At 34.6% G+C, this 54,061-nt stretch overlaps 3 protein-coding genes across 3 annotated transcripts; 2 read left to right on the forward strand and 1 right to left on the reverse strand.

The window, feature by feature from the left end:
• Nucleotides 1-14,669: 14,669 nt before the first annotated feature.
• On the forward strand, nucleotides 14,670-21,831 carry LOC116010643 (rab3 GTPase-activating protein catalytic subunit). The gene is made up of 14 exons (XM_031250128.1): nucleotides 14,670-14,946; nucleotides 15,069-15,169; nucleotides 15,549-15,740; nucleotides 16,810-16,907; nucleotides 17,278-17,462; nucleotides 17,608-17,789; nucleotides 18,072-18,407; nucleotides 18,513-18,577; nucleotides 19,439-19,487; nucleotides 19,598-19,748; nucleotides 19,998-20,082; nucleotides 20,172-20,241; nucleotides 20,560-20,700; nucleotides 21,428-21,831. Exons 1-14 carry the CDS (start codon nucleotides 14,838-14,840, stop codon nucleotides 21,722-21,724), a joined length of 2,061 nt encoding a protein of 686 aa, XP_031105988.1. The 5' UTR covers nucleotides 14,670-14,837; the 3' UTR covers nucleotides 21,725-21,831.
• Nucleotides 21,832-23,255: 1,424 nt separating this feature from the next.
• Nucleotides 23,256-27,587, forward strand: LOC116004842 (dihydrolipoyllysine-residue succinyltransferase component of 2-oxoglutarate dehydrogenase complex 2, mitochondrial-like). Its single transcript, XM_031245022.1, has 15 exons — nucleotides 23,256-23,416; nucleotides 23,556-23,615; nucleotides 23,709-23,783; nucleotides 24,198-24,255; nucleotides 24,339-24,366; nucleotides 24,650-24,720; nucleotides 25,084-25,158; nucleotides 25,286-25,341; nucleotides 25,430-25,474; nucleotides 25,604-25,861; nucleotides 25,966-26,060; nucleotides 26,350-26,440; nucleotides 26,530-26,640; nucleotides 26,795-26,989; nucleotides 27,085-27,587. Exons 2-15 carry the CDS (start codon nucleotides 23,565-23,567, stop codon nucleotides 27,274-27,276), a joined length of 1,401 nt encoding a protein of 466 aa, XP_031100882.1. The 5' UTR covers nucleotides 23,256-23,416; nucleotides 23,556-23,564; the 3' UTR covers nucleotides 27,277-27,587.
• Nucleotides 27,588-29,097: 1,510 nt separating this feature from the next.
• Nucleotides 29,098-36,632, reverse strand: LOC116011084 (imidazole glycerol phosphate synthase hisHF, chloroplastic-like). Its single transcript, XM_031250596.1, has 19 exons — nucleotides 36,396-36,632; nucleotides 36,162-36,244; nucleotides 35,799-35,893; nucleotides 35,526-35,629; nucleotides 35,244-35,413; nucleotides 35,034-35,148; nucleotides 34,175-34,230; nucleotides 34,058-34,096; nucleotides 33,857-33,955; nucleotides 33,509-33,571; nucleotides 33,362-33,424; nucleotides 31,634-31,716; nucleotides 31,213-31,321; nucleotides 31,046-31,099; nucleotides 30,512-30,599; nucleotides 30,268-30,305; nucleotides 29,991-30,096; nucleotides 29,611-29,777; nucleotides 29,098-29,390 (listed from the first exon to the last, which is right to left on the reverse strand). Exons 1-19 carry the CDS (start codon nucleotides 36,580-36,582, stop codon nucleotides 29,331-29,333), a joined length of 1,779 nt encoding a protein of 592 aa, XP_031106456.1. The 5' UTR covers nucleotides 36,583-36,632; the 3' UTR covers nucleotides 29,098-29,330.
• Between the last annotated feature and the right edge of the window lie 17,429 nt (nucleotides 36,633-54,061).

Here is a 54,061-nt window from a genome sequence, read left to right on the forward strand (position 1 = left end):
AAAACAGTAATTCTGGGAAGAATTTCAATCTAATTTTCAAAATACAAGAAAAAATGTATTTATAAGAATACAAAGAGTCTTATTAGTCAAGTCAAGAATGACAAAAAGTATATTTACAATACTATAGAGAAAGGGAGAATGAATTCTAATGTAACTAGAATATAGAGTCCTAATACGTCCCATCAAGCTTAGGGGGTGTTTGGTTATTGGCTTATAAGCCAAATTTTAGCTTATTTGATCAAGTTTAGCTTTTTGACCAACCAATAAGCTATTTTGAAGTGTTTGGTAAATGACTTATTGGCCTTGGCTTATTGGGTCAATAAGCTGAAAATTGAAAAGCTAATGAATGTAGCTTTTTGTATTAGCTGGTTGGAAACAATGGGTATATTGAATATTTTATCCTTTAAAATCAATGGGATTTACTTTTAAATGGGTGGTGTGTTTGTTATTTTATAATAATAATAATACTACCCTTAAATGTCATTTTACATTCAATCAGCTACTAATAAACAGCTAATTTACCAAACAGTTTTTTATAACCAGCTAATACAACTAGCTGGTCAAACCAGTTAACGCAATCAGCCATCAACTACTAGCTAAACCAACCAACTATCAGCTATAAGCTATCAGCCGTTTGCCAAACACCCCCTTAATGTTATATGAACATTGAGCTTATCCCTTAGATCGTCATTGAACATTGCCGTTGGTCTTTTGCAGGGAGTAGTTTAAATATAGTTCATTTTATGCTACTTTTTTATGAACAAAATGATAGTCTGTTTCAACATGTTTGGTTAGAACGTGAAACACATGATTCGCACACAAATAGGTCACACCAAGGTTGTCAGTTGTCACACCAAAGTTTTGGTGATTTTTGCATACTAAGACCAAGTTTTCAAATTAAAGCAGCTAACCATGTTGCCTATGCTGAGACATCGGCTATAGCTTTGTATTATGCTTCTGTTGATGATCTAGCCACTATCTTTTGTTTGCGACATGCCCAAGAAATTAGATTTTTACCAATAAAAATAGCAAAACCACTAGTGGACTTGCGATCATCAGGACATCCTGCCCTATCAGAGTCCGAAAATGTATGATGTCATCTGAGTCTAATTTTGTAAAACGTAACTTGTAGTTTAGAGTAGCTTTGACAGACCTTAGAACATGCTTTATAGCCACCCAGTGGTTATTGGTTGGGATTGCATAAACTGACAAAAGTTGTTTACGTCAAAGGAGAGATCTAGACGACTGATGGTTAGATATTGAAGTGCTCCAACTAAGTTGCGGTACTATGTGAGATTGTCATATGGTTGAGATGAGTTTGTTGCACTTGCTTACTGGAATAGGAGTGGAGATTGGCTCGTAGTGTTCCATTTTGGATCTTTTGAGTATTTCAAGACATTTACCTTCGTTGTGACAAGATCATCGCCCTCTTATTGTGGAACTGTCTCGATTCTCAAGAAGAAGTTTGGAGGTCCCATATTTCAGATCTCAAAATTTTCAACTATTATGTTTGTTGCGGAAGTCAAGAGACTTTCGTTGATGCTCATTATTAGTACGTCATCAACGTAGACAAGTAAATAAATTTGAGCATTAGCATGATAGATAAACAATGATACATCAGTTTTTGAAGTCTTGAAACCAATCGAGAGTAGACAATCACGAAGACATTTGAACCATGCATGTGGTGTTTGCATAATGTTAGTATATATAATTACCTAATAATTATTATGTTAATTAAACTAATAATTACACGAATATTAGTATAATTACAATTAAATATTGGTCGTTAGAATTTTTTTTAATAATAATTACAATTAATTCATTCAGGAGGAGGAGAAAAAAAAAGTAAATGCGATATGGTGAAAATTAATATATATATATATATATACTTAAGGTATACAAGTATAATTGTACAGATATTAATATAATTGTCTAATAACTATTATGGTAATTAAGTTAAGCATGGGTCATTGTATTTATTTTTATAATAATTACAATTAAATTATTTCTCTTTTTATCTCATATTTATTTTAGTAATAATATAATTACATAAATCATATTACATATCGATTTTTAAGATAATTACAGACAAATAAGTCGCATATTATTCAATTAATTGAGTGATACTCTTGCACTAATCTTATAATAACATAAATATACACTTTTAAATATTAGAATTGTTTATAATTTCAAAATGCAAAAGGGTTTTAATCGGAAATCCAAGCCTTTACGCTGACACTACATACGTGCATTAAAAATATCTTATAAAAAATATCTTATTATATGACAGTGTTTTTACTGGGTGGGTAAACGATTTTTTTATTTACCAAAAGTTGTGATTATATATATATATATATATATATATATATAGCTTGGGAGGTAGTTTGGGCTTAAAGTTGCAAAAGTTGAATTTTATTTTTATTAGTAGTATAGATATAGACTAGTATTTTCGCCCGTGCGTTGCACGGAATGGATTTGTTATAATATTTAAAGAATATTTGGATCAATATACAATTATATATATTATAACATCGAATATTATATAGCGCAATTGATGAAATTGATTGGATCGATTATGTTTTCTGATGTTTTCCTTTGAATTAGAACAAATAATTGTCCAATTACCCGGGCGTGGATAAATTTTTTTTATTATATATTGAGATAATAAAAATAAAGATGAAATTATAAAAAATTCTAATATTGAACGTGTACATTTATTTGATTATAAGATTAGTACAAAAATATTACTCAATTAATTGAATAATATATGACTTGTTTGTCTAAAATTATCTTAAAAAGATCTATAAGTAATATGACTTATATAATTATATTATTACTAAAATAAATATGAGAAAATGAGAAATAAATTAATTGTAATTATTATAAAAATAAATTCAACGACCAATGCTTAACTTAATTATCATAATAATTATTAGGCAATTATTATTAGTCAATTACACTAATATATGTGTAATTATACTATTATACTTTAAGTATATTCATTTTCCCCATATTGCATTTAGTTTTATCTTCCTCCTCCATATTTGAATGAATTAATTTTGATTATTATAAAAATCTAACAACCCATTTTCAATTAATTTTTTTAAAGTTTAAATAACTTAGAGTTTTCAAAAGGAAAGTATAATTAACTATTAAAGTTTTTAAATAATTTTCAGTCAATTAGTAATATCCTTTTCTTTTCCCGATAAATGATTTTACTTTTATTAATAGTGTTGACACGTGAGTATACATATTATCAATTTATAGATATTAGTTAATTTCTATTTTACATTTTCTTAACAAATAAGCTTTATTAATTATTTGACCAATAAAATATTTCATTAATTGACTACAAAAATTTAGGCGGGGAATGAAATAGGAGGATTTTACTTTTATATATAGTATAGAATATAGATTACGATCTTTTTATATTTTAAATCAATTAGTAATATCATTTTTCTCGGAATAATGGTCAAATAAACCACTGAACTACACACAAAACTGCAATTAGGCCATCGAACTCAAAAAGAATGCAATTGGATTCCTGAACTATATAAACTCATGCAATTAAGTACAAATTGACATGTTTTCAAAAAAAAAAAAGAGTCCAAATTGACCTGTTTACCTACAATTGTGATGACATGGTGGTTACTAATTTTAAAATAAACTTTTTAAATAATTTTAATTAAAATAATTAAATAATAATAATAATAATAATAAAATTTTAAAAAAAAAAACAGACGTCTCCGGCAGTTCTTCTATTTTTTTTTAATTTTTTTAATTATTAGTGCCGATTGTTATGTGTAAATTAACATCAGGCAACCTTATCTAGGGAAAATGAAAAGAATTACGTAGTAATATTTACCTAATTTTCGTTCCATTTTTNAATAATATAATTACATAAATCATATTACATATCGATTTTTAAGATAATTACAGACAAATAAGTCGCATATTATTCAATTAATTGAGTGATACTCTTGCACTAATCTTATAATAACATAAATATACACTTTTAAATATTAGAATTGTTTATAATTTCAAAATGCAAAAGGGTTTTAATCGGAAATCCAAGCCTTTACGCTGACACTACATACGTGCATTAAAAATATCTTATAAAAAATATCTTATTATATGACAGTGTTTTTACTGGGTGGGTAAACGATTTTTTTATTTACCAAAAGTTGTGATTATATATATATATATATATATATATATATAGCTTGGGAGGTAGTTTGGGCTTAAAGTTGCAAAAGTTGAATTTTATTTTTATTAGTAGTATAGATATAGACTAGTATTTTCGCCCGTGCGTTGCACGGAATGGATTTGTTATAATATTTAAAGAATATTTGGATCAATATACAATTATATATATTATAACATCGAATATTATATAGCGCAATTGATGAAATTGATTGGATCGATTATGTTTTCTGATGTTTTCCTTTGAATTAGAACAAATAATTGTCCAATTACCCGGGCGTGGATAAATTTTTTTTATTATATATTGAGATAATAAAAATAAAGATGAAATTATAAAAAATTCTAATATTGAACGTGTACATTTATTTGATTATAAGATTAGTACAAAAATATTACTCAATTAATTGAATAATATATGACTTGTTTGTCTAAAATTATCTTAAAAAGATCTATAAGTAATATGACTTATATAATTATATTATTACTAAAATAAATATGAGAAAATGAGAAATAAATTAATTGTAATTATTATAAAAATAAATTCAACGACCAATGCTTAACTTAATTATCATAATAATTATTAGGCAATTATTATTAGTCAATTACACTAATATATGTGTAATTATACTATTATACTTTAAGTATATTCATTTTCCCCATATTGCATTTAGTTTTATCTTCCTCCTCCATATTTGAATGAATTAATTTTGATTATTATAAAAATCTAACAACCCATTTTCAATTAATTTTTTTAAAGTTTAAATAACTTAGAGTTTTCAAAAGGAAAGTATAATTAACTATTAAAGTTTTTAAATAATTTTCAGTCAATTAGTAATATCCTTTTCTTTTCCCGATAAATGATTTTACTTTTATTAATAGTGTTGACACGTGAGTATACATATTATCAATTTATAGATATTAGTTAATTTCTATTTTACATTTTCTTAACAAATAAGCTTTATTAATTATTTGACCAATAAAATATTTCATTAATTGACTACAAAAATTTAGGCGGGGAATGAAATAGGAGGATTTTACTTTTATATATAGTATAGAATATAGATTACGATCTTTTTATATTTTAAATCAATTAGTAATATCATTTTTCTCGGAATAATGGTCAAATAAACCACTGAACTACACACAAAACTGCAATTAGGCCATCGAACTCAAAAAGAATGCAATTGGATTCCTGAACTATATAAACTCATGCAATTAAGTACAAATTGACATGTTTTCAAAAAAAAAAAAGAGTCCAAATTGACCTGTTTACCTACAATTGTGATGACATGGTGGTTACTAATTTTAAAATAAACTTTTTAAATAATTTTAATTAAAATAATTAAATAATAATAATAATAATAATAAAATTTTAAAAAAAAAAACAGACGTCTCCGGCAGTTCTTCTATTTTTTTTTAATTTTTTTAATTATTAGTGCCGATTGTTATGTGTAAATTAACATCAGGCAACCTTATCTAGGGAAAATGAAAAGAATTACGTAGTAATATTTACCTAATTTTCGTTCCATTTTTAATTGATGATGTAGAATATTATTATTGAAATATTTCCGTTTCATTTTTAATTTCCGTTCCTTTTTTAATTTATCTTTAATATTGTTTATAATATGCCTTTATTATTTATGATGTATAATGTTTTCCTTTTTTAAGTAAATTGCAATGATATGACCATTTCCTTTTTCATTTTAGTTAATTATGGATATTTTTTTTATTTACAGTCAATTATTAATATTCATTTCCTTTTATATATTCAATCAATTAGTAACATCAGATTCATTTTTAGTTGATTTTTTTTTCAGTTAATTAGTCAATTAGAATAATAGATCCACTGGTATTTTTACCGAATTTCTGTTCTATTTTTAATTAATGATGTAGAATATTATTATTGAAATATTTTCATTCTATTTTTAATTTACCTTTACTATTGTTTAAAATTTAAAATATGCCTTTACTATTCTTATGTTTTTATATATAGTATAGATTAATATTATGCTAATTATGACGTCCATGTATTATGAATAAGTATGGTAATTAAGGAGTATATATTATAATTAAAAAATAATGTATATTTTAATTTCGTTTAATTATGGACGTAATATGTGTATGTTTAATTTTCTTTAATTTTATCCGTAATATATATGTGTATGTTTAATTTTCTTTAATTATGTCCGTAATATGTGTACCATTAATTTCTTTAATTGATTAGATAAAATTACGGCAAGTATAAAAACCGTTTAATAAAAGTATAATGTTTGAACTAATTTCTCAATGACCATAATTATTAAGATTTTATTCCAAAGTAACCATTAGCATAATTTTATATGTGTAATAATCTGTGAATTGAAATAATTTACATAATTGTATGGACGTAATAATATGTGAATTAGCATAATAATACGTGAATTGAAATAATTATCATAATTTTGTTAATCTCCTCTAATTATGGATGTAATATGTGTATTATCAATTTCGTTAACTGATTTGATAAAATTTATATTACGAACAACAATATTAATTCATTAGTTGTCATAATTTTTAAGATTTTATTCAAAAGTAATCAAATGAAATGCACGGGTAATTGACATTATCTGAAATAAAAATATATAAAATTATCGTAAGAATGAAATCTCTATGTTTAATGACCATAATAAATTTAGATGTTAAATATAGTGTAATTATCACGGATTATTTAGATGGTAAATAGTTTATGGTGATTACCTATATAGATTAGCATATTAAACGGATTAACATATGGAACAATGTTATAAAAAAGGAAGGAAGCCTTTTAGATAAAATATATTAGGAATAATATCAATTAAATAAAATATCATAGGAGTTTCTCAATTCTATATTTATAATTACCTTTATAAACAGATTTAATAGAAAATTTAGTTACAAACTTATATTAAGAGTTATGTATTATTATTATTATTATATTATTATTATTATTATTAGGAAAATTATATTAAGAATTTTAGATTATTATTACTACGGAGTATTATATTATTATTATTATTATTATTAATATTAATAATAATATTATTATTATTATTATATTAACATAATAGATTTTAAATCGAGGCTACAAAATTTAATATTATTATTTCATTTATTCAAGTATAGTAATCACCATTTTTTAACTAATAAGTGTGAATTAGTATTGTGCAATTAATGATAAAGATTAATAATAATTGGAATCAACAATCAATGATACAATGACCCATGTTTAGCTTCCAATGCACCATTTTTTATAAAATGAAGAATTGGAATGGTAAAACGAACAATTGGAATGAATAATTGAGGATTTATTCAAGTATAGTAACCACCATTTTTACCAAATTACATAAGCATCCGTAAATGGGGAAGATCAAGATTGCAAATTCTACAATATATAGATGAGCATCCGTAGATTGCTAGTTATTTTGCACAGTACAACTAAAAAGAATGATAGTTAAATAAGGTATTATCATTCAAAATCTTGTAATACAAAGTTACAATACAATGTTTTTCCATTAGAAATTACCAATCAAAGTAATGTGATTAAAATATATAATTATAGAAAACATTTGATTGTTCACTACAATCACTCTGAAAATTGTAATTTTACATACGTGATACGCCCATGGCAAAATTGGCCTAGCTACTTGAAACCTTATCAGCAAAAATTAAAGCATATTGAGCTGTTAAAATCAAACTAAATCACAGTACTACAAAATACTCTATAGAATGCAGACTACACCATAAGGATCTCCAACATGCAGAATGAATCAACTAAAAATTAAATCATACCGCATACCATAACAATTCTACGCGTGTTAAAGTTCGATCTTCGACTTCGTAGAATTACAGATTATAGATCTCTAACTAATAGTGAGAGCACAGATATTGGTACGTTGTGAGAGAAGAGTCATTTCTCATCATTATATAGTGGAGGATAAACATAATATGGAAGATTTTTCAAAAGGAAAGTATAATTAATTTTAATTTTATGTAAATATAGATGATTGACGTGTAAAAATTTTACTACAATATTATATAATTTTTTCATTCTAATATAGTTAATTACATGTCAATTATATAAATATATATAGATATATAGATATAGATATAGATTATCATATCACTAATCACCAATCACCAATTAATTAATTAATATCAATATCAATCTATATAAATATAAATATTAATATATAACAATATTACCATATCACTAATCACCAATCACCAATTAATTAATTAATATTAATATTTATATATATATATATATATATATTAATATATAACAATATTACCATATCACTAATCACCAATCACCAATTAATTTTTCTTTTTTAAAATAATCACCAATTAATTAATTAATATTAGTATATATTAATATATTATATATTAATATTAAGAATAATACCATATACCATATTATCAATTATCAATTATATATCACCAATCACCCATCACCCATTAATATTAACAATATTACCATATTATCATATATTACCATAATAATATTATAGGATGGATAATTAATAAAATAATAAATAAATAAAATAAATGATTTTACCAAAATACCCCTAAGTTTTGGGGGGAAAAATTTGGGAGGAGGAAATTGTTTTTATATATAGTATAGATTAGGTAATTAGGGTGATTGTTTGTTGGACTAAGTCAAATCGTAGAGTATAATGGCCATATATATGTTAATCTTATTAATTATGTTTTGATTCCCCAGCACCCATGCTTTCATCTTGAAACCTTCGGCCATTATCCATCGTTAATATCCAATTATCCATTATATTTTTTTCATTTAATTATATTAATTTATTATTTATGTTTTGACTAAAATACTCTCCAGTTTTTGGGGGGAAAAGTTTTCCAGGAACTTCTGTTATTATATATATATATATATATATATATATATATATGTTTGAAAAGCAAGCACAAAATTAAATGTCATTTAGATATTAGTTTAATTCATACTCATTTCTTAATTTGTAATTGAACCGCATTTAATTTTCAACTGTAGTGATATTATCAAATGTATTTATTCACGGGACAACTCTAATCAAGTTAGTTGGACAGTTAATATAGTAATTACAAAGTTTTAAATTTGATTCCTCTACTCAATTATGGGAAACCAAAGCTTTAAAATTTGTCGAATATAATTTTTTTATTACGATTTGTTTTGTTGTGTGATTTATTAAAAAAATGGAGGCTATATATTATACTATATTCAAAAATTCAAAGTGAATTTGACTTTGTCTAACTTCAACTACCTTTTTTTTAATCCACAAAATAGAAGTATATCAGTATATGCTTTGATTTGCTAGAATACGTCATATCAATGTTCATGGGATGAGAAAGTTGTAGAAGGTGAACAGGTTTTCATAGTTAACTTCAACAATTCCGAAGTGCTTAAATCTTTCTTAAATTAACTTTTGGAAAAAACTTTTAACTTTACAAAATGAGTTTTATGTTCCTCCTGTATAAAAATATAATGGATATGGGCAAATAAACCCTTAAATTATTAATGAAAATGTAATTTTAATAACAAAAAATTTCAATCAAACACTTAAAAAAATGCAATTAAACATGATAGTGAATAACCCTTGAAACTGAAATCCATACGGTCGATCAGGGAAGGTGAGCCGGTGACCCAGAATCCAGACCGACCGGACTCCAGCTTGAAGGTCCCTCATCCTGACCTCCCGCAGTACTCGACCTAATTGTCTACTGACAGGATAATTGGGCATCCGACCCGGTACCACTAGCAGGACCCAAAAGCAAAACAGTTGTCGTTCAAACTACCCAAGACACCTCACTCCTCAGCATCAATGCTCAACGGTTCAACTTATCAGCATTGATGCCCAACGTTCAGCCCCTCAACATTGATGTCCAACGTTCAGCTCCTCAGCATTGATGACCAACGTTCAGCTCCTCAGCATTATGCTCCATTACCGAGCTGAAGGGAATAAAAGGACTCACAACGCAAAGTAGAGACGACACTTCTTACTAGACAAAACACACAATGAACTCAATTGTATACTGAGCATTGCACTCAAACACTGTACTCAATATTGTATTCAAATACTCAATAATACTCAAATAATATCCGGTAACACATTATTACCGTCATTGGTGCTCTCGTTGAGAGCCGAGATCATATCTCAGGCAAACTTCACACATCACAAACACCTCTATGGCGTCGCCTTCTTCAAGCAGTGTCCTGCTCATCAAATGGCGTTCGCCTCCGGCTCATCAAGCCACACTTTTCACAAATCACAAAACACCCAGCTCATCTCATCACTGTCGATGGTGCAATCCGGATCCAGCCCTGCTCTCATGGTTCTCATCGAGTGAACAATGGTAATCCCGGATCCAGCAGCTCTCGCTTATCGAGTGAACAATGGTCATCCCGGATCCAGCAGCTCTCATGGTTCTCATCGAGTGAACAATGGTCATCCTAGATCCAGCAGTTGCTCATGGTTCTCATCGAGTGAACAATGGTCACCCCTCGAGTGATCTTCGTGGGCAGCTCAATGGTCACCCCTCGGGTTATCCTCGTAAACAACTCAACAGTAACCGCGTGGGAGATCGCCGCAAGGGTGATCTCCGTAGCCAACTCAACAACAACCACGGGCGCTTCCTCCTCAAGTGCGTCCGCCTCCTTCACTTGTGCGTTCACCTCCTGTAAGAAGTGGCGCTACCCAATGAACGCTGCTCCCATCCAAGCAGTGGACTTACAAGCAGTGGCATTATCAAGTGAACACTACTCCCATCTAAGCCGTGACTTCGAAGCAGTGGCGCTTCCTCCTCAAGTGCGTCCGCCTCCTTCACTTGTGCGTTCACCTCTTGTAAGCAGTGGCGCTACCCAGTGAACGCTGCTCCCATCCAAGCAGTGGACTTACAAGCAGTGGCGTTATCAAGTGAACACTACTCCCATCCAAGCCGTGGACTTCCTCAAGTGGCGCTGCTCCTCAAGCAGCGTCACTTCCTCAAGTGGCGTCACCTCCTCGAGCAGTGTCACCTCCTCGAGCAGCATCATCACCTCGAACAGCATCACCACCTCGAGCAGCGTCACCTGCTTGAGCGGCATCACCACCTCGAGCAGCATCACCTCATTGAGCGGTGAGTGGCGTCACCTCCTCGAGCAGCGTCACCTCCTCAAGTGGCGATGCTCCTCAAGAAACGCCACCTCCTCAAGTGGCGTCACCTCCTCGAGCCGCATCACCACCTCGAACAGCATCACCACCTCGAGCAGCGTCACCACCTCGAGCAGAGTCACCACCTCGAGCAGCATCACCTTTTCGAGCGGTGAGTGGCGTCACCTCCTCGAGCAACTTCACCTCCTCAAGTGGCGTTGCTCCTCAAGCAGCGTCACCTCCTCAAGCGGTGAGTGGCGTCACCTCCTCGAGCAGCATCACCACCTCGAACAGCGTCACCACCTCGAGCAGCGTCACCACCTCAAGCAGCATCACCTCTTCGAGCGGTGAGTGGCGTCACCTCTTCGAGCAACTTCACCTCCTCAAATGGCACTGCTCCTCAAGCAGCGTCACCTCCTCAAGCGGTGAGTGGCGTCACCTCCTCGAGCAGCGTCACCTCCTCAAGTGGCGTCACCTTCTCGAGCAGTGTCACCTCCTCGAGCAGCATCACCTCATCGAGAGGTGAGTGGCATCACCTCCTCGAGCAGCGTCACCTCCTCAAGTGGCAATGCTCCTCAACCAGCGTCGCATCCTCAAGTGGTGTCGCCTCCCTGAGCAGCGTCACCAATAAATATGCCGGCCGAGGTCATCACCTCAACCAATTTGGGCCGAGGTCGTCACGTCGGCCAATTTTTACCGAGGTCCTCACCTCGGCTAATTTTGGCCGAGGTCATCACCTCGGCTATGGTCGAGGCCCCACGCCTCGACCACTATGACCGAGGTCATCACCTCGGCTATGGTCGAGGCCCCACGCCTCGACCACTATGACCGAGGTCCCGCACCTCGGCCACAATGATAACAAATAAAATAACTCTATTCCCTTATGGCCGGCACGAGATCCAATCTCGCTAGCTACCTGACGGGAGAGTGTTTTTCTAGGTCAAGCCGAAGGCTTGATTTTAAAAACACCACACTCTAGTCCCTTAAGGCTGACACGAGATCCGATCGCACTAGCTACCTGACGGGAGAGTGTTTTCCTGGATCAAGCCGGATGCTTGATTTCAAAAACACTACACTCTAGTCCCTTAGGGCTGGTACGAGATCCGATCTCGCTAGCTACCTGACGGGAGAGCTGACCTTTAACCGAGCCTACGGCTGGTCGAAGTGAACTCACGCACAGAGCGACAAAATAAAAAAAAACAAAAAAAAAGAAAGCAAACAAACAAAAACAAAAACAAACAAAACAAAACAAAACAAAACAAAAACCAAAAACAAAAAGAAAAAAAAAACAAAAAATTAACAATTATGGACCTCGGCCCAAATTTGGCCTAGGTCACGCCTCGGCCACTTAATTTTGACCGAGGTCATGCCTCGGCCGAATTTTGGCCGAGGCTGACCTCGGCCACAATCCTCTTACGGTTCAAAAAAAAGAAAAAAAATAGTTTTACTTAGGTCATTACTTCCAAACCACCTCAACAACTCTCGTTGGCTAGGGAGTGGGGGGACTGGTGACAGGATAATTGGGCATCCGACCCGGAACCACTAGCAGGACTCAAAAGCAAAACAGTTGTTGTTCAAATTACCCAAGACACGTCACTCCTCAGCATCAATGCTCAACGGTTCAACTCATCAACATTGATGCCCAACGTTCAGCCCCTCAACATTGGTGTCTAACGTTCAGCTCCTCAGCATTGATGACCAACGTTCAGCTCCTCAGCATTAATGCTCCATTACCGAGCTGAAGGGAATAAAAGGACTCACAACGCAAAGTAGAGACGACACTTCTTACTAGACAAAACACACACTGAACTCAATTGTATACTGAGCATTGCACTCAAACACTATACTCAATATTGTATTCAAATACTCAAAATAATATCCGATAACACATTATTACCGTCATCTACTTTCCTCGACAGATCCCCACCAAGATATCGTTCCCGACAGCAATAAACCCGTACCGTTCTCTATGCCTTTTTCGCATAACAAGGGTAAGAATCATCACACTCCATGTGTACGGTCCCAAACCCGCGCAACAAAGCCCCAATGCATGTTCACCATGTGCCTATCATGCCGAGAACACAGAATTTGTCCACTAACACCGCTATAAATACTACATTAAATGCAAGATGGGAGAGACTTTTGGACTGGAGACTAGTAGCTAAGAAAACCTCGGGAATCTCCCACTCATAACTTGAAGGTGCACTCACGCCACCGTATCCTATACTATATAGTATATACGGTCGATATTTACCCTATCAAAACCTTTTTAAAGGTTACCATAAAATAATAGGTTAAAATTAACTGACTTGACATCTACATATATCCATGTAATATATTTAAATAATTACATTTTTTTTTAATTATTGGTTGCCATAACAGCTTGGTAACTTGGTAGCCAACCAAGTTGCCATGGCCCCGATGCATGGCAGCCATTAATGACTACTAAGGTTACATGTTGAGTTTCACTCAAAGCACATGTTAGTTTCGTAACTAACAGAGTAACAGGTTGTCAGCCGGCAAGCCAACATATCAATCGGATAAGGAAAATAAAATGTAAATAAATTGACACAATTAGTTTTTTACATGGTAATTGAATGGTGAAAAACTGAAAATCACAAGCCCTTTTTGACGATGCCAACTTGCCTAGCCATAAGTTACTATCTTTGTATGTAGTTTTGCACATGCACAATTTTGATCTCTCTTTCCCCCTTCTTTGTCTTTGACTATGGACTTCAATAGTAAAAGAAATACAATATATATGGTAATATATAGAGTCTCTTATAGTAATTTGGTATTTTTGGTAGATGGCGTAATTAATAGGATATAAAGATAATTTAAAAAAGATAATGATATTTTGAGAATAGATAATTTAAGTTCACTTTGATTGTCATTCCATAATTGTGCAATTGCCATTTAATTCCTTCCTTCACTACCAAGGCTGATTAAGTCCCAAAGTTAAGTGTTGAGTCCGAGCACTAATTTAACTACCATAACCCATAAGCACATATTTGAGTAACGGTTACTTTTTTTTTTTTTAAATTATAAATAATAAGTATGTCTTCAATTTTAAAGTTTATAATAATAATAATTAAAATAATAATGAAGAGGTTAAAAGTAAAATTTATTGTTTTTTATTAAAGCAGAAAAATTAATTGTTAATACTTAATAACATGAAATTGGATTATTTTATTCTTTTCCCGTGAGATGACCAACGTGTTATAAACAGTGATTTTGATTGGGTCTTTTGGAGCCTTTGCTAGCTTGCTATACATTGGAGTGGCGTATATTCTTTAATTAATTACTGCAATTTCTAAAATTACACAGCAAATTTTAAAAACGAAAAAAAGCTCCGTAGAAATCTGGGTGCCTCTGGTCTACAACAACAGCAGTGTTGAATCTGTTAGACTTGCTCGATTCAGCTCTTCCTTCCTGTTGAAATTTCGATTGGTTCTCGCTTATCCTACACTCCCTTCGCTCGAAATGGAACCGTCCTTCGTCTCCAGGGCTCGGACGGCCCTCCATTCCGCTGCAGCTAAAGCGGAGAAAGTCTTTACGGATATTAAAAAATCTGATCCCGCCATTGATCCAGGTATGTCCACGTAATTGCTGTTTTTTTTCCTCGATTTTTATCGTTTACTATAGCTGGACTCTTAAATCACCTATTTTTCCGTTTTCAATTTTGTTCCTGAAACTCGGTGCGTTTTTTTTCAGTTAATGCTGAACATTTTAAAATTCAAGTTGGAGATGATTCTGATCAGCAGTTGCCGGAGACATCAACGCCTGGAATCGTGGGTAATAAGGACGGGCCTAAGGTAAGTTATTATGATCATGGTTTGACTTTAATTTTTTTTCCATTTTCTGCTGGAAATATGTGATACGATTGTTTGAGCGTTCATATTCTGATGATTAACTATTTACAGTTTGAATGTGATTGATTTTTGATTACGTAATTTGTTTTATTATGGATAAAAGTACATGAACTCACCTGTTGGGTAATTAGATTGAACTCAGGAGATTAGGGTATATTTTAGGATTTATTATTTATTGGATGCTTGTAGGAATTTACTATTGAATATCTGTATTTAGTTTCCCTCTCTTTTTGGTTTTGTTTTGTTTTTTGTTTTTTGTTGCTCCTTATGTTGGAAATAGATTGTATATTTGAGGGGATTATTGGTTGTGATAATTATGCAGGGTAGTAATGAAGGGAAGAGTTTGAGGTGGAAACCACCACAAATAAAGGCAAAGCAGGACTGGCAAGATAGGCTTAAGAGCATAAGAATAGGGAAACGAGGAGCAGAAGATACCGAGGATTCAACTATGGCATATGCAATTTTTGATGAAAATTTATACTTGATGAGGGATAGAGAATTTCCTGAGCAGGAGGTAAGCATACTATCATTTGATTAGTTCTATAAAATATATGAAACATTTTGATCTCATGGATGAGTAAATATGTGTTTGTATGCACACCTGCTCAAATAATGCATAAAAGTACATCAACCATTCCTAAGCTATGATTTGCTCTGTCAAAATTTTGATGGAATTCTGGACAAAACAAAAATTATATGCTGTTTCTGTGCCCCGTCTTCCTAGTCTGTTGTGAGAATCATGTCATTACTTGTATTTCTAGTCTTTAGTGAGTATCATGTCATTGCTCACACAAGATTCATTAAATTCTGTTAATACTTAATAGTATATGGGATCATGGTTTTCGGTGATAGATCATCGGCATGTTACCATGTGAAATAGGAAATCTTATCAACACTTGATTTAGATTGGATGTGCTTAACTACTTGTAAGAATTAGCTTGAAGTGCCTTCATACCCTGATAAATTGTTGGTACATATCCTTTATACACGAACTTTACTTTAAATTTACAACTTGTCAAATGTCTTCTGTTCTTCTCTGCTATCACTTTTGCATGTGAGAGTTGAACTAGTGCGTTAGGACCTGACTTCAGTATTTATGGTCTTAGGATGAGATTGAAAAGTCCACAAAACTGTGACTAACAATTGTGACAGTTAGGTAAAGCTTAGTTAGATTATTGAGGCATGGATGAAATAATCCAGGTATTACATATTTACATGTTCAACAAAGATTATGAACTCTTTTCAAAAAAAAAAAAGACAAAAAAAAACAAAGATTATGAACTATGGATTGTACAACACTTTATAGCTGATTTAAGCCAGTAATCCATAAGTAAGTTGGAGGTGATTATGAATTATTCACTATCCTTAATTATAAACCATAATCATCATAATCAATAACCATTAGAACAGGCATGCTATAAATATTCACTTGAGAAGCATTTAAAAATTTCTCTTGTATAAGGAATCTTGATTCTTAAACAGTACAATTCTAGGTCTTATTATTAAAAGTTGATGGACTAATAGTATGGTATGATGAATCTCTTTTAGCTGAAAAGACAGTTGATTTTGTTAATATCTTTCAGGACACCAAATCAGGTTCCTTGTTGGAAGATCCAAACTTTTTGGATGCAGGTGTTATTCCTCCATCTGTTGTCCTGAAGCAATTAGCTGTCGCTATTGAGTAAGATATGTTTTAGCATTTGAGATATTCTATCTAGTCGCTTTCCTTCCCTGTGTCCTAGGGCTGCTGATATCAAACTTTTTCTTGGTAGTGAACTACTATTGTGAAAGGAAAACGGACAGTCACCAAATCTCCTCCTTTATATATGCAAATTAATGTGAATATGGGATACTTATTAAAAGTAATTATTATAATATTTATAATAATTATAACTATGGGATCCTATTAGTTAAATTTTTCTCTAGTTTTTCACGTTCTCTAATTTTCCATCAACTAGCACAAAGTGATACTGTGAGACCATCTGACCTAGTATAAAAAAGCATAATTAAATTTGGGCTGTAACCTATACATCTATTGGGATTTTCCTCAGGTCTGGAAAGAAGTACAACTCAATGAAAGACCTCCTGGCTTCATCAAGAGGTTCTTCACCTATAAGGGAGAAAGCTAGCTTGAGCTTCTCTGCTGTGAAGTCACTAGTGCTACGTGAAAAAGATGCTAGTGAGTTGGGCAGTGATGATAAAGGTCTGTGCCTAATCACTTCACTGCTAGATGCAGGTAGATGCCAGTTTTCTGGGCTGTTAAAACTTCTTCCTTTTTGTTTGTTATTGTTATTGCAGTTTTATTTTAAATTTCATCTTTTGCCTTTTGAATTGCACTTTGTGATTTTCACTTCCATTGCATATTGGCAAGTTACTTGTAGAAGGACATTCCCCTGAGAGTAGGGTGGAGAATGGTTCAGAAACATCTACAAACTCCACATCTTTACCTAAAGATATCCATGGTGCTCCTCCTGAATGCTTTATTATCAAGCTTGGTAAAGTGATTGGAAGTTTGAAAACATTGCAGAGAATGGCATTGTTTTGGAGCAAAATTGTTGCTGAAGTAAGTCCATGAAACTTGAGTTCTTAAGATCCATGCGATAGTTGATTATTATTTTGAAAGCTCTGCAGGAGAGTGGCTTTGCCTTTTTATATGCTCTTTTTAAGAAGCCTTTCTTGCCCATTTTGTTTCTTTTATTTACTTTAACTGATTGTCTTTACAATTTCATTAGGCATCAAGTATTTGCTTTAGGTTACTTTAATATATTGATATCAAATGAATTCCAGTTATGCCTCTCACAAGGTCCATTTAGTTGGTTGTTTTCTGAAATCATTTTTTGTGCAGCTGAGAAGGCTTTGGTCTGAGGGGCAGTATATCCCTGGCATTCCACCTGATGAGATTCCCGATCTAAATTCCTGCCTTTTGTATCAGCAGTTACAGGTGATTAACTGTTGTGTTTCCAGAAAAAGGCGCAATATTCTTGCCACTGAACAATTGGATTCTGTTGAGAGGCTAGCTAATTCAAATCTCAAAATCTCTGATTTGGACACTTCTCCTGGAAGTCGTGTATTGTATGCTAAACTTACCACAGGGGAACTAGTTCTTCGTTTAGGAGTTAACAAACTATCTGATTTACAAATGTTGGAAACAGGCGAACCTATATATACCGCAGTGATACAGGTTTGTACTATTCGGGAGATAGCTAATACTGTCCCAACTGTGGATTTTGTACCTGCATTCTATGTGTACTGTTTCATATTAATAATGTGTTCACTGATGGTTTAGGAAGCACCTTTGTTGACAGAAGACATTATCAAAGAAACGGAGGAGTTTGTCCTACGGACAGGGAGGTAATGCCTTCTATAATGAAGCTGGATGATATCTTTCCTTGTCAAGTTTCTATTCTTTGAAGATTATTATTATTATTTTTTAAAAAAATCCTAGCATATATGAGTGTTGAACTTGTTGGTGACTGTCAAACACCTAAGCAAGATGGCAAAGGTCTGTTGAGGTTGATGTGAAAGTATAAGCTTTAAGGGAGAAAACTTGGGTGATATTTCCTTCGAGTAAATGTTACTGGTTGGCTCGGAATAGCCATATGAATTAATTTCATCAATACTTCTGGTGATTTGAGTAATTAGGGAACTTATTAAATGACTCTATGATGTTGTTTTATGCCTGAACAAGGAATAAGAATTCTGAACTCATCTTATCACATCCTATATGCCTGAACAGTGAATAAACTTTGTAATTTATTGCAACATGAAACATTGACTAAATTCAATTAGGAATGTGCCTTTGGCACAGTTTGCTTGGTTGTCTTTGTGAGTGGCATTTATTTCTAGGATTAGTTGTGTTCTCTAAGGAATAAAGACGGTTCCAATAATCTAAAGGTCTTTTTTTCCTGGTAATCAGCATCGAACAAGACAACTGAATGGCCATGTGTTATTTCTAGTTCTCCAGTTAATCTGAATGGATTTTTCTTTAATGGCAAACTGCTTTCACCTTTACAAATTTTCTTAATTCTGATTTTTTAAGCGTTGTACTGTTATTCTATTTGTTATTGCTGGTGCAATGTCTCAAAGTCCCTCGTTTGAATAAGTAACATGAGAAAAAAAGAAAAAAAAAAAAGAAGCTCTTTTAACTCCTGATAACTGATTCTCTCATTCATTTCCTTTGTATCATTTAAACAATTGGCTTTATGCTCTCAGTGTTGGTGCTGGGTGTTCTCAACTCCTATCCGATATGCAGGCTTTCAAGGTGAAGTTCTATAATAGTGTGTTGGTTAAGCTCCTTTCTTGACATCTCCAGTGTTGATGTGGTAATAAGTCTTGATAGACTTACATGCTTCCTCTTTAACTCTGTACTAGGCGGCAAACCCTGGTTGTATATTAGAGGATTTTGTGAGATGGCATTCTCCCCCAGACTGGATGGAAAATGAGAGTAGTGAGTCTAATGTAACACTTAAAAGAAGTGATTCATCTGTGAGAGGCCAACTGAGTACTCGGATGCAGAAAGAAGGTCAGGTTTCTCTACAGAACATGTGATCTGATCAGTGAAGTTCCAATTTCTGCTAATACATTAAAACAAATATTTCTTAGTTATTCCTACTTCGGAAAGGATTCTTAGTGATGGAAAACTCAGTAGTACTTAAAGTGTTATAAGTAGTCATAAATTATATACATGTTGGTTTTATTTGGCCAATTGACCAAATAGTCTGAATAAACTTGCAATAGTTATCTTTCTAATGTTTGATTGATTGATTTTTAGGTAATTTGTGGCGTGAATTGTGGGAAACCTCAAAACCAATACCAGCTGTCAGACAAACCCCCCTCTATGATGAGGATTTGGCTGTGTAAGATGTGATTTATTTGTTGATTTGTTGTCTATACTTTATAATTGAATGAAGCTTTATGAAAAGTAACCTTTTCTGCCTGTACATAGGGAAGGTATTCTGGACGCCTTAGAAGATATCTCGCCATCCATGCTATTTGAACAACTATTTATATCCCTTGTGAGTCATCATGAATGGAATTGTGGTTGTTCATTTCTGAAAATTTTCTTTCATTTTCCTCCTTTGCCTGCTAATCTCTGTTATCATTCATGACTCTTAAAGATTCCATATCATAATTTTTGTAGAATAAAGCATTTATTGAATCGGGACTATGTAGAGCCTTTTGACATCTATCCATGGGCCTCTTTAATTATTACCTTTTGTTCTTGATTTCTTGTCAACTCAAGTTGTTTATGTTTTTGCTAGCTGAATTAATATTATGACCATAAAAAATGAGTTCAGTTCTGGTTTTAATGCCATATATTATCAAAATTTCAGATCGGTTCAGGATTTGTGATTGCTGAGTCAACCCTCTCCCCCAATTCCAGCTTGTTGCGGCTGTTTTATGAGTGCAAAGATTACATAGTTTTAACATGCCAAAACAGCACATGGGTTAAGAGAGTTGATGACATATGTCAGGTATGTGTGGGGCTGGTTTAGTTGTTTACTTTGTAGACCTTGTATGAGATAAGATAGTAGCTTCTCCTGAAATGCAAGCTTTTCTTTTAGTGGCATCATGGCATATTTACTTCAAACTTGATTTGGTCTTTTCATTTAAACTGCTTCTATTTAACCATCCCCTCACTTTTGGCATTATTGGCTGACAAATGACCTCTAACAAATAACAGAAACTGGAATAAAGGTGTCTGTTAGCAGTTGCTATACCTTTTCTGCTTGGGGTTGAAATGATGTTATACTTTGCTCGGACGAGTTAATACCATATGGGGTCCTCTAAGTATATTGTGGTTTTGCAATGTTTAGTCCTTAACTTTCAAATTGACCACCTGTGGTCCTTCGACTTTCAATTTGTTACCATCCGTGGTTCAAGTTAACCACACATGATCCTTTAACTATCAAATTTTAACCACCCATGGTCCTTTTAGAGGACCACGACTCATTAAATTTTGAAAGTTGAAGGACCATAGGTGGTTAACTTGGACCACGGATGATAATAATTTGAAAGTCGAAGGACCACTGGGGGTCAATTTGAAAGGTTAGGACTAAATGTGACAAAACTGCTATACTCATAGAACCCCATATGGTGTTAACTCTTGCTTGGACATAAAAAATCAAGTGCATTACTATATAAGAATACTGGTACATGAAGTTGTTGAACTGTTGAAATTTAGTAGAATTGCTATTTCAGGTGTATGAAACGGTGGAGACGATGGTAGTTAGCCCGGATGGAGTTGGTAAAATCACAGTTCAGCATGAAGAGAACACTCCTGTGAGTGAACTGAAAAGCCGGTTCAAGAGACTAGGGTCATCGGTGTTTGGCAGGGATAAGAATGCAGGAAAAGGATCCCCAACAAACTCAGAGGAGAACCTTATAAAGCAATCAATCTCATCCATATTTTCAAAGAAGCCACCTAAACACAGCAGCACAATTTCGGGCGATAATAAGTTTTCCAGTTCTGTCGATAATGACTGGACTATTGTATAACACCCTTCTCATCCAAAGGTGCAACTGTAAATTTATTTGTGTGAACAGTGAACTATGAACCAGTAAAAGCAATACCAAAATCATATGATTCAAAAACTTGCCTTCAACTTGAGTATTATTTTCCTATGTAGTTTATGTTGACGCAAAGCAGTATATACAACCACAAGGATTAATCTTAAATTAATGTTTTGAAATTTTAGCTACCTAAGTCAATTTTACAATGTTTATTTTTAGGAAAAAAAATTAAACAAAGCATATTTACACGCCAGCTAGGCGAGTAGCAGGTGAGTGAGATGCGCCATTTTAATCTCTTCATTTATGTCTTCTAGCATCAACAAGAGGCCCACAAAAAAAACTCATTCCCACACTAGTTAAAAATCTATCTTTAGTTTTTTTTATCTGCAAAAACTAAATAAAATTCATAAATGTAGATGCTCTAAGGTCTTCCTCAATAGTTAAACTTGGGTGTGGTTTTTGAGCAGTTTTTGTAAGTGTGATTAGTAAAGAGAAAATGAGGGTGGAGAAAAAAAAATAAAAGAAAAACAAAAACTGAAAAAAAAAATATATATATGTTTACGCGCCTAGCCGGGCTCGTGCACCCACTAAAACTGTGTGCGTGAGGCGCAGTGACCTTTGCCGGTGGGGCCAGCTTAGCCTGCAAAAATTCCCATTTTGCATGAAAAAAAACTCACTCAAAACACTTTCTTCTCATTTGATAAAAACTTAAGCATTGGATTTTATTGCTCCAAAATCTCTCAAAAAGCAATCATTGGGGAAGGCCTATTGTTATTCACGTGAATCAATTAATTGTCATAATGTAGTTAAATCTTGCCCACAAAAAATGAAATTTTCTTGTTTTATGGCTCCACACGCTAACCTGACAGGATAGTTAAATAATGTAGGATAGTGAAATAATGTAGTTAAACTTATACATATAGATTTAGATTAGATTTAGATCATTCATCCTTTTTATATAACTTATTAACTCATCAATCAATGATATATCTATTTTTAAAAAGTAAAATTCTCATTTCTCACCTTAATTTTATTGATAAAAAAAGGATAAAAATTGTGATATTTTTATGTTGTCTAAATCAATCATAGCATGTCACATAACTAAGAAAAAAACAATAGAGAAAGAATAAACAATGATATATTTTACTCACGTTTTCTTTATATTTGCTAAGTGATTTGCGATTATATTGTTTATATTTGTTAAGTGATTTGCGATTATATTGTTTATAATTTAATTCGAGAGTTTTGTTTCTATATTAGGTTTTAAGGAACGGTGTCATCACCTCCGATTTTATCTGTAACGCTTTGAGTTTGGGCATGCATTAACGACATTTCTCTAGCACCCCCACAAAAAAAAAAAAAAAAAAATAAATAAATGTGAAAGTGACCATAGTATTACTGTACTAGTGTATTATTCTAGATTTATTAATTGATTTAATTCTATGAAAAGACAAAAAGGGGGTCGAACGACGACGTGTTATAAAAGCACGTTTCCATTTCAGTTGCAACTCCAGCTCATCTATCGTTCATGGAAGAAAAATAAATAAAATCGAATCAAAGAAAGCTAAGCAGGAATAGTACTAACGCGGTTCTTTGCAGCGACTTTCCCTCTCTATTCTCCATCAATCTTCGTCGCTTAATCTACCATTCTGCCACCTTTTCTCGTGACTAAATCAGGTTAGAACTTCTTACTTCGATCTGCTTTAATGCTCTATGTATTCCTCTGTGAATGTTTGTTCTCAAAATCTCCAGTTTTTTTTTTTTTTTTAAATAACATTTTCCGATTTTTTTTTGAATTTTTCGGTGGATTTAACAGTGCTAAGAGATGTTGGGCGTTTTACGGCGAAAAGTCGCTTCTGGCGCCGCATCTGCTCCGGTAGAACGACTTAATTCAATTTATTTTATGCGTATAATGTACGGTGATATGTTATGTATCTTGTGTGGTTATATGTGTTTCTTTTTGGAGCAGACTTTAGGGAAATCGTTGCGTAGGATTCAGCCTGGAGCGGCGACGCCTAGAGTTTGCTGTGCTGCAAGAGAAGAGGTGATAACTATTTAGCTTTGTTTGATTTTGTTTGCATTTCCATTCAAAGATTGTCGGTGCGTAACATTCCCTTGAAAATTCTTGGTATTACCATATTGCTAAATTCTAATGAGTTTGACAAGTTTTAGGATAGAACAGTGATGAGAATGCTAGTAAGCTCTGGATGACATGTTACAATTTTTAGTATATTATTTCTCTGTTGTTCCTTTTTTGTTTTTCTTTTTAATTAAAGATATCCTATTATAAGCAATAGTATCAGTTTGTCACTTGAAAATCTGGAGGCGAATTTCTCCTTGAGTTTCTAGTTCTAGCAGGATATTGCTTCCCGCATTTGCTTGGTTGTTGTTGGATCTCTTGGTGCTTTTAGTTTTTGGTTTCTATTTGGAAGAATCTAATGCTTGGAAATGTGAACAGAGCTTTATTCATCCCAGAGGATGTTATCAGGCTCAAAATTTCTGTCAACTTGTTTTAGGTAATCTCTTGACATCTTATGTTGTGGCTCCAAACTTAGCAAAATACACACCCTAACTATATTTCAATTTGTAATGGATGCAGGTCACTCAATGGATATGCGACCTCAAAGGTTAGTTATCCAAATTCATTCTCTCTTGCGGTATGCCAGCTACTAGGAATTTTGAGCATACTCAAATTCATTCCCAAATTTCATATGAAGACTACATTTCGAAGTATATATCATTAAAGAATACTTGTCACCAAATAAAAGTTAAATAAAACATACCCAATTTATTTCCTCCTGAAACTTGTATGGCTCTTACATATATACTTTGTTTTCTTGGTGAATAGCAAATGTAAAGTGGTGATTGCTGCATCCTATCTGTGTGTCTGATTCCTTGCTTTATCTGCAGGGGGATTATGACCAATGCCCATCAAAGTGGTATACTACAAAATTGGAGCAGGCCATATTGTTCCAGCGGTGGTATGATATGCTTTTGTGCAATAGTGATTATTCTTGTGTGCAATCTTAACATGGTTTGCATACATATGTGAAATGCTTATATTGATATATTGCTAGTATGTGTTTCACCTCAACTAAAAGTTTAAGTTGTTTGCATGGATACCGCATTTATTATTTTATATTTTTTCTCAACAGAAATTTAGTTGAGAATAGGAATAAATAATCATTATTTTTCAATGACTTTAATTATGGTTGGCCCCTTAGGTTGATGTAGAGTGATTGAAGGAAGTATAGGCCCTGCAATATATTTGTAACTGTGTATATATGTTGTAGTTATGTTGTCACTGGCTGCTGACTTCATTTTCATCCATTCTTGTGCTTAAGGCGATCTGGTTGATGCTGTGGTTCCTTTTATGGGTGAATCCATAAGTGATGGCACACTTGCCACATTCTTGAAGAGTAAGTTTCCTTCTTAGTAAGAATGTAAGATTGAGTTCTTCACTCAAATTATTGTTCTTAGAGGCTCTTTTTTTTTTTTTTTATTTATTTATTTATTTATTTACACCGCTCATTATCTATTGAGTAGAACCTGGTGATAGAGTAGCAGTTGATGAGGCAATTGCCCAGGTTGAAACGGATAAGGTATGTGGCCTGATACTTTGTTTATTTTAATTCAAGAGTTTTCAAATTTAAGATTAATATTTTATATTTGGACTTTCATGTCTTTCAGGTAACCATTGATGTTACCAGTCCTGAAGCTGGTATAATTCAAGAGGTACAATTGCCTAGCAAAGATATTTATTTGAGTTCATATTAGTATTTCCATTCTTGATCGTATAGACTTTTTTTTTTGGTTTCTAAATATGTAATTTGTGGATTTTAATGTGCTTTTAAATCTCTTTAGTTTGTAGCCAAGGAAGGAGATACTGTGGAACCTGGCACCAAGGTTGCTGTCATTTCAAAATCTAGTGAAGGTGTGAATCATGTTGCTCCATCCGAGAAGGCTGCTCCACAACCATCTGATCCTGTTGAACAGAAAGAGAAGCCAATGACTAAAGTTGAAGCTCCTCCTGTCAAGGAAAAACCAAAGGAATCATCACCACCTCCCCCTAAAACCTCTGCTACAGAACCCCAGCTTCCCCCCAAAGAAAGGGAAAGACGAGTACGACTTACAAATTCATTGTTTTCCCCTATTCCCTGCTGCCTAATATTTATGTAAAATTTTCATTTGAGCCTTGATCTCAAATATATTTTTATGGATGGCAGGTTCCTATGACCAGGCTTAGAAAAAGAGTTGCCACACGCTTGAAGGACTCGCAAAATACATTTGCATTGTTGACAACATTCAATGAAGTTGATATGTAAGTTTAGACATATTTTATGATGATTGGAAAGGTGGATGAACTTTTGTCAGTCATATTAAGGTGACTTAATGTTTTCAAGAAACAGCAACAAACATGATTAGGATTTAGGATTTTGGTTAGAATTCCTCTCAAAGCTTGATCTGTTACTGGCTGGATTCTTGTTGAAGTATTGTAGAAATCAAGAATGCAAAATTGAACATTACAATTTGCTCAGTGTAAATTGTTAATAATGCTCTGGTTCACGATTGTTATCACTTACTCCTTTCTAAACTATTGATTATTGCAGGACAAATTTGATGAAACTCCGTTCTGAATACAAGGATGCCTTTGTTGAAAAACATGGAGTGAAACTAGGACTTATGTCTGGCTTTATCAAGGTGTGTGTGGATAAGAATTTGATTCTTAAAGATGTGAATATTTTTCAGTTCCAGTCCTATGGCTAAATGCATTTTTGCACAAATTTCAGGCTGCAGTTAGTGCACTCCAGAATCAGCCAGTAGTTAATGCAGTTATAGATGGTGATGACATTATATACAGAGACTACATAGACATCAGTATAGCTGTTGGTACACCAAAGGCAAGTAAACATTTCTTTGCTTCTATTGACTTATGGCAGTCTCAACTTCATGGGACTTGAGTTATTTTTTTAAATATTCATATTCATTGGTGCATGATGAGTTCAGGAATTATGAATACTATCAAATTCCCATTATCCTTTTCTCCTTGTTCAGGGACTTGTTGTCCCAGTTATCCGTGAGGCTGACAAGATGAATTTCGCTGAGATAGAGAAGACCATGAACACACTTGCTAAAAAGGCAAATGATGGAACTATCTCAATCGATGAGATGGCTGGTGGATCATTCACAATATCCAATGGCGGTGTCTATGGAAGTCTTCTGAGTACCCCGATTATCAATCCCCCTCAGGTACCTTCATCCTCACTATTCAGTATCGCATTCGTACATCCAACCTCTATCCCATACTATTAGACCATTAACAACCTTATTATGCCTTATTGTAGTCTGCCATCCTGGGTATGCACTCAATAGTGAACCGCCCAATGGTTGTCGGAGGCAACATTGTTCCCAGGCCAATGATGTACATTGCCCTGACATACGATCATAGGCTGATCGATGGAAGAGAGGCAGTGTACTTTTTGAGAAGGATTAAGGATGTGGTTGAAGATCCACGGCGCCTGCTCCTGGATGTATGATTGCGTACTTCTGATGTTTGATCTCTTACACTCGTGTTATACCTGAGTTAATACACTCAAACGTGCACAAAACAGGAATAAACCTAACTAGGCGAAAGTTTTGTAGGATAACATTGTTGCTCGCTCTGAAATTTTCAGTACTGCTAGAGCATAGCTTACTCAGAGTGGGGGCCTTTTTTAAAAATTTTATTTGCCATTGTTTTCCTGGCAAAATCCAATTTGAACCGTATTTTCATTAATTTGTGATTTTTGCAAACATGCCATTCCTGGTATAAGACTTGATTATATTATCATGATGTCTATTTTTGTTATTCTTTCTTTCATGTAATGACGAAAACATTTTGGCCCTCTTGGCCTCTTTGGTAGTAGAAACCTCTTCACCTCCCAAGATCATCACATTCTCATCAATGTACAATCATAACCAAATCCAATAAAGATGCAAAGATTAAATTACATTTCATTTGAATCTTTGCAACCCAATTAAACAACGATAGCCAGCTAAAGTTGCGTTAAACAAAGATGAAGAAAATTGCAATTTAGGGTGTGTGAAAAGCAGGAAATGATTTTTGGAAAATGAGGAAACAGATTCATTTTCTGTTTGGTTGCATTCTGAAAAACTGTGTTTAGTAAAATTGTATAATTATATATTTTTATTATTTTATTTAATATATAAAATAATAATATTTATTATTAAAAGAAAAAAAACATGTCGATGCTCTGGTTTTCGCCTAGTCCACCAGAACGGGAGAGGGCACCCGGAAGTCATTTCCGGAAAATGACTTCCAAACTTTTTGTAAGTTATTTTTCGGAAAAAAAAAGGCTCATTTTTCATGATCAACGGAATTCATTTTACGTTGCAAAACACCGAAAGTCCGAAAAATAATTTATTTTCCGAAAATCATTTTGCGGGTTACTAAACACACCCTTAAGTTTGGTTCAAATGCTTTAGTTTCAAGGATTTACAAAGCTGGATACTTTTCTTGTACTACATTATCGGGTAGTATGGTGGGAAGTGTTATGGAGACACCAACAGGTAGCGGATGGGCGGGGGTGGGACTTGAACAAGATAATGGATCTAAGTATTTGTTTAGTACTTTAGTGATGAAACCTAATGGGATGGATGTTCCATCCTTTATGACTATAGGGCATAAAAAATGGTTATTTGGGGAATTGTCAAACTTGATGGAATTCCTAAATCTAATAATCTATCATCTCTGATGGTGATCCGTGCTCAGAAGTCAGTTTCGGAAGGGCTTGTTTGCATCTTCCTCAGGAACCAACCACTCTTAAAATGTCTGACTTAATACGGAAGTAGTGAATAGGAGATGTGTTGAGCTATCCGACTATCCTGGGTTCCTACCATGGTCCATGTGCTAAGGGCAAGGTTGGACTGTTTGACGAGCCACTTTGTTTATTATTAACTACTTATTTCCTCTGCTACTAATTGCTACAATTCCGCAGATATTTTCTGTGGAAAACTATTTCAGGTAACGGCGGTAGGTTTTCTCGTCACTTCAAGAACATAAATAGCTCCCTCCCTCCCTCATACTTGTAAATTAAAACCTACCTACTTGTACGGAGTACACCCCCCTTGTATTAACACCTGCTCTTACAGTATCCAGTGCAACTGAACATATCATAATTCATAAATGACACCGTCGCTAATTGGCATCTTAGAAATCTTCATACCAAGTTATATATTAAATAGGAATGAAAAGTTAAAACTAAAAGAATGAAATGGAGTTTATTTCATATACATATAAAAAAAAAAAAAAAAAAACATGAGGACATGACAAATAAAATCAATGGAAGGCGGCAAGATGAAAAATGTCTAAAGATAGACTTAATTAAAAATGTAGAATTTTATGATTCTAATACACATGAAAAATGGAACTCCTTACAACATATGCATTATTAAGTTTGATGAAGCATGGTCGAGTATCATAAAGAAGCATGTTAAAAAATCCTGTAGCTACAGAAGCTAAACCCGGTGCAAAACTCACAAATTTTATGAGTGCCAGTAGTAGACATACCTATCAACTTCACTAAAATTATTACGCTCTAACTTCTATACCTTCCTTCAGCAGGTGCTCTTTCACAGATTGAATAGGTACCTGCATTGACAAGGTAATCCATAAAGAACCTTAAACATATATGGCATAGATCGTTAGTCAATCATTGTCTATGAAACTTGTATGAGTAATAGAAGCTGACCATGATAATTTGTGAAACAGATAGTTATGACTTATGAGTTATGAGCGCCTTAGTGGGATTAAGACTATAAGTTTCTGTTTATCTCCTAATAGAGTATACAATGGCTCGATGCAAACTTACCTCCTTTCGGTGGAAAATGCCAGCAGCAAGGGCAGCAGAGGCATTTGTTTCGTTGAAAACCTCCGAGAAATGCTCAACAGCTCCAGCACCACTGCTTGCAATTACCGGGATGCTTACAGCATCTGATATTAACTTGATAAGGTCTATATCAAACCCTTTTCCCTGACCTGGAAATACATACATTACAAGATAAATGAAACGTTTTATTATCACGAAAAAAGATATGCCGGGATAATGAATAATGAGCCATACACACTTGGTTGAAAAATTCCAATGCCATTTGAGAACCAACTCCAAATGGTTTTTAGATGGTATAGTGAATTAGTGATAGGCATTGAAAATAATTCTTCTTTCAAAGAAATACATGAAATCATTAATACCATCGCAGTCGATGCAGTTTAGCAGTATTTCACCAGCTCCCAATTCTTCAACAGCTTTTGCAAGCTCAAATGCTCCAATTGGTCTACCTTCTCGTCCACCATTCACCTTAAAATAGGTCAATAAAAAGCTCATTTTTGGGGCTTAAAGAGTAACATATTGAGCATATATGATCCTACTAAAGCAAACTATCTATAAACATAGCTAAAAAGCTAATGATAAATACACAAATGTAATAATCATATTTATAAACAAGATGGGTGTTGAATGGCAACTCACTGTGCACTGATACCAAGCATATTCTTCACCATTTGGACCTGAAACCAGTAGCACCAAAAAGCAAAAGTCACATAAAATCTATCTCAGACAGAGATGGCTTCTTCAAACCTAGATGAGAGCATGTACGCATGTTTCTCTGTAGAGGAGTCTTTCCAAGGTTCTCCTCGTTCAATCTTCTTTATGCATTAGAAAAAGTCAAAAGCATAAAGCATAAAGCAAGAATCCAAACTATTCACTGCCTTACCTAGGTTTCGCACTTTGACAGCCTTGAACTCTACATCTTTTGGGTCCTTCAAATACACCCTCCTTGGATCAATACTTACAACCACTGCCTGCAAAACAAAAGCCACATTTCTTTCACATAAGCCATCCACTCTAGGTAGGCAAACCAGAGAGTGGCACTTACACAGATCTAAATTAAGCTACTTACACAACACATTAAGATGATAATACTACTGAATAGCTATCTTTTCTTCTTTTGGTCACAGTTAGTATACTTAGCCAGATTATTTGTTAAATATTAATTCAATTTTACTTTATTCTTTTCCCACTATCCAAATAAACATTCCATTGATTCCACTTTCCACAGAACCACCCTCCTCCAGCCAGAAGAAAACAGTAGCTGGTTGTAGCATAAAAATTGGACCCAAAATACAAGTCAGGTATCACAAAATGCAAGTTCAACTAATAGGCTGCGGAAAAGTACATATACAATGGCTAGTATATATAAGTGTCTTGACTTCTCTTAGTCAAAATCCAAATTTTCAACGACTTGTACCTGATTCCCATAAACTCTAGAGATCTGCTCCAGACTGCTTTTTCCAGTTTTTACCTTGCACAACAGAGAGAAAAAAAAAATCATTTGAAGGGTCAGTACAGAAGTGATCAAGAAAGCAGAATAAACAGGTCTATGATGTGAATATCATCAAGAAGAACTGTACATACTCCAGATTTCAAATATTCTTCAGCAGCATATACTGCATCACTTCCTATAGAGACCTTGTCAGCACCAGATCTGAAATACTCAGAAGCAACTTCCAAACTAGAGTAGTACCTGAAAAAAGCATTCATTCTATTGAATAGGAAATTGTGCATATTATAGAGGTTCTGTAAGTAGAGGAGTCATTTAATCTATCAAACTAAGAGTGCATTTGGAAGATGAGTTAGAGTGGTGGCGATGAGATTGGAGCAGTTATTCCCCCAGTTGAAATTTTTGTAAATAGAAGCGGTGGATTACTTCAATCAAGGACTCACAGTTCATCCAAAGAGCAGTTGAGTGGTCCACTACTCTCCCAAACACAGCCTAAGAAGTTGGAGGCATCAATTGATATTGAGGAAAAGTTCCTAAAACAATGACCAAATTTACCTGCCATTTCCATCAGTGAAGTCTCTAATACCGCCTCCAACAGTTAAAGGCACAAAAACATTCTCTGATGTGTACCTCAATACCTATATGATAAATTCCAAAAATAGCCTATTAAATTCTGATAAAAACAACCCTGGATTTACTATAGACGGTTAGTTAATAGTAGTCACTGAGCACAAAGAAGGGGAAGAGCATGTCAAGTCAGAGTTACAGAGTGTAGCAGAAAATTACATTGTTGTAGCTGATAGTCTGTTACAGACCACTGTTACACCCCCTTCCCCATCTGCCATATAGAATTTTGGCGTGCAATAGAAGGACCTGGGAGTATTTGGTTGGTGGTTATGAGGTACAGAAATGGTACTGAAACTAATTAATGTTGTTTGTTTAGGGGATTCCACAAGAATGAGAATGGATTGAGACAGGAATGACTTTTATCCATTACCATTTTATTTGCAGGTATCATGTCATTTCAGCATTAAATACCCTGCTGCACTGTTTCCCTTTGTCTCCACTTCAAACTCCCTTTGTCTTCCTTTAAACATACCTCCCACTTACCAGTTTCCCCCAATATCCCCCACAATGCACACAGAGTTTGAACTTTGAAGCAAACACAAACTGTACTGCAAGTTTTTGACAATCCCTGAATCACATCACAACCCTCCCTGGCCTGACCTCCATCCTCCACCACCCACCTTGATCCTACCTCCACCATCTATTCCCCTATAACATGCCTTCATTGTCCACCCACCAAAATAAGGGTAAGCTAATTTTGGTGTATATGTTTTTGGTAAGTGCACATGTAATCGATTTATGGCATGAAGGTTGGTATCTAGCATTTTTATTTAGGAAAAAGTGTCAAATAGGCCATCAAACTTTTGTGCTATCTGCAATTGGACCATCAAACAAAAATCATGTGCAATTAAAACATCTAACAATAATGTTTTTTTTTTTAAATCCAATTAGCATTAAATGTTGGCACATATGTGGACATTACGTGGCAAAGGAATAAATTTTTTAAAAAAATAAAAATAAAAACAGATGTTTTATTTGCACATGCTTTTTGTTCAGTTGTCTAATTGGGCAAACTGCAAAAGTTTGGTTGCCTATTTGACACTTTTTCCTTTTTTTTTTATTATATGTTTTTAAGAAAGAAGATTTTTTCTTTCTTTATTAAGTTAAGCCAAAAAACAAAGGGCTTGTTCAGCAAATGGAAATTTTTTTTTAATTTTTCCTGAAAAGTAGAAAACTAAAATGGACAGTGTTCAAGACTTCAAGTTGAAATATTCTCCAAACTAAAAAATGGAAACAAATTTTCAACATTTCCAACATTTTAACAAAGTTAGAAAACAGGTTGGTGAACAGTGCAAAATACTGTTCACCTGCCATTGGTGTGGCTTTCTGTGTACAGATGCTTTTCCATTACTAAGCAGGCTCTTAATGATTCCCATTCCATTTGTATACCAAACTTAATACCATTATCCCATTTTTATTCCCATATTTGAACAAACCACTTAGAACTTTTGTACCAATTTTTGTGGAAGTAGTTGGAACATCATAATCCATTGAAAAAGAATGAGGATTGATTATACTTGGGATCGAAATTTTAACAATAATAGCAAGAATCATTTATCACAAAAACCCACTTGATTGACTTCCAACTGAAAGATAAACAAAGCCATAAAAATGATTACAAAAACTGAACATCAAGTAAATTATGAAACAACAAACCTGCAACATTGGTAGATCGCCAAGAGGGAAGTCTCTGAAACCAGTAATATTCAAAAAGCTAACCTGGAATGTCACATATACAGCAAAGATATATCACAATAGTATAAGACATAGTCACATAGCAACAATGAATAACATGATGCCTACCTCATCGGCTCCATCCTTGTAATACTGTCCAGCAAGATCTACTGGCTTACCAAGGTTTCTGACCTTCAGTAAAGGGCAACCAAATTTAGCAATATTACCAAAACAGGACTCAGCATCAAATGACTAGAAAACATTATCCAAGATGCAGGTCATGAGCACTAAATCCTTTATGAACCAGACAATCCAACAACTACGTTTGATCCATGTGGAAAAGATGTGAACAAAAAGCATTTCTTCAGAAATTTTTATCCCACAACCACCCCCAAAAATGACAGAGAAAAAGAAAAAGAAACTGGTGACTGCAGGACAAGATCAGGCTCTTTAGTTGTACTTATGTGTTTGCCTTACCTCATTTTCTTTTGTGTGCTCTCTTACATCATATTGGTCACCTTTTGTTACAACAAGATCACCGTTATCATTAGCCCTGACATCAAGACATGCAATAACCTGACAAGTTGCAGAAAACATCATAAGTTTTGATTTCTGGTAGAAAGTTTATAGTAGTTAGAATCATTATCAAGTCTGACAAATCTGATTGCCACAACCCACCCTCTTTGCAAGTTTAGAGGCCTTTCCTTGGACTGGCTTCTGTCTTCACAGGAAGATTTCCATTTGTTAGACAAACATTCAAAAAGCACAGAATAAAGTCACAAGTTTGATGGGTACCTTTGTTCTTTTGGACTCTTGGTTCAAGAACCTTTCCAAGATAGAAAGGCCAACATCTGAAAAGACACACAAAAGAAGTATAAAATATGTTGTTCTTGTAGGATTTGAGACATTCATACTGCTAGAGCTTAAACAAGCGCTAGTAGAAGCATATAAATTGATGTCAGTGATAGACAGATAGTTAGACATATATTGACATTTCCTTCACAAAGCCTCTTCAACAAAAAGCCCATAAGTGGCTCAGTAACCCTCTAAGTGCTTGTTAGGCAGAAGTAGGATAAGATCATAAGAGGTAAAAGATCTTTGTTAGAAAGAGCTTATATTAAAGAACTTTTTTAAGGAGCTATTTTTATATTTGGTAAACATCTTATATTTTCTTTTCTCACTTAAAGACCCAGGTCTACATCAAAAAACCTCTTCTTAGAAAAGCCTCAATTTGACGCATCTCAGAAAAGAGGCAAATTGCCTCTTATCCACTATGAAAAGCACTCTGTAAAAAAAAACCATATTTGTCTCAGGCTTATGGTTTCTTGGAATAAATAAGAGGAAATAAGCTCCTGGCAAAGCAAACACTAGACATTTCTTCCCACCCTCGCCTTTCCAGACCAAAACAAACCATGTTTTAAGGTAACAGAGAGAGAGGCATAAAGCACATACTGACTTCATAATTAACTGCATCTGCACTATTTAGTATTTACCCACAAACATCCCTCTTTATTTAGATAGACACTGGTTCGTGTGAAATATAAAATTTTGCTTACTATGTTTCCACAGAAAGGTTAAATTTTAGGGTTTCTTTTTCCCGCTAATCTTTACTTTTTTACTTGACATTAAAAGGCACATGGATGTCAAACCATACCACCACTCTTCTCAGGGTGGAACTGAACAGCATGTACATTTCCCTTTCTGATAGATGCTATGAAATTGTCGCCATAATTGCATGTAGATGATACCCAGTCTTGATTATCACCTGACTGAAAGAAGTTGTCAGATGTCAGAACCAAGTTACTGACATGCAAAACAGAAGACTAGCTATCAGCCTATCAATAAAAGAGGGCAAAAAATTTACTGGTATTGCCCGATAAGAATGAACAAAGTAGACATGTCGGTTTCCAATTTCATCCAAGATCCCTGAGTCTTTTGTTATTTCAAGTGCATTCCATCCAATATGAGGTACCCTTATGCCTTTAGATGAATCAAAACGTCCAACTACTCCAGGGATTAAACCAAGACCTTTTACTGAAAAAAATGATGAATTGTTAGCCAATAAATATTCTGCTACACCTTAGAAGGAATTGATTGATGAGATCAGATAAAAATTGCAACCCTCATCTTAAAAAAAGCTCATTACCTGGACCATTCTCATCACTCGATTCAAATAGTAGTTGCAAGCCAAGACAAATGCCCAGAAATGGGCGATCTTGTTCAATGTAAGTACAGAGTGCTTCAGCCATTCTACAAAGCATAGTTCACATAAATAGAAGAAACTTGAGAGCATTGACCAATAAAACTACAAAAAGAAACACCTAATAAACAAATCACTGAATCACTATATGTACAAACATCCCAGAATGTCTGTCCACTGACCATTGGCCATTGGGAATATCTCCTACAAGAGTCTTACCCATTCTTGTTTAGCACATCCATAGCAGCAGCAAAGGCACCTACTCCAGGGAAAATGAGGCGTTTGGCTTTCAAGATGTCCTCTGGTGTTTGTACCTGAAAAGGACACAGAAAACTAAGCTCAAAAAAATACAAGAGAATAAAGCACAGGAATCTTCCTACAGTCCTATACTTCCCAAAATGAATCTCCAATCTTTCTTTCAATTGCAAATCATAAAAGCATTGCCATGTCTTTCCTCAGTTTTCTAAAATACAACACTTTCGGTACAATTCTTCCTCCTTGGATGGATAAGGCATTTTTTAAAAATAAATAAATAAATAAAAGAGTTGAATAAAGTTGAAAAGAATTGAAAAGAAAACCTACATCTTTGATTCCAAAGCCAAGAAATCGAATTGCATTCCTGACACTTCGAACATTTCCGGCACCGTAGTCAAGCAGAGTTACCACTGCAATAATTGAAATTGAATTTTTAGTTAAAATTGCATTTATAAAGGAGCTCAATAACCATTTCTGATAGAAAGGGAACAATTTTCCAGTTTTCACATAGATACATAGACATCTTAATGCCAATCTGTATAAGTGTTTGAGCATAGATACCCGAATCACCGTCACTAGAAGCAGAAGCACGAATTGAAGAGCTTGTGTGAGCTTTGAATTTGAGAGCGTTAGTATTTAGCTTATAACGCAGCAGCCTTGGAGAATACGAACCGTAGCACGAAGACGATGAAGCAGGATTTCCAACGGCTAGAAACTGTGAAGCTGAAGTAAACGTCGCCGCTTCCATGTTGCCACCGCAGTTTCAGTTCAGGGCCACGCTGTCACCCTCATCGGCGGTTTAAACACAGAGGTGCAGATGTAGAAAGGGCCGTCTCAACTTCGGGCCGCTGATAGTGATGTTTATGATTACTTCGTAATTTTGAATCGCAAATGCAACCCATTGGGCCATTACAATGTTAGCCCAACCTATGGTGGGCATTTCAGCAATCATTATTCGGGCTGGCAAAATGATGGCAAATTATGCTGTGGACCCAGGTCCACCTTGCAAGGTGGACCTGGACCCAAAACTACGTCGTTTTTGTCTCTTTTTTTAAAAAAAAAATTAGTAAACATATTGCTGAATATAGAGTTGTCCAAAAATGTGTGAATGTAGAGTATAGAAATCGTGAATGTCGATTTATGATGTGTGAATATAGAGTTGCCCAGAAATGTGTGAATGTGGAGGTTTTAAATTGTGAATATGGAGTATAGAAATCGTGAATGTAGAGTTATGCATGTGTGAATCTGTAATAGAGTTAAGAAGTTCTAGCAACTTGTAACCCTGTAATGTGTGAGTGTGAAGTTCTCAAGTTGTGAATATGAAGTATAGGACCTGTGAATATAGAGTTTTAAATGTGTGAATGCATAATAGTGGTAATATAGTTACTAAACATATAATTATGTAATGTGTGAATGTGGAGTTTACAAATTGTGAATATAGAATATAGTGTATGTGAAATAGAGTATAGTGTATGTGAATGTAGACCAAGTCCACCTTGCAAGGTGGACCTGGGTCCACGGCATAACAACCCCAAAATGATGATTTTGGTCCATTAATTATATCTATATTATAGGCTTAGTCCATGAATTATTATCATATACGCATATCCCCTTTTAATTATGTGTTTACGTGTGAAGTGTCAATTTTAATCTATACTAATAAATTCTATTGAAATTAACATTACACTTCAAATTATCAAATTATTGAAAGACATATTAGTCATTTTATTGAGTTTTATCAAGTTTAATTAACTAAATCTTCATGGTTGGTTTTACGGCTGCATTACAACCGTTCAGTTGGCCAACACTATCGTAAAACTTAGAGAAAATAACATAGAGTAACACAAGAATAATTGAACGAGGTATTATGCATGCATTGAAGTCAAAATACTTTACAATGTGATCCCTGAGGGGTATTTATACAATAATAATAGGTCTTGGTAAGGAAACAATGAAAGATCTTAACAAATATAGCATTAGGAAAGTTACTTAAGCTATAAAATTTGCCATAAATACTTGCCAAATATGAATTATGAAATAAACCTCGCAAATCCGCCATAAATGCCATATTATGCATAATCGCCGCCTCTCGGGGCGCACCCAGTCGGGCACCGCCTCTTGACTGGTTGCATCAACAGGGCCGCTCGAGTCCTTCGACCTAGGTCACAGGCTGAAAATGTTTGGCTAGTCAGCGGGCTCCAGATACCATGGATATTCGGGTTGGGTACTCCAGCGGGGGTATCCATCATTCATATATATACTGACTCTATTCATTCGTAATGAAGAATTGTTAGTTTTATAAGACTTATAAATATGTATATCTATTTATATTTACTTTCAAGGTATTTACTAGTTAAAAATGAATTTACCTTTCTAAATAATCAATGTGATATTTATATGGTTGATTTTATAATAATTCTATAGTAGTGAAACATGTCCAATATATCTTATTTGTATTAATTTTGTTTCTTATATAGATTCTTGAATAGCATTTAAGTAAAATGAATACTCAAATAACATACATTGATTTGGGAATTATAATATGTATATTGATATTAATTTTCCATATTAACATTTTTTAATGTGAGTAAAGTATTTCATAACAATTTTTTAAAATATCTTTCAATAATCTAATATGCTTGTTTTTTTTGTTATGTCTTGTTGCAAATGTAAAATTGAAAATGCAATTGTGGTATAATAATCTTTTTTCCTTTTTTAAATACAGAAAACGGAAATGACATACGAATTGAAAGTACAGACGCACTCCAAGGAACTTATCAACATGAAAACAACAAAGTTTGTAATATTTATTTTAACTAGTAATATTTAGTAAATTTGAAAACCAAAACAATTTTGAAGTTTTAGCTACACTGCAATGGCAAAAAAGAAAATTGTATGTCAACCTCAATGATTAATTAATTATTTAATACAAAATGATATAAATAAAAATTGACTAAAGTGTCCCTCAATAATTTGAAAAGTTAAAATACAATATTAATATTAACATAATTTGTTAGTGGTGGACTAAAACTGTTACTTTACACATAATTAAATGGAAAATTTTGTGTGGTAATAGTTCATAGAATGAGTATAATTAATGGACTAAAACTTTTATTTTTCATAAAGAAAATATATTTATAAATATACATTTTTATTTATACATTTTTTTTCATATTCAGTGTCTTACATATTTTTAAAAATTATAATTTCTCGAGTTTCATAATTTGCTTTCAATTTTTCATTTCTCATTTGTTGTGATATTTAAATTTAATTATTAAATTATTTATCGAGAAGTGATTCTTTTTCTGAGTCTAAACAAATTAAAGCCAACCACATAATTTGGTATATGTCATGCAATTATTTCCTTTAATTCTATTTAATTTACTCTCTTGGATCTATGTGAAGAATTATTATAAAAATGTGCATGCTAATGCGTCATATACAAGGTTTGCTTCGCAGGTAGGGATGTCAAAACGTGTCGAGATCCAAGGGCCGGTCCACACCCACCCCGCAGTGGGGCGGGTTAGGATTATAAAATATATGGCCCACTAAAGAGCGGGCCTAACGGACTGTCAAATGGAAATTTGTTTCTCTTTTTTCTTTTTCATGGAAAAATGAAAAACATAATTTTATTGAGTAAAACAAAAGTTGGGCCATTGTGTGCATTTTTTTTTTATTATGTTGCTAAAACAATTCAATAAGATATAGTGGAAGATGTGAAATTGGTAAGGTTATATAATTCCTGAAATGCATAAATTATATAGTGGTATTGAAATTGATTACATAAAAAGTATATTAGGAAAAGTATAAAAACAGGCTAATCAATTTCAGAGAAAATGGTTTAATAATATTTTGTGTATATTAATAATATATATATATATATATATATATATATATATATATATATATATATATATATATATCTTATATATTGGAGTATTATATAATAAATAAATAAAAAAAATACGTAACTTTTACGTACGTAAACAGATAAACAAAGAAGGAAAAAAAAACTTTTTTTTCTTTTGTTTAATTAATCTAATATATATATATATATATATATATATATATATATATATATATATAAAATATAAAATCATATAATAACCAAATTATTATATGATTAAATTAACCCAAAAATTTTTTAGATCAAAAATCAAAAGTCGCAAATTAATCTAAAACATAAAATCATTAGAAAAAACCCACCTCTTGATGCCATGAGAAAAATTTATAATAACCACTCTTTGTATCTCATAAAAAATGGCATGAAACTCACTGTAAGAATGACAATAGCACATTTTAATACTAAAGAATGTTTAAAAAAAAAAAAACAAAAACAAAAAAAAGGAAAAAAAAAAAACATGACAATCATGATTGATGGAAAGTTAATCTTTTACTGGTATAAGAAGCCAATAGTTTAGTGTATTGACAACAAAATGACAAAAAATAAATAAAAATAAAAAGATGTGAGGTTCAGAAATACACAGACCAATGACTGCCTACTGCCTGGTACTGGAGCAAAATTTGCAAAAGAAATATTTTCTTAACTATCTCTCTTACCAATAGCATTAGTCTATTATGTTATTGTATTTTAAGGTGATTCTGATGACTTATGAGTTATGCCTTCTGCAAAAGTTTCCACCTAGTCTAAAATACCATTCTGACCATGTATGTTGACTTAACTAAATTTGTAGAAAACTTAAAAGAAAACTTTTATATCAAGTCGTTATTGTGTTCTTTTTGACATCCAATATCGGAACGGAATTTAATTGGGATGTATTTGGTTCAGATAAATTATTTGGGATTAGTTTGAATATACTTGACATTTTATTTTTATCAATTTTAAATTTTTGAATGATTTTATTATTGTATTATTTATATTTTCTTTCATATAGTATCAAACTAAAAATAAGACAAATAGTAATAATTAAAACAAGCATGAAGAAATATAAAAACAAGTAACAACCGAATAAAGGGCGGACAAATAGTAATAATTAAAACACGCATTAAGAAATATAAAAACAAGTAACAACCGAATAAAGGGCACTAAGACCCCCGATGTCAAATTACGCATACAAACCGAATAAAGGGCACTAAGACCCCGATGTCTAATTCATCACGCATACAAACAGAATAAAGGGCACTAAGACCCAAATGTCACAAATGTCAAACCACCATGCCCTTGCCCATGCCAACATGCCCATACTAATCTGTAAACGTCTCGCGGCAGGAGCAGCACGTGTAAACGTACCAATCTTCTCCCTTCTCCGCATTAAAACACTGCACATACATTCAAGAAATATGACCATTCCTAATTACAACTTGGTGGTAGTACTTTTTACAATAATAATAATAATAATAATAATTATTATTATTATTATTATAGCAAACAAAACTTACAAGCAAATTAAAGCACAAGTAAAAAAAATAAGTACCGTCTTGTACGTGGCTTTGTCGCTAGTACAACGGGGATTGGGACACTTTGCAGTCGTTTCAGGGTCTAAATTCTGGCGTGTTACCGGCTGATTGGCAGCTCTCTCAGCCCCTTCCCGCTGTCTTCTCGCTGCCCCTCTGTCATACATAATTTTCTCCTGTCAAGTATTAAAATGACCAGAAGAATATAAATAAATTAAATGTCCACAGACACCACTATCAGGAGCGGAGCCAAATTATTAAAATTAAGAAATCAAAAATTGAAAATGAGATTACGAAATACAAACCCAAATCTCTTCCTGCTGTCCTCTGTCTATCCCTCTCTCAGACATCGTTTGCTCCTGTCAAGTATTACAATGAACAGAAGAATATAAATAAATTAAATGTCCGCAGACACCACTATCAAGAGCGGAGCCAAATTATTAAAATTAAGAAATCAAAAATTGAAAATGAGATTACGAAATACAAACCCAAGTCTTATACGGTGGAAATTCCTGACGACAAATGGGACAATACAAAATGTGTATGTCTGCGCCCCCTATGTTTCTTAGGATTACATCCCCCCTAAAATCTCTCAAGTAGACGAGGGAACATGCTGTAATATCATTTCAGTGAACACTCATGGTTAGCTTACAAAAATGAAAAAATAATAATAATTAGAGAACATACCATGAGTTGCAGTTAGGCATTTGTGATGGTCTATTGTTGGAACTCGAAGAAGCACTCATTGTTATGGTGGCGGAGTCGGCTGTGTGTAAGACAATGTAATAAGACAATGTAATAACTTAAACGGAGGAAACATATAAACATTGCACTAACATATATATATATATATTTATTTATTTATCATTTTTTATAAGGGTTGGGTCACAGGTCCTGACCAAAACCCAAAGCTGCTGGACCCCTGCTTGGAAACCACAAATAACTTGACAGCAGCAAGCCACAACACCTCAATATCAACCCAACAAATTGACAAAACACACTAATCCTCAAATCATTGAAGCAAACTTGAACAATAATGAAATATTAAGGTTGTAAGTAATTTGATAATATAAAAATGTTATTTTTAATTTATTGCTATCAAAGGTTCTATACTTCTCTACTATTTATTTTCTCGCGCAAATTAACACGCATCTATACGGCTACAAATTCAACAATATATTCACATTGTTATGAAACAAGATAAAATGGTGGATGTTCAAGCAAGGTATTGCTGGCTGGAAGTATGGACAATCACAAAACAATAAGGGTTGGTGAACTGCCCAAGGAATTGCACACGGGAATCCTGGAGATAGCTTATAGCTTGATAGCCTTTTGACCAACAAATTAGGCTACAACAATTATATGTCCAATTAGTGTATATATATTATTTGTTTATGCATTTCCTGGCAATATAAATACCCAGCTATCCCCTTTGTAAATATTCCCAGAAACATTAATCCAAAGTGCTTCTTCCGTTTCATTGTTCTTCTCATTATTTAGATTATCACAGTTATAATAATTATTTCATAACACACATATATTAATCATTGATATCTTCACTGATTTTTAATAGAATATTCACATATAAATCAGAAAACCGGGTTCATGTACACCATAGGAAATCTTAGATCTAGACAAAAAATAGAGAACGGTTCATGAAATTTTAGATCTAGACAAAATATAGAGAACCGGGTTCATGTAGACCAAAGAAAATCTTAGATCTAGGCAAAATATAGAGAACCGGGTTCATGTAGACCAAAGAAAATCTTAGATCTAGACCAAAAAAAAAAAAAATTAAAGAACCGTTCATGAAATTTTAGATCTAGACAAACACTAGAGAACCGGGTTCATGTAGACCAAAGAAAATCTTAAATCTAGACCAAAAAAAAATAAAATTAAAGAACCGTTCATGGAATTTTAGATCTAGACAAACACTAGAGAACCGGGTTCATGTAGACCAAAGAAAATCTTAAATCTAGACCAAAAAAAAAAAATTAAAGAACCTTTCATGAAATTTTAGATCTAGACAAACACTAGAGAACCGGGTTCATGTAGACCAAAGAAAATCTTAAATCTAGACCAAAAAAAAATTAAAGAACCGTTCATGAAATTTTAGATCTAGACAAAAAATAGAGAACCGTTCATAAAATTTTAGATCTAGACAAACAATAGAGAACCGGGTTCATGTAGACCAAAGAAAATCTTAGATCTAGAAAAAAAAAAAAAAAAAGAACCGTTCATGAAATTTTAGATCTAGACAAAAAATAGAGAACCGGGTTCATGTAGACCAAAGGAAATCTTAGATCTAAAAAAAAAAAAAAAGAGGAGGTTGAGGGGCTCATATATACCCTAATAAGTACGACGGATCAAAATATAAGTTACCTTCAAGCTAGAGCAAAGTTTCTCCTTCAACTTTGATCTTCTTCAATGCCACCTAAAAACCCAAAACAACAATACTGTAAATAAATCAAGAAGCAAAAGCAAAAGAAGAGAAAATAGTAAAGGAAAGAAGAAGAGTATACTGTGTGAGGGCAGTGAGGCAGGGCAGATTGTTCTGGGGGGAGGGATGGAAGTGACATACATGCAGGGAGGAGTTTGTTTTTTGTTTGGGTCCCACTAAAACAAACAACGTCCAGTACATGTATACATTACACAGTACACGCAGTGTCTTTGACCAAGAAAACTAACCTGCAGAGTTAGAGACAACCAATACATAATCTTTGAATGGACTTTTTCTTTTTTCACTATGAACACAAAAACAATTAAGGGCAAAAACTTGCATGCAAATCATAGAACTTTTTACATAAAAAATTCTTGAAAACCATGGAGCTTCGGCGCACAAATTTCTCACGCAATAGAAATTGAAAGCTCATAATTAAGCAATAAGACCAAAATGATGCGTTGGTAAAGAGAATTCCGAACTCATAATTAAGCAATATCTCGAGACCTAATTGCTTCAAACTCTGGCTTCAATTTTTTCATTGAAATACTCATTCACTTCAATTGACGCTTCCTCAGCTCGGTCCCTCTAACTCTGGGCAGCAGAGTCGCATCTGCCTCGCTATATATTGAAGAAATGAAGAACACATCCTGTCTCAGGTGAGAACATTGAATAGGAAATTAGAAATGCACTTCCACAAAATTATGTTTGTTTAAGCATATCTCTATACATATATATATATATATATATATATATATATATATATATATATATATATCTCAATCTTTATCTATATATCCACTTAAGGCTGCTCTGCTACTGCTACACGCATATATGTGATGGACATGGACACGTGCTTTACAACTTCACAACTTTATGATATTCTTATTTAATTATAAAATACACACGTATCCAGAAATTGTGAATACATACATAAACAAACAAACTAGCTAATTCACATGGTTTCAACCTACAAAAGTACAAAATTATATTCCATTACACATTCCTCGATCAAGATACATAATATATATACACATTTAATATATGCATCTGGAATCTCTCTATCCCCCCAAAACTTTTTGTCCTCCTACAAAGTACTGTAATAATTAATTTAAAGAAGGAAATAAAAGAAAGTTACACTACCCCACCGGCCTCCTTATATTTAGTCTGAGTGACCGTTGGTCTGTCTCTCCGGCGTCCCATTGTACTAGTAATACATGCCAGTGTGGATGTTCTTTGGTCCAATTCCGGCGGTTGTTCCGTGACTGGAACCATGGAATTCTTATCGTGTTTTATTGATTTGCGATTTGGGTATCCGTGTCCTTTCCGGTTCCGGTTGTTCCGTGACTGGAACTCTGCAGTCACCCAATAATCGACACCTTATATATATATATATATATATATATATATATTAATAAATATTATATTTATAATTATATATTAATAAATATTTTATATATATTACACAGTAAGCAATTTCAGTTTACAGTTTAGTTTATTAAGTTTTAGTGCACTGTTTAGTTTATTAAGTTAGTTAAATATACTTATTACTTAGTATTATATGTTTGGTTTTTGGACTTTGCAGTGTCGTATTATATGTTTGGAGTTTTAACTTTGCATTGTGGCAATTTGGAATGGAATTTAAATAATTTTATAATATTTATGTTGATGTTAGTATGTTACAGAAATTCGATTTCGGTTATGTGTGTATAGTCGGTCGATTTCGGTCGGTTATGAGTCTTCAAAAAATACTTTCGATTATCGGTCGGTTATTGACTATAACCGACCGATGCTCACCCCTACAATGGACTACTGGCAGCCTTCCCTAGAAAGAAGTAAAAACAAAAAATAAAAATAAAAAAAATGAAGAAAATGCTTTGTTGCTCTTCTCAATGCATCGCCCACACCCTGCCACAAATTTTTCTTCGAACTTGTTTGGTTAATAGCAGATCTGCCAATTTTTGACAGATCCGTCATTTTTCAGCGTTTTGACTTGATCAAAACGCTGAAATTATTGTTTGGTTATTGGCGGTTTGGAGCAGCGGTGTGCTTCAAACCGCCAAGTTGCAACACGCTGCTATTAGCAGCGTGTTGCAACAGCATTTTGGGGAAAGAATTTTCTTTCCCCAAAACACCCTTAACATAAAAAATAAAAAAGAAATTAATAAACTAATGGCAGGCTCCAATTCACGGAGCCTGCCTCAATGAACAAAAATCTGGAGCCTTGAGGCTCCTATCCTCAAGGCTCCATTCCCCACTTATCCCACCGATGTGGGATAAGTGGGGGTTTAGGGGAGCCGCTGTGCGTGGCTCCCATTTTTTTTTTTAAAATAATTATTATTATTAATAAATTATTAAATATATGTATACCCTTTTGGTCATTTTACACGTTAACCGCTAATCTAAACCGCTAATTTTAATAAACATCTTTTTACTAACCGCTAATACATTCCGCTGGTCAAACCCACTAATACAATCCGCTATTTGATAACCGCTAACATAACCCACTACCGCTAAACGCTAACCGCTGATAACCAAACAAGCCCTTCTTCTTTTTGACTCCACTCTAGCCCAACTCTGCTCTTTTTCTCGTTGACTAACAAAGGCACGTGCGGTGCGCGTAATGCAAGGCCCAACATATAGTAACCACCCGCCACTGGCTAGTTGTTCAAATATGATAATTAGAATTATATTACCAAATTATATATTAGATATTTTGTGGTGATATTAATTGAAAACTTGTGTGAGACCGTCTCACCGTGAGGCGGTCGGGTCGGGTCGGGTCAAGATGAAAATATAATACTTATACGCACAAATGTCATACTTATATGCTCAAATGTAACATTGCGCGATTAAACCAATGCCCATTGCGTATTTTTAAATTAGTGTTCCTTAATTGGTTAAAGTAGTCATATAATAATGAGAGAGAAAAAAATGCTAAATTAATAAGAATCAAAGAAATAGTCTCGATACTTATATAAGTAGAAACAAATAAACCACTTACATGGGAGCAAATGGCATGTCATCATTGTCATTTGTTTGGATACCGGTCCGACCATTTAAAATCCATGTGTAATTGTATTTGTGATCAAGTACTTTATAGTTCGTTCGGACAGATTTGACAATGGCATTTGAGATGATGTACCATTTGTTGGTTTGTAAAGTGATATCATGCATTCCAATGTCATTATCAAATACTAATGATTGAACTCGAGTTCCTTGCATTTAGATATAGCATTTACAACGATGTTGGTGGTGAATGAGAGCATCTTCATAATAATAATAATAATAACAAAATAATAATAATAATAATAATAAATAAATAAATAAACTAAAATAAAACAATAATAATAGTAATAATAATAAATGAAGAAAAATTTTACTATTTACTTACTGTTTCATCCTGAAGTACGATAAGCATATACTTTTTCTCAGGTGTTCCAATCGCGTTTTTTTGGTTTGTTTTTTCTTAATGACATGAACTGTACAACTCCAGTCCACAGTTTGTGTGTCAATATCAATTAACTTTACTGCATTTTTCATTACTAATAAGTAATATCCTTGTGTCATGGAAAATATGTTCATAAAGGATGTTATGAAATAATATAATGGGAACCACAACATAAATTCAAAAACCATAGATTAGGGAGTTATGAGTAACTAAAATGTGTAGATTATACAGAAATATAATGAGAACCACAACATTACATACAAAGATACAAGTATAGATTAACAGATTATACAATAGATATATTTACATAACGATATTGAAGTTATACTAATTAATGAGTATACCATCATTACTTTTTTTTTAAAAAAAAAAATTGTAATCATTATGAGTACAAATACAAATAATAGAATTAACATGATAATATTTTGACAATTATACCTATTGAATGCCAAGTAGATGGTGTGTTGCAGTATATGTTAGGTTTAGTTTTGGGTGAATACCAGTGAGAAGGGGAAGAATTATGCTGTGGACCCCACAAGGTGGACCTGGGTCCAAAACTACGTCGTTTTGTCTCTCTTTTTTTTTTTTTTTTTTTAAATTAGTAAACATATTGCTGAATATAGAGTTGTCCAAAAATGTGTGAATGTAGAGGTTTCAAATTGTGAATGTAGAGTATAGAAATCGCGAGTGTAGACTTATGATTGTGTGAATGTAGAGTTGCCCAGAAATGTGTGAATGTGGAGGTTTCAAATTGTGAATATGAAGTATAGAAATCGTGAATGTAGAGTTATGCATGTGTGAATCTGTAATAGACTTAAGAAGTTCTAGGAACTTGTAGTCTTGTAATGTGTGAATGTGAAGTTCTCACGTTGTGAATATGGAGTGTAGGACCTGCGAATATAGAGTTTTGAATGTGTGAATGCATAACAATGGTAATATAGTTACTAAACATATAATCCTGTAATGTGTAAATGTGAAGTTTACAAATTGTGAATGTAGAGTATAGTGTATGTGAATGTAGAGTTTGTGTTTCACATTTCCGCCAATATGTTTAGTATGTGGCTCTACTGACCTGCATTTCTTGATAAAAATTTTAAATCTAGTGTAATACTGCTGATTTTTTAAACTATGTACTAGTGTACTACTATTGAATGCATTATGTATTTCATTTTAATAAATAATAATTCTCATAATGCCTGGTGATGAATAAGTTTTACGTGTAAAGTGAATGTAAATTTGGCAGATAGCTTTTTAGTTTGCATTAAATTAACCATTTATTTATTTTAGTTTTTAGTAGCACATTTATTTTAGTTTCCTGCAGATTCAAGCCAAAGTTACTCACATTTTGTAATAGTTTGTCAAGTCTGTAATAGTTGGTGAGTTTATCGGTGACCGATATAACCGACCGAAACCGAAGGTCGATTTTTCGGTCGGTTGTAGTATTTACTTCGGTCGGTTACGGACATCAAAAATACTAATCGGCTTTTCGGTACCGACCGTTTGCTCACCCCTAGATCCGTCTCACGGATCAGACGGTCTCACACAAGTGTTACCCATTGTTAGCATATTTAAAAATTGAGTTAATTTCATTTTTGGTCCTAGATTTATATGTGACATTCCACTTTTAGTCATTTTTTAATCAAAATATCCACTTTTAGTCCTAGTATTATTGTGACATGACCAGTTTTGGTCCTCCGTCAACAAAATCGTTGAAATCTCGTTAAATACAAGGACAATTAGATCTTTTTTATACAATTTATGTTGACGGACTATATTTTTTATGTTTATTTTTTTGAAACAATCCATAATTGAAGATCAAAATGCCGTTGTATTTAATGAAATTTAAACTATTTTGTTGATAGAGGACCAAAAATGGTCCTGCCACAATAATTTTAGGATAAAAAGTGAATGTTTTGATAAAAAATGACTAAAAGTGGATTGTCACCTATAATTCTAGGACAAAAAATGGAATTAACTCTTAAAAATTTCTAAATATGATAATTAGAATATTACTAAATTAAATATTAGATATTTTTTGTGATATTAATTCTTATCATATTTGAAAATTTTCTATAATGATAATTGGAAATTAATTACTACGAGTACTAATTGAATATGAGATATTTTGGTAGTATTATTTATTATCATAAGGATTATTTTCTATATTTGAAAAATTAATATTTTGGAAGATTATATGATAATATACTATTGTTACCATTTAAAATATGATTTTTATGGTATTAATAATTATATTGTTTTTTTTTTTTTGAAATATTGTTTGATATTTATTTTTCTCCTTAAGTAGTGATTCTTTATGTGATAATTGAATGCTATTTTCGGTAAATTTCCATAAGGGAAAATTGTAATTTATGCCCCTCCATAATATGTCAATTATCAATGTCACCCTGAATTATTAGTGGTGTAAATGTTGTCCCTCAATTTGAAAGGGAAAATTGTAATTTATGCCCCTCAAATTTAAAAATGATACATGTGAATTATTAGTGGTGTAAATGTTGCCCCTCAATTTTAAAAACAAGACATATATTGTCCTTCCCATACGGTACGGGATGGGCAACATATTGAAATACAAAGAGTCAACAAATACATCTACTGAGTCTCGAACCCAGTCCCATCATCCATATCCATATGGAAGTGTAAACCAGAACACTAGATGCCACTAGACCACAAGGTCTTTGATGTAATTATATTGTTATATTCTTGAAATATTTATTTTTCTCCTCAAGTAGTGATTCTTTTTGTGATAATTGAATGCTATTTAGATAAGTTTCCATAATTATAATATTTTAGATTAAAGTGCTTAATTTAAAATAAAATTATAATAGTAATTGATTGATTTCATGCTGACAAGGTAATTAGGTACCCGACCCGGAACCGTTGACCAAGACAGTTGTCGTTCAAACTACCCAAGACACCTCACTCCTCAGCATCAATGTGCAACGGTCCAACTCCTCAGTATTGATGGCCAACGTTCATCTCCTCAGCATTAATGACCGACGTTCAGCTCCTCAGCATTCAACACCTCAGGTACTGATGTCCAACGTTCAACTCCTCATCAATGCTCCGTTACTGAGCTGAAGGGAATAAAAAGACTCACAACCACATAGTGAAGGGGGACTTCTTACGACACTTCTTATTGGACAACACATACTGAACTCTCTTGTACACTGAGCACTACGCTCAATATTGTATTCAAACATTACTCAAATAATATACCGGTAAACACATTATTACCGTCATTGGTGCTTTCATTGAGAGCCGAGATCAGATCTCAGGCTAAAATCACAAAATCAAAAAACCACTCGGTTGATCTCATCACTATCAATGGCATCTGGATCCAGCAGCTCGCATACACCTAGTCAGGTGAACAAGGGTCTCCCCTCGGGTGATCTTCGTGAGCAGCTCAACAGTAACCGTGGAGGTGACCTTCGCAGCCAACTCAACGACAATAACCGCAGAGAAGGTGACCTCCTTACCCAACTCAAAAACAACCATGGTGGTGGCCGCACTAGCCAACTCAACAACAACCATGGTGGTGGCCGTACTCCCCTCCCAGCAACTGCTGCTCCCGCCCAGGTGGTGGACCTTCAGGCAGCAGCGCAGGTCATCCAACAGGCGGCGGCGACGGTGGCCCAACTAGTCACAGGAATGCAAGGCCAAATCTTACCGCTACCACCCCCTCTGGAGGAAGAAGTGCAATCTCCGAGGCAAAACAGAACTCAACGACAGGAAGGTGGAACTCAACCAGTTTCCAGATCTGTTCGAGAACGACCGGCGGCTTCTAGATCTATTCGAGATCGGCTGGGGGTGCAAGGATCCTCCAATAGAGGTCCCCGTGCCCAAGTAGGAAAGGCAATAACCAAACGACCATCCAGAGAAAGGATGGGCGAATCTGGTGGATTGGCTCCGCGTCACTCCACTAGACACAAAACACCACAAGAAGGCCTGGTGGAAAGACTCCAAAGGCAGATAGATGATTTGGAAAAGAAAGTAGACGCAAGAGAACACTCACCAGAACCTGAAGTAAGAATGGCTGCTCCATTCTCTCCTGACATAATGGAAGTTCCTCTTCCAAAAGACTTTCGACTACCCACCATCAAGGCCTACACTGGCACTTCGGATCCACGTACCCATATGACAAGATACAAGGCATCCATGGTCATGATTAGGGCAAGCGATGCCATCATGTGTAGAGCATTCTTGTCCACTTTGGACGGAACGGCTCAGGATTGGTTTAACACAATCCCGGACGGATCAATTCAAACTTTTGCAGAGCTATCCAAGAGTTTCTTGTCCTATTTCTCAGGAAGTATACAACATAAGAAACCATTCTCACATCTCGGCGGGGTAAAGCAGGATAAGGGGGAAAGCCTGCGAGACTTCTTAAGCAAATGGAAAAAAGAAGTCAACAGCGTATATGACTTCGACTCGAAGGCAGCAATTCTCACCTTCATCCAAGCACTGAGGTCAGGCGATTTCCACAAACAACTGAACACCCACCACCCACGCTCTTATGAGGAACTCATGAGAACGGCTAACCGGTACGCAGACGCAGAGGAGGCTGACAGGAGAAAAAATGATGATGAGGAAGGACGAAAGAGTGGGCGACCTGATAAAGTTGGTCCGCCCAGCTAGGCACCACGACCAAACCAACCACCATCAACGAAGGGAAGAGATGAGCGACCTCGTCTCGCCTCACCGTGGCACTTAACACCGCTTACTCACCCGATTAGCGTGATTCTAAGTCACGCTGAGGAAATGGGAATGGTGCATTTTTCCTCAGAGTGTATGGCAGTTTCTACGGGCAATGACCAAACTAAGTACTGTCGGTTCCACCGGCAGATTGGACATGATACTAACGAGTGTCATACTTTAAAAGGACAAATAGAGGAACTGGTGCAGAGAGGATATTTTACCCAATTCGTTGAGTATCCGGGACAGTACCAGCATCAACAAAGCCTACCCGACAATGTGTGGCGAAAGGAAGAAGATCCTGAGCCTTTAGCTTCCAACACCAAGAAGAGGAGGTGCGACCTGGGCGAGGAAGCAAGAAACAGTGAGCTAGAGGAAAAGTCCGCGCAACGCAAAAAACATGTAATTCGCTGATGGCCCGTCAAAAAACACTCCGACTTGGCCGAGGTCAGTCCTCGGCCAATCTTGCGCTCAAAAAAAAAAATCAGTCCTCGGCCAAGTTTTCGGTTAAGTTTGGCCAAGATCAGTTCTCGTCAAAAATTAAAACAAAAAAACAAAAAAACAAAAAAAAAAAACAAAACAAAACAATAATAATAATATAATTGGCCGAGGTCAGCCCTCGGCCAACACTTGGTCGAGGCCCGACCTCGACCAACACTTGGTTTGAAGTCGGCCACCTCATCAAGTGGCGCTGCTCCTCAAGCGGGTGTCACCTCATCAAGTGGCGCTGCTCCTCACGCAACGTCACCTCATCAAGTGGGTGTCACCTCATCAAGTGGCGCTGCTCCTCAAGCAGCGTCACCTCATCAAGTAGCGCTGCTCCTCAAGCAGCGTCATCTCATCAAGTGACGCTGCTCTTCAAGCGGGTGTCACCTCATCAAGCGGGCGTCACCTCATCAAGATCAAGCGGGTGTCACCTCATCAAGATCAAGCGGGTGTCACCTCATCAAGTAGCGCTGCTCCTCAAGCAGCGTCATCTCATCAAGTGACGCTGCTCTTCAAGCGGGGGTCACCTCATCAAGCGGGCGTCACCTCATCAAGCTGGTGCGTCACCTCATCAAGCGGGTGTCACCTCATCAAGCGGGCGTCACCTCATCAAGCTGGTGCGTCACCTCATCAAGCGGGTGTCACCTCATCAAGCTGGTGCGTCACCTCATCAAGCGGGTGTCACCTCATCAAACTGGTGTCACCTCATCAAGCGGGTGTCACCTCATCAAGTTGGTGCGTCACCTCATCAAGCGGGTGTCACCTCATCAAGCTGGTGCGTCACCTCATCAAGCGGGTGTCACCTCATCAAACTGGTGTCACCTCATCAAGCTGGTGCGTCATCTCACCAAGCTGGTGTCACATCATCAAGTGGTGCTGCTCCTCAAGCAGCGTCACCTCATCAAGCTGGTGCGTCACCTCATCAAGTGGTATCACCTCCTCAAGTGGCGTCACCTCCACGAGCAGTGCCACCACCTCGAACAGCATCACCACCTCGAACAGCGTCACCACCTCGAGCAGCGTCACCTCCTCGAGCAGCGTCACCTGCTCGAGCAGAGTCACCACCTCAAGCAGCGTCACCTCATCAAGTGGCGCTGCTCCTCAAGTGCTTTTGCTTCCTCCACTTGTGCATCCGCCTCTGCACTTGTGCACTCGCATCCTCTACTGGTGCATCCGTCTCCTGCACTTGTGCACTCGCATCCTCTACTGGTGCATCCGTCTCCTCAAATGCGTCTATCGCCTCCACTTGTACTGCATCCGTCTCCTCAAATGCGTCTATCGCCTCCACTTGTACATCTGCCTCCTCCTCAAATGCGTCTATCGCCTCCACTTGTACATCTGCCTCCTTCACTTGTGCGTTCACCTCCATAAGCAAAAGGACTCAGTAGTTGGTCATGGTCAGCCCTGATCAATTTGGTTAAAAAACAAAAAACAAAATAATAATAAAAAATATAAGCTCTAATCCCTTAGGGCCGGCACGAGATCCGATCTCGCTAGCTACCTAACGTGAGAGTGTTTTTCTAAGCCCAGCCAAGGGCTTGGATTCAAAAAACACCACACTCTAATCCCTTAAGGCCAGCACGAGATTTGATCTCGCTAGCTACCTGACGGGAGAGTTGACCTCGGAGGGTGTTTTCTGGGTAAAGCTTAACGCTTTGCAACGAAAACACCACACTATAGTCCCTTAGGGCCGGCACGAGATCCGATCTCGCTAGCTACCTGACG

This window comes from Ipomoea triloba, chromosome 2 (assembly GCF_003576645.1).
Source record: "Ipomoea triloba cultivar NCNSP0323 chromosome 2, ASM357664v1".
NCBI lineage: Eukaryota > Viridiplantae > Streptophyta > Magnoliopsida > Solanales > Convolvulaceae > Ipomoea > Ipomoea triloba.

Coding starts and splice junctions, on each gene's coding strand:
- LOC116004842 (XM_031245022.1), top strand. CDS start 23,565: ATGTTGGGCGTTTTACGGCGAAAAGTCGCTTCTGGCGCCGCATCTGCT. Junction 26,441..26,529: donor TTATGTCTGGCTTTATCAAG/GTGTGTGTGGAT, acceptor CACAAATTTCAG/GCTGCAGTTAGTGCACTCCA. Junction 26,990..27,084: donor CGATTATCAATCCCCCTCAG/GTACCTTCATCC, acceptor GCCTTATTGTAG/TCTGCCATCCTGGGTATGCA.
- LOC116010643 (XM_031250128.1), top strand. CDS start 14,838: ATGGAACCGTCCTTCGTCTCCAGGGCTCGGACGGCCCTCCATTCCGCT. Junction 17,463..17,607: donor CACTTCACTGCTAGATGCAG/GTAGATGCCAGT, acceptor AGTTACTTGTAG/AAGGACATTCCCCTGAGAGT. Junction 18,408..18,512: donor TATATACCGCAGTGATACAG/GTTTGTACTATT, acceptor CTGATGGTTTAG/GAAGCACCTTTGTTGACAGA.
- LOC116011084 (XM_031250596.1), bottom strand. CDS start 36,582: ATGGAAGCGGCGACGTTTACTTCAGCTTCACAGTTTCTAGCCGTTGGA. Junction 35,414..35,525: donor GAGTGATGAGAATGGTCCAG/GTAATGAGCTTT, acceptor CATTTTTTTCAG/TAAAAGGTCTTGGTTTAATC. Junction 34,231..35,033: donor CCACCCTGAGAAGAGTGGTG/GTATGGTTTGAC, acceptor GTGTCTTTTCAG/ATGTTGGCCTTTCTATCTTG.